Raw genomic sequence first — 72089 nt, 5'->3', positions numbered from 1 at the left:
GACCTTGAAATGGTGGTATTACTACAGGTAATGAGTGGAGGACAGAGGAGCCTCTTAAAGAAGAAGTTACAGGTCTGTGAGACCCAGAAATGTTGTTTGTAGGTGACTAAATACTTATTTTCCACCATAATTTGCAAATAAATTAGTTAAAAATCAGACAATGTGATTTTCTGGATGTTTTCTCATGTTGTCTCTCATAGTTGAGGTCTACCTATGATGTCAATTACAGGCCTCTCTCATCTTTTTAAGTGGGAGAACTTGTACAATTGGTATCTGACGAAATACTTTTTTCCCCACTGTACATATACTATAGGTATTATAACTTATTCTAAGCGCTACAGAATATGTTAGCGCTATATAAACATTATTTTTATTAATGGCGCATATAGGAGGTGACAGGTTCCCTTTAAGATTATCAGCAGATTCCATTGAAATCAGCAAAATCCAGAAATCTCATAATTCAACCCTACTTTAGGAAAGCTTAAATTGCTGATTTGAGGTTGGGATAAACGGCTCGGTCCTATCTCAGTGCTGTGCATGTGTAGCTGCCCACAAGGGCATCCAAGAACAATTTGCATGTCTTTGTCCATTGTACTTCAATAATGCCTTGCTTGTGGGATGTGTGATGGGAATGAGCATCTCCCGGAAGAGGCTGTGTGTAGCTACAACAGAGAAGCCCTTCTGGGTTAATATAGATACCACTTCAATGGACTACTTCTTCTATCATACAATGACGAGTGGGCAGTTTTCACTTGGTGGAATAAATGCAAACTGGTAACAAGAAATGTACATAAAATATACAGTATCAAAAAATCATCATTTTCATTATAATCAATGTTTATTACATTGACTCTTCCCACTCGAAAATAATGCAATTATTGTTGAGCGCATCCTTTACTTCATTCCAATTAAGTTGTCAGCAGAACTGAGAGTTGGCCATCACTGAGGACAATAGTGGGGACAGTGACCTCTTCTATCCTCCTGCTTTCATTCGGTCGGGGGGCACAGCTGCGGCCGCTCTCCTTTTTGGGTTCAGGCCTCTGATCAATAAAGTCAGAAGGGTGACAGATGTGCTCTGTGCATTACTGAGCTCCCGGGGGACGTTTTTAAGGAAATGATCACTTATATGATGGCCAAAATGTCATTGAAGAAAACCAGTTGGGTTCATTTTAACCCCTTAAGGGCTGCTTTGGTCCATGTGTTCACAAACAATCGCGTGGCATTTTCAAACGCATGTTACAGCGATTGTTAATGTACCCTATCATTGTGATGGCGTGCATTAAAAAGTGTTAAAACATGCGAAAATAGAGCAGAAATCACGGAAAATCGCGGCACTTAGATCAAGTGCTGGACTGCAAAACCCTATTGAAATCAATGGAGGCATTGTACCGCGTTTAGCGCGGCGTTTGAAAAGCAGGCTGTGTGAGAGCAGCTTTAGGGCTTCTTCACACGGGCGATTTTGTGCATGGTTTTGCGCACCCATAGGTTTCAGTGGGTATATTCACATTGGTCGATTTTCTGCACACATTTCGCCGCCGGCGAAAATACGCGGCATGCTCTATCTTATATAGTATATATTACTACATTGAGACAGTATGGCTACAGGTGGAACATTATGGCTACAGGGGGACATTATGTATTACTACAGGGGGACAGATCTTTGTTCATTATAGGGGACAGTGCGGCTTGATATTCTTTATTCAGGGGGTGCTGTTAATTGCACTGTTATAGAGTATTCAGGGGAAACCATGTGTGACACTATTAAATGATTATCTAAATATAGGGATTGCGGGTATGAAAAAGCAAAGAGCCAAAGACATCTGTGTGGCAACCTCTGAAGAAACAAGCTGTATCCATGAGGGGCTGTCATGTCGATCTGGACTGGATGGAGAAGAAAACTAATTAGAGATAACATTATGTGTGAGTCACAGTGCCATTGTTTATTGTGTCACTGGCTGCCTCTGGTAAGGCCTGCAGTCACTGTATGATCTGTAGGGTGATGATGGGTAGTAGCATTCTTGTTTGTGAACTGCCAACTCTCATCATACAGGTCATAAGTAATTAGCAAGTACAAAATAAATAGCAGGAGTTGATTTTCCTTTACAATTTATCCCTTTATTGATCTTGGTTCTGGTGCTGTATTTATGTACTGAGTTTGGTTCTGGTGCTGTATTTATGTACTGAGCTCGGTTCTGGTGCTGTATTTATGTACTGAGCTCGGTTCTGGTGCTGTATTTATGTAATGAACTGTTCTACTATTAATGATTGCAATAATATATATTTGGAGTCTTGTAATTATGTTATTGGATTATTAGTTTGGGTATAATTTTCTCTGTTGTGCAACATCGCTGGCAATTCACATGCATAATTGAATTACCCAGGTAAGGAGCGTCTGGTAAAAATTTTCAATCCTACCCTTAAAAGCAACCTTCGCCTGATAGATGTGGCACGGTCAGGGGTGGAGACTGTGTGTGGCATGGGGCGGGGACTGGTTGTGGGCGTGGTTTAGAAAAAATTGCTGTGGCACACTTAGTCTGCCACCTTTCCTGTCCTTCTTTCCTTGCCTGTATAGTTGCGAGATAGGACAATAGGGAGGCAAATACTGATGGCATACAGTTTTACTGTCATCTGTAACATGTCCGTTTTACAGATCAATACAATATGCTTGTCTGCAACTGCCCTTAAAGGGGTTTTTCAAGCAGGTGTCAGTGCCGGTATATGCCTGTGTTGGAATGGAAGCTGCTGCTCCGACCTCTGTGCAGTGGCCGGCACTGGTAATTGCAAGCACAGCTCTCATTGATTTCAATGAGAGCCGCGCCTGTAACTACAAGCATCGGCTACTACACAGAGGTCGGAGCAGCAGCATCCACTTCGACCCTGATGTATCCCAGCACTGACAGCTGGCGCTGCCTGGAAAACCCCTTTAAGCTCAATTTAAGTGCAATGATCCTATCACAGGCTGAACTCTTAATGGACTAATCACATAAAGCTTTCTGCTCCTGCACTGCTGTTCCTCTCCTTCCACTCCCTATGGTAAATTGCATTTTGGGGTAATATCAGTTACTTTATGAACTGCTGCTTCTTTTACCTGCCCTTCTGAAATATCTAAAAAAATGCCTATTAGCTTAGCAAGAATACAAGCTGATTTGCAGAACACAATATCAGATCATTTATATATATTAACGAGATAGAAATGCTGCATTTTAGTCATTGACATTTATTGTCAGTTGCTGGAAGATTAGATGTTTTATGATGTGTAAAAGTGGAGGTATTATGATTGGTTCAAAGATCAATGTGGAAGGATGGAATAAATAGCAGATTCTAACAGGAAGGGGTATGGTCCATTAACAGTAAGCAGCAGCTGTCTGTAGCTCTCCATTAGCTGGTAATTGCAATGATCTGGCCTGCGTGTTCCCTGAGGAGGATGTAATGCATTTATCCTGGCATCAGTTTAGCAATATTTATTCTCCTCTCTTCTTCTTGTCTATGACCCAGCTGCCGGTGCTCTACTAATACCTATCCTCGCATGCAAATGACATAAAGACGAATGGAAAGAAAAGATGACGGCACTTAAAACAGTACCATATGCCAAATTAGGGTATATGGACACCCTACAGAGTGGTGCTTTCTGAACAGCAGAGAGAAGCTGAATCCATTGCGATCAGATGGCTTCTTTTTTAAAAGGGTTATCCAGTTATAAACTTTTGATGGCCTATTCCCAGGATAGGTCATCAATAGTAGATTGGCTGGAGTCCTTCATCCAGAATCCAAGCTGATCAGTTGTTCTCACTTCAGCTCCATTCCCACTGCAGTGGCAAGGCTTGGTATTACAGGCATAGAAGGGAATGAGAATTTTGCCTGTAATACCAAGCCTGGCCACTACAGTGAGAACGGAGTCGTCTGCTTCCTGTAGAAATCAGGATAGTGCATGAGAACACTGACACAGAGAACAGCTGATCAGCAGGATCCTCAGTGGCAGAACCCCACCAATCTAATATTGATGACCCTGAGGTCAGGCCATCAATAGTTTGAAACTATCAATAGGAAATAATAAAGTTATCAGTAAGTGATTGTGGATCTGCTTTGCCAGACACTGATTTGACATTGGGCTAAACTTGGAGGCAGCACCTGGGGGAACTCCGGTTTTCACCTTTTCACCCCACCAAATTATATGGTCTCCACTGAAGGGTCCCCAAGCCGTTACTCACAGAAGTAGTCTCAGTTATGTGACAGCTGGTGCGACACAAGAGCAGGGTGCGGTACCTGAGGGTATGAACAGAGAGAAAACTGGGACACTTAGCCACCGTCAAGGCAGGCAGTATAAACTTCAGTATGGCAATCAGGCAAGAGACCGTTGCTGGCAGAACAGGTGCAATATGATAAACAGTCTGAGTCGGGGCAGGTAGCTGGCAGAGAGAGTAGTCCAATTAATGTGGCTGAGGTCAGGGATGGAGAAGTCAGAATAGTCAGAAGCAAGCAAGAGTAAGAAAAACAGGTGAGCACACAAACTACTGATCAGACATTACCAACAGGTGGAACAAAATTGCTTAGGCATCCACCTTAGGGCAAGGATGCCTAATGTAGCCAGGACTGTCTGGGGATAGGTTGTGGAAGTATTAACAGAGCATAAACTGACCCTTTAAATATGCACGCATATGCCCTATGTACAGAATCAAGGGACTAAGAGCTGGGAAGGACGCGGTGTCTGCCGCTTGGTAGAGACGAGTGTGAACGGTGGTGTCAGGATCAGCAGAAGTGGATCTACTGAGCCACAAACTGGTTTGGCTTTTGGACCAAATCCTGAGGCGACACCTGAAGTACCCCAGGCTTTCCCCTTTATCTGCACCAGTTGGAATGAGGGCTTTGTTGTGGGGTCCAAAGGCTGTTACTCAGGAAGTGGTCCCTGTACTATGGCAGTTGATGCTACTTGAGCGGTACATAAAGGTGTGAACAAGAACATAGTCAAACAGTGCAGGTCAGAGCAGGTGGCACACTTCAGTATGAGGAACAAGCCAGAAGTTGGGTAATGCAGAACAGGCGCAGTATGAGGAAGGTCAGGGCAGGCAGTAGACAGAAGAATGGTCAGTAACAAGCTGGGGTCAGGAATGGAGACAGGAACATAGTCAAGGATAGCCAAAGTCAGAAACCACAGAATCAGAATAACTTGCAATAGCAGCTTGAGACCACAATACTCAAGTAGTCTCCATATTGGAAGGATGCCTGATATACGCAGGTCTCATATGTGATTGGCAGAGTAATACTTTGTTTGGTCCCACTGACTCTTTAAGAGTATGGCCAGATATGTGCGTGTGCCCTCTGGGTCGCTGTCACAGCCAGTGCAGACGCCGGAGTCCAGCATCTGCCAGTAGGGGAAGCTGGGTGTATGCCGCGGCTGCCAAGAGAGGGAAATTGGCGACCACAGGGCATGTTCATTTGCGCATGGCAAATAAAGACGCACTGATTGAAATGCCTAATTCGTCTATTGAGTTTCAGATGTGTTCTTTTTCCAGCGGAATTACGCAACATAATATGTATCTCCTTGAGTATTTTGTGAGCATTTGCGCACCCCACATTGACTTCTATGGGGACCTTTGGTGCGTAAATGCCTAGAGAGCTAGACCATGCTGTGTTCTTATTTTTGCATGACCCAAATGCATACGCAAAATATGGAAATGTGGACAAACCCATTTAAATCAATGGGTTCTCCTCTCTGCATATTGTGTGTGTAAATTTTGCACACACAAATACATCCGTGTGAATCTAGCCTAATGATGTGGATTCTGCAATTCAAAGCATGGTCTACTTGTGGAAATGGTGCCGATTTTCACAGTGGAATTCATTAATTGCAATGAAGTGAGTAAATTCCACGGTGAAAATTTAGATAAAAGTCACTTCCTTCAAGGACCCCAAGTCCAGCGCAGGAGCCCCAGTCCCCACTGCTCCATACCTTGAACAAGTTGGCGCAGTCACATGCCGTTCATTGTGAATATGATCGCTCAGCCCATCTCAGGCTTCAACGGTGATTGGGTTATTCCAAATTTGTAGGGTTGGGGACCAGGGACCACTGAAGAATGTGAGTATGGCTTCATTTTTGATTTTACAACATTTTACAACCAATAGATTTTTTCCTCAAACTCCCATAAAACCTCTTCATGTTGCTATGGTATACAACAGTGGTCTGTTACCTGTGACTCTAGGTGTTGTAAACTACAGTTCTCAGCATGCCCGAAGTATGTTATGCCATGGTGGAGATTGTAGAGCTAAGGTTGCAGACCACTGCTATACAGATTCATATACCTAACTTGTTAGAACCAGGGGAGTAATTTGAAAGCCCTGGGTCCCAATGCAAAAACTGTTAAAGGACCCCCCCACCTACCTATTTACATTGAATGGCCACCTTATTCACTTTATTAGAGACATCCATCTAGTAGTTTGTTGGACCTCCTTTGCCCTTCAAAATCTCCTCAGTTCGTTATGGTATACATTCCACAAAGTCTTGGAATATCAGCCCATGTGGACAGGAAGCTTCTTGCAATTGCCACAGATTAGATGGATGTACTAACATGTACAGGAAGGGTTCATCCATTTATTGATTCATGTTGCTTGTGCCAAATTCTGCCCCCCTCATCAGCACGATGCAACAGAAATCTGGATTCATCTGACCAGGCAATGTATTTCCACTGCTCAGTGATCACATTTTGGCGGTTGGTTGAGAGTAGTTGGTATAAGAAGAGGAGTGTGGTAATCTAGAACAGTTTACAGGGGTGTTTAGAGGAGAGTCTACAGCATAGAGAGAAGAAGTAACAGAGACAGTGCGGTGAGAAGGAGGAAAATGTGAGTACAAACAAAGTATTGGATTATAGAAAAGAATCAGTTAAAGCAAACACAGAAGCAAGAAAGAACAGCTTCGGCAAATAGTAACTAATATAGAAGAAAAGAGGATATTCATATTTAAAGGAATAGAAGAGAAAGAAAGGAGAGAAGCAGGAGGGCTAAGCAAAAGGGATAGAAAGTAATCTTAATGCCTGTATATTGAATAGAAATGTATATCTACCCCAAGTAACATGAAATGTATGAAGTTGTTGAAGTTAATAATAATAATAATAATAATAAACTTTATTTGTATAGCACCAACATATTCCGCAGCGCTTACATAGACAGGGGGATACAGAAAGACAAAATACAAACATTACAGAACCACGGTTACATAGTAATCAGTTGATGGAAACAATAGGGGTGAGGGTCCTGCTCCAACGAGCTTACATACTACAAGTAATGGGGTGATACAGAGGGTAATGGGGCTGGAGATGTGCACGGTATGGCGAGGTGGAGAGTGAGCGATGCTCTACACATAGACAATGGTCAGACATTTAGCCGTGTGACGGCAGAAACGGTATGACCGCAGGAGCGGTTTATGATGGCTAGCAGGGATTGCAGTCAGTAGGTCAGGGAGCATGTTATCAGGCGGAGTACAGAGAGGTTTGTTTAGGGAATGTGGTATGCCTCCCTGAAGAGGTGCGTTTTTAGAGCACGCCTGAAGTTCTGCGAGTCCTGGATTGCTCAGGTAGCCTTTGGTAGTGCGTTCCAGAGGACTGGTGCTGCTCTGGAGAAGTCTTGGAGGCAGGAATGAGAAGTTCGAATGAAAGGGGCACTCAGTCTGGTTTCATTAGCAGAGCGGAGAGCCCGGGCTGGTTGATGGATTGAGATGAGGGAGGCGATATAGGGTGGCGCTGCACTGTGGAGGGCTTTGTGGATGAAGGTAGCGAGTTTGAATTGAATTCTGTATTTAACGGGCAGCCAGTGCAGTGACTGGCAGAGGAAGATGGAAGACTGGAAGATGAGCCTGGCTGCCGCATTCAGGATGGACTGGAGAGGGTAGAGTCTGGTGCAGGGGAGGCCGATCAGCAACGAGTTGCAGTAATCGAGCCGGGAGTGGATGAGGGCGACAATAAGCGTTTTTAACGTCTCCACAGTGAGAAAAGAGCGGATTCTTGCGATGTTCTTGAGGTGCAGCTGACATGTTCGGGCCAGAGATTGGATGTAGGGGGCAAAAGAGAGATCAGAGTCAAATATGACCCCAAGGCAGCGGGCGTGTTGTCTAGGAGTTATGGTGGCGCCACACACTGAGATGGAGATGTCAGGATGAGGTCGGTTAGTGGAGGGTGGAAATACCAGTAAGTCAGTTTTAGAGAGGTTTAGTTTTAGGTAGAGAGAGGACATGGTGTTAGAGACAGCGGACAGACAGTTAGTGATGTTTTGGAGGAAGGGTGCAGAGATGTCACGGGCAGAGGTGTATAGCTGGGTGTCATCAGCGTACAGGTGGTATTGGAGGCCAAAACTCCTGATGGTTTGTCCAATAGGGGCTGTGTAGATAGAGAAAAGAAGGGGGCCAAGGACCGAGCCCTGGGGGACCCCAACAGCAAGGGGAAGAGGAGGGGAGGTAGAGCCAGCAAAGGAGACACTGAAAGAGCGGTCAGATAGGTTGCTCATCTGTGAATAAACTGTCCTACTGATTCAAAATTTAATCCTGCCTCCTGGAGTCCCTTCTCACCACCGTAACATCTGCACTGAGGTACCACACTACACTCCAGAGGAACAGACAAAATCCTTTTATTTTTCCAATTTTTATTATTATTTTGTCCAGCACAGGTCTGAGCCTGTATACGGACTGGTGTCACAAATTTGACAACTTACCATCTCACCCTATCTGACTTTACGGGTAGCCCAAAGAGCCAAAAATGAAACTATTATTTTTCAACTGCACACCGCCTTCCACTAGTGAGGGAAAGCAGCGGAGCCACCATGACTACCACCATTGCTGCCGACCCCACCACGGTCTGGCATGTTGCACTTGTAAAGTAAGACTATTAAGAAAATCTGGTGCTGGAGTTTTTCATAGTAACCTAGTGATGATTTAAAAACAATGGAGCGGATTTACTATTTCTGGCACAAATTGCCACAAAAATACTGTCTAACATACTTTGCACCTCATTTATGATGTATTTTAAACAATTTTAGATACATTTTTTGACACATCTGACAAAGGGGCATGGTTTTGTGAGAAAGGAAAACGTGGTCTAAATGACCAATGCGAAATGCTAAAAATTGCACAAAATGTTCTGCATAAACTACGTCAACTAATAGGTAGAAAAAAATCAGATTAGGCATATTAAAATTCAACTGATTTATCATTCTCAGGGGCGCTGTAATAAATCAGGCGCTTTTAACCCCTTCCCGCTCCAGGGCGTAAGTCTATGTAGATTGCGGCATGGGAAGGGTTCACAGAGAGAGCGCGCTACCTCTGTGACATCACTGGGCTCCCGCGATATAATTGCAGAGAGCCCGACTGGCTGCCATGGCAACAGGACGCCAGATACTGGCGTCCTGTATTGCCATAGCCTGTGATCGCTGTATAAGCGATAAGGCATTGCAGGGCAGTAGCCCTGCAATGCCCTATCACAGTAATCACCAGTGCTGTACTGTAAGTCCCTCAGAGGGACCCAAATGGTGTATAAAAAAAAGATAATAAAAATGAACAGAAAATGTAAAAAAACCTTTTTTAATGCTTTTTCTCATATTAGCATAAAAATTGGTAAGAAAAAAATTTAAATCCCACATATTTGGTATTGTCGCATCCGTAATGACACGTACAATAAGTTACACATGCCTTTGACTGTGCATGGAAAAAAGCGTTAAAAAAACACTAAAAAACTGAGGCAAAATGCTAATTTTTAGCATTTTGCCTCCCTAAAAACACAATAAAAGTGATCAAAAAAGCTGTATGTACCCCAAAATGGTACCAATAAAAACTACAGCTCGTCTCGCAAAAAAATAAGCCCTCATAGAGCTCCGTACCTAGAAAAAAAAAAAGTTGTAGGACTTTGAATGCAGCGATTTAGAAAAAAAAAGATTTCCAAAAGTTTTTAAGTGGAAAAACCTAAAGAAAAAGTAAGAATTTTGGTATCGTTGTAACCGTACTGGCCCGCAGAAAAAATGGATTGTGTCATTTATGCTGCATGATTAACGCTGTAAAAAAAAAAAAAGTCTATGGCAGAATTGATGCGTTTTCTCTCCCCGTCATCATAAAAAAACTAATTAAAGTTTTACAATATAGTCTATGTACCCAAAAATGGCACCATCAAAAACTACAGTCCGCCATGCAAAAAACAAGCCCTCATACGCCGCGTTGACGGAAAAATAAAAAAGTTATGACTTTTGAAAAATGGAGAAGAAAATCCGCCAAAAATCATTGGGTCCTTAAGCCCAAAATAGGCCATGTCATGAAGGGGTTAAAGATTGTTTATTCTGTAGGTACCTTTACGTGGAGCACTTATTGCTTGAATAATTGCTGGAAACAGAGAATTTGAGCAATAATTAGTTGTCCCATGTATATACAGCCACCAACAGGCCACTGAGCAAGAAATCACTCACTTGTCGGAGTTGTTTGATTTTTAGCTCGAAGCGGCTATCGGCCCATATAAACAGGCAGTCACTCATCTATGAATGACTGCCTGTAGGCAGTGAATGGAGTTGGGTGGCTGAAAGATATCTCCAGCATGCTCCGACCCCAATCTATGAACGACTATCGCTCCTATGTGCAAGTGTAGGAGCTATAGGTGGTAGGATGGCAGATGGCTGTTGGGCGCTGCTTATGCCCGTGCTAACAATTACATGAAAATCATCAACATGTAATCAAATGAATCTAAATCAGGCTAACTTCACACGGGCGAGCGTGATATCAGGCTATGAATCACAGCATTATATATTGCGCCTGCCACCATGTGAATTCCCTGCGGCTGCAAGGCGTTTTTTATATCAGAACAGCCCTGCATCACTTCAGGGATGTAGCGATCCTCTGCTGTGGCGGACGATCGCAGAGTTTCTCTCATTGGTTTCAATGGGGGTCCTAGCACTAGGTGCGATGCTGCCGCCAGCCCCATTGAAAACAATGGGCGCTGCGATGCGAGAGCACGCAGAAAGATAGGGCATCGCTCATGTGTATAATCCCATTCAAAAGAATGGGGTTCATATTTGTGCGTCCCACAGCGCACAAATCTTGCGCAATTTCCCCGCCCGTGTGAAAGCAGCCTTAGAGCAGGACCCCATCTCTTTTGGTCTCTTAAAAAAAAAATCAATGAGTCTAGAGAAACAATGTTGCTTTCAATGTGAACATAATATCCGCTAGTGAAGTTTTGCTGCATCTGACCTCATACTAAGGATACAGTTCTTGATATTTTTATTACTGCGGGACATTTTGGTCTGCTAACAATTAATATTTAGAGATGTGAAGTGCTGGCATTCTGAAATGACTGCTGATTGATTGCAGGATATTATATGGAGATGCAGAAATCTGCTACATCATCGGTCACTTTCCTGTAAAAGGTCTTGAACAAAGTCCCAAACTTCCATCTAGCAGCACTGGCAAGCACAATGTGCAGAGGGGGCAGCAGCTGAGAGCGTGGGTGTGGTGGGATGAAGATGCAAGCCTCCTCCTCCCTGAGGCCAGGATAATAGATCCATGTGGTCCCATAGGGAGGGGCACAATGATGCTCCATGCCGTCTTATAAAGCAGCCTGCTTGAGACACAGACTTTCTCTACAGCTTCTCAGAAGACATAGTGCACAGCATTTCTGTAGCCTAGAGTCTAAAGACAACTTGGAGCAGCAATATCTCCCTCATCATCATGAGTCACTCCGGACTAAGGACCACTTCTACTTCTTATAGACGCACTTTTGGGCCTCCTCTTCTATCCCCAATGTCTTATTCCTCCTCTCGATTTTCAGGGTCAAGGCACTTGGGGAGCCCCTCCCCTGGCCCTTCCACTCGTACCTCATCGACCTTTAGGGTGAGGTCTAGCACCCCTATCCGGGTCGCAGATAGGGTAGACTTTTCAGTGGCCGAGGCTCTGAACCAGGAGTTCCTGACCACACGCAGTAATGAAAAAGCAGAACTGCAAGAACTGAATGACCGGTTTGCTAGTTTCATAGAAAAAGTCCGTTACTTGGAGCAGCAAAATGCTGTGCTGGTGACTGAGATCAACCAAGCCAGGTCTAAGGAACCCACAAGGGCTGCGGACCTGTGCCAACAAGAGTTGAGAGAGTTGAGAAGACAATTGGACGCTCTGGGCAAAGAAAAGGACCATATCCAGGTAGAAAGGGACAACATGGCAGAGGATCTCAGTTTTCTCAAGCAGAGGTGAGAGGCTGGTGGCAGGGTTGGCAAAAGTCTTAAAGGGATCTTCCAAGATAATGCATAATATGAAAATGATATTTTTCAACAGATGGATGATGGGGAACGTGTTGCAAAGTAGTCGAATGACCTTATTGAAAAGTAGTGACAACATACCGTAGCTGCAGGCATATTTTGTGTCTCTGAATTAGAATAAACCAGCGGATGTAAAACTACAACTCTAGGCAGCCAATATGGGGTTAACAACTAGTACCTGTCTTTCAATACTAATTAAGAAATTAGATGCACATGTAAGCATTCATTGTGTTTTGCCTGCATGAATTATTGTGTTTGGGGTCTTTGCAAGAACAACAAATGCTAAATATTTCACTTGGTAGTACCTATAATGCACCCATAATGGGCGTAGCAACATATGTTTGGCTTGGAGTCCCGGAATGTGCAACATACTTCCAAAGGGAATCCAAGTTAGGGTGCTTTCACACAGGCAGAATTATTGTGCAATAACATGTCAGAATTTGCGTTCTGTGGGACCATTCAGCACCAAAATCCACATGCGGGTTATGATGCAGAATGAAAATGGCAGAATTCTGATGGCAATTAGAAGTCCGAATTTTAGTGTGGGATGCCGGGACAGCATATTCCGCCTGTGTGTAAGCACTGTTAAAGATATTTAGATGAGAATATAACTTATTTAGTCTTTATAGCAGTGACATACATGTCCTAAGTGGTGCACTGTGTCAGGCTTCTTACATTGTGTAAAACATACTTGTGGTTAGCCATGATGTGCCGGAGACATGTTTCCAATTTGTCATTGATACAACACTTCATAGACACAAAGACAGTTGAATTATTGACCTTGGCAAATGCCATCTTCCAATAAAGGTCGCACGTATAACACAGTATTAATCTTTCTTAAGATACGTCCTACCCCAGAAGAATGAGCACCTCCAACACAACAGCTAGGGTGTGGTTCTTCCCACAGATGGATACTTGGCATTCGACCTCTCCATCATTCTTCTCCAGTAGAGTTTGTATCCCATATAACTGAGGATAAAAAGAGTATTCTTAATTTTTATGTATCCGTTCTTGCTGTTATTTTAGTTTGTCGTGATGCTTCCTTAGTCCACTTGATTAACTTTTAAAGTTTTTGGAAGTTTTCCCCGGATTGTATTCATTAATGTGGAATAGCAATTCTATCTAAAATTGTGGAAGGACAAAAGATGGTGATTGTAGACTTTTTTGTTCTAGATGTATAGTACTTGTGTTGCTTCAGGTATTCATACTTGTGCTTACTTTTCAGTACCTTCCGTAACATAAAGGAAGCATTTGCACTTTTGTTCTCTTCATTTTCCCACGGCACATGTCACTCAAAAGGTCATTGTGAAGAAAGGGACATGCTTAGTATGCACTTTAATTAAAGCTTACCCAACGACAAAGCATGGCTGTAGATCTGCCATTGTTGAGGTCAATGACATTGGTATTTTTCTTATTAGATGAGTACTAATATAATTTATAATTTCATCCTTCAGGGGACAATGAACCTCAAGTCTGCCTTTTCTGCATTTACTGTGAAGATTCGGGTTAACTTTTGATTCCAGGGAGCAACCATTTGTGGAGAAACTGGCTATAGTGTTCTTAAATTAGATTAGTGATCGCAAAACCCCAAGAATGTATGTCCCCATGATCTATACTTCTTTATCTTACATGAGAAATGCATTAGTCTACCTTTAAATTGGTTTTCCCAGCTGAGACTTTTATGACATGTCAATCAGAGATGTCATAAGGGTCAATCTTGACAGTTGGTCTGCCAGCTGGGACCTCCATCACTCCTAAAAATTAAACTGTCCTGTAATCATCTCCAATATAATGGTGACTTATTAAAGTCAGACTAAGCCTCCTCCTCCCTGAGGCCAGGATAATAGATCCATAGGGAGGGGCACAATATCATTATTGACTCCATTTTCATTGTATCATTATTTATGCAAACTAGGGGTAAAAACACTTCATAGCCTTCTGTAGCACATTATCATGAGCCTTATTTTATATTATATGGTATATTATATGTCTTGATGCTTTGGAATGAGTAAAAGTTAGGGGTGCATGATGCTTGTGCAAATAGCGTTATTCATAGGACGTAATGTATGTAATTTGCATACACATCACCCTAAATTATAAGGTAAATAATTATGACTGGTCTTTGCTATTATATTAGTGCTGTATGTGCTATACTATATATGTCGACCACACCTGCAATATAAGAAAATCTAATGCCTAATTCAGTCATGCAGCAGACAGAAGAAAGTTGCAACATGATGTCACTAAACATGATGTCACCTAATCAAAAATTCAGTTGGTGTAGCGGTGAGTCGGATAGAAGTCATTAAAAATATCAATCACTTAAAGTGATGTGACCTATATAAAGGCTGCTGCTTTTGACCTCTTTGGATATCAAATCGAAGGGGTAGGATAAACCAAGAGAAAGGCAACATAAATGACAGTAAGAGAATTTCGATGTGACTGTCAAAGTGCCCTCCCGATGCCAATGTTAATAGTGAAGAACTGAAGAGAATGCTAAAGGCTGTGATTACACTCATTAACCCAATGAGCATCCCTATAAAGAATACAATGTACAGTGTTGGCTACATTATGTTCAGTCACTTGATTAAAAAAGAACCCCGCACATGTATAAATCATATTGTAATGTCTACTAGATAGCCACTGTCTAAGACAAAAGCAGAAGATGCACGATTTTCTGGTCGGTTTGTCCAATATATAGTGAATATTCTTCTCATTATTTGACACATTAATTAAAAAAAACAAGAAATGGGCCATTGGCACGGACTATGCACTCCTACACCGCCCATCATCAAGGAAGTAATTCTAATCAATTGTGTAAGTAAATGGTTCTAGAGATCGTTAATAACAAGTCTGACCAACAACATATGGCACATATATAAACCACTGATGGCTGCGTTCTATCTTTGTGGGTAGGCGGATCGGCCATCATCGATCACTTTTAGGGTGTGGCAGGGCTTATCCATAAAGATCTGGCAGATGTCCAGCCAGACTGTCTGTGCTAGACCGAACAATCAAGCAGAGTATATGAGCACAGGGGAACAAAAATGAAATAAAAAACGAAATAATATGGTTCCTTTATTTCTTCTCCTTAGGCTAGATGAAGAGATTCACAAGAGAGAAGATGCTGAGAACAATTTAGTTTTATTCAGGAAGGTAAGTCACACTCAGGAGTACATTCAGACGGTGCCTTTGGGGTGTGGTGAGAACCGCACTTGAACAATTGATAAAGATTTTGGCAAAATATTTTTCCCATTTTTGATGTCAAACCATATGCTGTTTTTTAGGTGCCTTTTTGATGCTGTTTTTAACCATACCTCACCCTCACCATCTGAGCACAGCCCAATTCTAAATGCAAACATCCCATATGAGCCCTCTAATATTTTTTTTTAGTGATATACTCAACAAAAAAGCAATAATAAGTTATTATCAAGACCGGCACCAGCATCCGATAAACATGGGTAGGTGCCGAGCACACAGCATCTGGGGTGGTCCACAATGCACAGAAGCACAGGAGGGTAAGGGCCAGGGTTGATAGGTGAGCGCAGCAGTCGGGACGCCTCATTTTAATTTTAAAGTCTGATTAATAAAGTAAAAACAGTACATATTCGTCTTCTCTGTTGCTCCCTGCCAGCTGTAGTTGGCACCACTGTCCAACTTCCAGGTTATGTGATCACATGATCATGGCAAACGCTCCCCGGTCTTAGCTTGGCCTGGGAATGTCTGCAGTGATCATATGTGTCACATGATCGCATAACCCAGAAGTCAGACAGCAGGGACAGTGGCGCCGACTACAGCTGCCGCAAAGCAATAGAGGGGGTGACTGTACTGTTTTTTATTTTATCGCATATTTAAAAGGGGGCAAAAAGTGGCATCTATATGTAAAATTGTCAAAAAGTGGCATCTCTATGTTATAAGGGAGAAGAGGTTGCATATCTATTTTATAAGGGGGAAGAGGTTGCATATATATATATATATATATATATATATATATGGTAAAAAGTAACATATATACTGTATGTAAAAGGTAGAATATCTAAAGCTCCATGCACACAGGATGAGTGTTGGGCAAACGATGCACGACACTCATCCCTGTGTCCCCTGCACAGGAACTAGCAGAGCTGTCTCGCTCATGGAGCAGCCAGCAGGGGGCGGGGCAGTGCAGAAGATTTCTCTGCTCTTGCTCCCCCGCCCCTCTCCATTCACATAACACAGCGGCTGTTCACTACTGAACATCCGCTGTTTAAACTGCACAATGAACTTCATCGCTGATCGTTTATGCAGCGAACGGCTACTGTGATATCTCAATGGTAACATTAGTCCTGTGTAAATGGGCCTTAACAGAGGGCAAGAGGTAGCATTATATCTAAAAGGGGCAGAAGGTGCCCCAATATCTAAAAGGGAGAGATAGGTAGCATTATCTCTGAAACGGAGGAAAAGGGGACATTTTTTCTAAAAGGTGGCACAAGAAGGTATTATTACTGACTGGGGCAAAAGGGGTATTGAAAGAAAAAAGGGGCCCACTGAGCCTATCGCCCAAGGACCCATATGAACCTGTGTCTGGCTCTGACTTTTATAATTTGCTCTATTATCATTTATTTACTTGGGCAATTGTACTTTTGGATGATGGGATCCAGCTCAATAAAATTCACACATGCTTCCATTTAACAACCATAGCCAACCTGATTTTTTTGTTTTCCTGGACAATTTATCTAAAAGTCACAGACAACCAGAATTTTTTACAGACACATCGAAAAACCATAATGAATGATAAAGATTCCAAGCGATCCATGTCTATAGGTATATTCTTGTGCTCCAAATTCAGAAGGGTTAAGCTTGAGCTGCTGGAAGAATCATAGCCTTGTTCGCACTGCATTTTGTGGAATCAACTGATTCTCTCTTTATTAGAAAAAAAGAAATATTTGTATGTTTTTTAGACAAAGACATTGAAAACGAGCCAATCAGCACACCTGACTTAGAAATATGGATAGCTTATGATAATGGATTTCTTATAATTGGTTATTAAAACTTCAACATAAACAGAAGACATAACTATCTATAGGCAGCACTTTCTCCTGGGTCACACCCTGTCTGCATGTTATCTAGTTAGTCTTGAATTAAATACCTCTAGGGTCGTTATTAAGTATAATATATATATATTTCAAATTTGTAATTGGCAGTGTCTTTTAGCAATCATTATTCAGCTAAGTATATACATTGCCCATGCATTATATAGCGGTGTACGCAATAAATGCGCACACACACAAACATATATATATATGTTTGTGTGTGTGCGCATTTATATATATGTATATGTAGAGAGAAAGATATATACATATCAATTGAAAGAGGTCATTATCATTTATTTTATTGTTGAACGGCTTTATATTTTAATAGATAGAGTCCCCTTTCTGATTCCTCATCCTTCAAACCCCCCTGGGGATGGAGGGGAAGGGGGGGGGGATTTGCTTTAGCAGCAGTTCATCCTTGTGTGGGAAGGAAAGGAAAGACACAGTTAATTGCTCTCTTATCCATGGAGTCTATTGGGGACCTTGAATTTCTCTAATTGCATTAGTCAGCACATAGGCATACACCTTATAGCAGAGAGAGAAAAATCGAAAAGAATCATTTAGATAGAACAAAGGCAAGATGATGTGTGAGAGAACACTATGGCTCCTCTCACACAGACATAATAACCTGCTCAAGTACCACCAGCCTCAAATAATCCACAGACGCATCTAATATCTTGGAAAAAAGTACCCTATTTTTAAGGACAGTCTAGAAATTTCTGTATGGTTGCCACCTCTGGTTGTTTCTGACCGCTAGAGTCCCACTCATCATGAGAACAAGACCCCAAGTGTCCTTGAATAAACAGGCTGGTGGTTATGTGTGTACACTACTGTTCCATTCATTTCAATGGGACTGCCCGAGATAGTTAAGTTAGATACGAGAGCTTAGCTATCAAACAGCTGATCAGCAGGGATCAGGAAGCACACAGCTCTGTAAATTGCACAGTGGCCTGGGTTGGTACTGCAGTCAATCGGATTCAACAAGCAGTACCAACCCAAGCCACTGCACAATGTACAGAGCTGTCTGCTTCCTGCATCAAAATATCAGTGGGACTTCCCATTTAAACATAAGCTCTGTGTAAAATAATCAAGTCATCTTATTACTGTTTTAACGAAAGAGTATAAATACATATAGTGTATAGCTAATTTTCCCATTATTTGATAGGATGTAGATGATGCAACCCTTTCCCGATTGGAGCTTGAAAGGAAGATTGAATCTCTCATGGATGAAATAGAATTCTTAAAGAAACTTCATGAAGAGGTAAGTCTGTAATAGTCATAGCAACTTTTACTATTTTTGCAACAGGGTTGTTTTACAAAAATTCTCTAAAAATTTCAATTTCAAGCAGCTAAAAAGTGCTGGATTTGACTGTGTTTTCTCCTCATGAGAAAAACCGCAGTATTGGGACCCCCTTTCTTATTCATCATGGGGTCCCCATCAATCAAGAATACCTTTTTCTGCAGATGCCCCTTTATAACCTCTTTCCATCACAGCCATTTTTTTACGCTGCCGCTTTTTTTTTTTGATCCCCACCTTCCAAGGACTTCTTTTCCGGGAGAAAACTTGTATTTTTAGGCACCTTTCACACAGGCGGAACTAGTCTGCCAGGACACACTGCAAGACACTGCTGCAAAATTCTACATCACAATCCACAGGTCTAAGTGCAGATTTTGATGCGGAATTGCAGGTAGATTTTCAATTCTGCATCAAAATCCACAGGTAGCCATGCGGATTTTGGTGTATTTACCACGTCTTGCGATGCATCTTCTTTCCATGTGAAAAATCCCTTAGGCCTCATGTCTACGGGGAAAATCAAATCCACTGCGGTTTTGTAACGCGGATTTGGGCTGCGGATGCACTGTAATTGTCTTTTTTTTTTCATGCGGGTGATCAATTGAGCTATGTGCTCTATGTGCTCCCGCACGCGTGATCCGCACCTAAATGGAGCATGGCCATTTTTTTGCATGCTCCAGAAATGTTTAAATTCACTTTTATTGACCATTCGCGGGTATTTATCTACCCACGGGTGGTCAATGCATTCCTATGGGGCGCAGATCCGCGTGCGGGAAAAACGCTCCAGATTTTAATTCTTAATTTGCCCATTGACATGAGGCCTTAAAAGGGTTTTCCAGCTATAAATTCATCTGATCGGCAGGTAAGCCCCAATGATCAGTTATTGATAATCTTAATGATAGGTCATCAATCATTAAGTGCTAGAAGATCACCTTAAGGGCTTATTCAGACGACCGTATATCAGCCGGGTATTCACGCTGGCCGATATACGGCGTCTCTCTCTCTGCAGGGGGAGGAGGCTGGAAGAGCCGGGAGCAGTGCTCTGAGCTCCCACCCCCTCTCCGCCAACTTTCCCCCCCTTCTCCGTCCCCCTGCACTATTTGCAATGATGGAAGGCAGGACAGGGGCGGAGGCAATTCCCGTAACTTAGCCCCGCCCCGCCTCCTCTCGTTGCAAATAGTGCAGAGGGGCCGAGAGGGGGTGGAGAGGGTTCCAGCCTCCGACCCCTGCAGAGAGAGACACCGTATATCGGCCGGCGTGAATACCCGGCTGATAGACGGTCGTCTGAATAAGCCCTAATAGTACCATTTAATTTGTGATAAAATGTATTGAAAGTTTAAAAAAAATTGGAAATGGAGTCAAATTGAAGAAAAAGGCCTTTGAGACATTTTTTTGGTGATTTTATTTTTACAACATTCACTGACTGGTAGAAATGACATGATAAGTTACTTCAACAGGCCAGAACGAGGATGGCAATACCAATTTTATGTATTTTTTTTGTTATGTTTTACTAGTTTAAAAAAACCCAAAACATTCCTTTTTATATAAAAAAAAAAAATAGCGCTCTGTGGCCAAACTAATGGCTCATTACTCTTTTATTTTTCCAGCAATGGAGCTGTGTGAGGATTTCTATTTTCCTGGGCTCTAGTTTTTATGGGAAGTATTTTGGGATACACAAACATTTTCATCGCATTTAAATCCCTTATTTTATAGCAGCGACGTGACCTCAAAACAACAATTTTGGCATTGTGTATTTTTACATTTATTCACCATGTGAGTTAATTAAAGTTATACAGTATTTTATTAGCTCTGCCTTTTTTTTAGATGCGACAATACCAGTGATTTTTTCATATTGTTTATATTTTTATTATGTAAAACGTGTGGGGTTTTTGAACTTTTTATAAACCTTCCACATATATATTTTAAAGTTTTTTAACTTTTGTGTTTTGCATTTTATTTAATCACTTAATGGGAGACTTGAACATACAATTTTTTGATTATCTGCATAATATGCTGCAATACTTTTGTATTACATTGTATTTTCCCTTGGCTGTCATTTTACAACACACTGCCAGACGCAGGTTCTCGTACATGAACTAATTTCAGATGAAGATGCTGGTGCGATGTTGAAACGCGTAGCCAATAAATCTTTGCATCTCAATCTTGGGTCTTCTGTCTTCAGTGTGCCTGGATTTTCCCCACATTCCTACCTATTGCTGCTCTGAAAACAAGTTTTTGCATTCCATTAGGAAGGCAGCTGCTTTACTTTGACAAGCCACATAGCGTGTTGTGCCGCTACACACCCTCCGCAATTAACCCTATTCCAACTGCTGCATTTCGGTTCATTGAGTATCACACCTGCTGCACATAGTTTTTTTTATACAGGTACTAGAAGTATTTTCTAGGTGCCTGGCTGTGAAGAAAACCGAATGGCACCCTACAATCATGTAGTGGGGAGGCGATCGGGGAATAGAGCGAGTCCCCTCCCTCTGTCTATCCATTCAGATGCCACAGTCAGCATTGACTGCAGCATCTAAGAAGTTATATTGCTGTTTGCTAGCTGTACAATAAGGATGGCACCCAAGGCCATTCCATTCTCCCCTTCCGCCATTATGATGATAATATACAGCAAATATCAGGAAGGGGTAAATGGAGTATTCCCATCTCAGACATTTATGCCATATCCGTAGATTATGCCATAAATGTCACACAGTTGCGCATCCCACCTCTGGAACCTACACCAATGTTGAGAATAGGGATGCCCTGCCTGAAGAGATGGGTGCTGGCTTCAACATCAAGGCAGAGAATAAATGGAGAAGTGGCCATTCATGTGCGTGACTCTCTCCATTCACTTCTATGGGCATTATGGAGAGATTCTGTTTGCATCAGACTCTTAGCCGCAAAGATGAATTTTTATACATTTTTTTCATAAAACATTACATGTTAATGCAAAATTATTTGAGTTGAACTGGGTGGTGGATAAGAATACTGAAGTTTGTAATGTCATCCCAACACAGGAACTCCAAGATGTGCAAGTCTCTGTACAGGTACAACCAATTCATATGGAAATCGAAGCAACAAAGCAACCCGACTTGACCTCTGCTCTTCGGGACATTCGCAGCCAATATGAGAGCATTGCTGCCAAGAATTTGCAAGAGTCTGAGGAGTGGTATAAATCCAAGGTAAGTAGAAAATGTGGATGTGTAAGGACGGGGGGTACATGTACATGTGATATGTACTACATTGTTTTCTCTTGTTCCGCTGAGCACTGGTGTGAGACTACTTTAAGAGAGGGTAGGAGCGAAAACCGACGGGAACTCGGGAGGTAGGCAGAGCGTGTCGGATCTTGGAGAAGTAAAGACATGCTGTGTAAGCTCTCCAGTGAAGTTGTATTACCCTATGGGCGTGAAGAGAAAGAGAACTTTATGCACCAAGTTCTCTGGGCCGCTGCTTCCTTTCTCTTCCCCCTCTTTCTTTTGACTAAGCATCACGGTCCAGCCTGACAACTGGCTTTTGTTCCAGTTTTGCTTCGGTTAAACACACGTTGTTCAGCATCATGGAGTCTGATGGCTATTAGTGCTTCCAACACGACCTGCTAGCTCCTGCAACCTCGCAAACTTAGTTCCAACCCAGCCCAGTCCTGAACCCATTTGGCCGTAAGCTGGCCATGAGGGCCTACTGGCACAAAGTACTCAACCAGCTCAGAGCCTCCCTTCGGAGGGTAGAGACGCACCCAACCTAAATTTTTCAACCAAATTACAGATGAGATATAAAATAGATGACAAATAGACCAATTATATATTGAGATGAAGTAAATGTAATTAGTAGTTTACTCGCAAAATGTAGTAAAAAAAAGTTGAATAAACTCAGTAAGCCCATGATATTTGTATCCAAGCATATACCGGTAAGTGAACTGGTGTGACATCATTCGAGTCAATGTTGTTGACATCATTGCGGTTTAGTCTTTAATTCCTCAATCAGCACGCTGTATTAGTCATGCTATAATATATGGTAGAGAAATAAGTTATCAACATGTCTTAGGTATTCAAATATAATTTGTTCTGTTAATTGCTCTATAGTTTGCTGACTTATCAGATGCTGCAAACCGGCATAATGAGGCACTACGTCAAGCCAAGCAGGAGATGAACGAATCCCGACGACAGATTCACAGCTTAACCTGCGAGATGGATGGACTTAAAGGAACAGTGAGTATTTTCTTTTTATCTAACCTGCTTTTATATGTCTACCTCTCTACCCATTGTTTTAATTCTGTTTTTGAACAATACCCAAACCTTGGTTCTGACAGTGAGGGCCTTTTGACACAAGTGAGCGAAAGTTCATATAAAACGGAATCATAATCATTCAGTGTAAATATGGTCAATAATTAGTTTACTTATTGTTCATCATTCATTTTTTGGCCCTCGTAAACAGTGGGGTAAAACAATACCAGGTATGGCCACTGCAGGTTGTCTGTGTGGCAGGTGAAGGATGTCTCTAATTGTTAATCAAGAGGCACCTGACGAGGTTTTGTTAAAGTAGTGGGCATCTACTCCCAGTCAGCTTGAGGCTTCTGGGTAAGATAGATGTGAAACCCAGACTGTATGGGGAAGAGACTCTCTGGACTGCCGGAAGAGAACTGGTAACAGACTTTGTTTATGATAATGCTGAGGTGATGTTGAGGCATTAGGCCTGATGAACAAAGAGACTGTTTAGTTAGTGGCCAGATGGCAAGGCATTTATATTTCTGCTGGTTGACTATACAAAGTGAAGTGCTGTGAACCGTGGTTATGATGCAATAAAGCTGTCAGGCGCCAGATTTTACGACAGTTCTGGTTATCCATTGAATTTACTGAGAGTCATCACCATCTTATATGGAGACGATGGTGGCCCCGAGAAGTGCCTAATCCCCTATTGTCACAACAGGCAGTCATTCATTTATGAATGACTGCCTGTTTGCCCTGAATGGAGCCTGGCGGCCAGAAGAGATCTCCGGCAAGGTCCGCCTCCATTCAGTGAGTGATTATGCCTTATGCCACTGTATACGTAGACTGTGGCATCTGTGGGAGGTATTTAGCAAAATAATCTAACTTATACCTCATCGGACACTGCAAACTGCAGTACAAAAGCAATCATTTAAGACTGAATAATAACATTAGCATGTTCGGTGGGTTGTTCTCCACGTGGCTTTCCTCCCTATGAGTCTCACTTACTAACACACCCTTTCTGCTTCCCATGGGTGCAATTCACGTTCAAAGAGAGGCAAGCGGAGACCACATTGTGCAGGAATAACTACACTGACAACTCAATTAGTGCACACAACAACTCTGGTTCTCTGGAGGTGCAGCACTAGCTAGATATTTCTACTACAAGAACTACGAGAGCTCATAGACTTTTATAGAGGCACTTACAAATTTTGATTAGGTTGCTTTTATAATATATGTTTCTTCTGATAAGTCAAAACTACAAAACTAGGAGTGGGTGCAAAACTTTCCATTATATTTTACTGTGTAGTTTCCACTTCTGGTGTGTTGACTAAAGGTTCTTTTACAGGGGCTGATAATCATCGATCCGGAAAATTCCACAGATTTTGCCCAACAATTGGGCTATGTAAAAGGATCACTGACCTCCAAAGAATGAGGGAATGCTCATGGTTGGCTGGTTGTTCAAATTTAGCAAGCATAAAAATGAGCACTGATTGGCCGTACATTACCCCCTTGAGAACAGAGAAATGTACAGCTGGCCTACGGGAAAGGATGATCATACTAGGGATTGTATGTCCCCATAAGCCATTTCTGAGCCCAGTAAAAGTTAATTAAACGAGCGCTAATTGAAACACTCGTTAGATTGGATCACAAATTCTGCCGGTCTTAGTGGACCCTTACAAATACTGATGTAAAATATGCAAATGTGCACTCTTATTACATACCCTCCCTGTGCTTTTATATCCTAATCATTGATTTTAGTGAGAGTTGTGCTTGCAATTACAAGCGCTATACAGAGGTCAGAGTAGTGGCTTCTGCTCCGACACGTGTATTTGTGGCACTGTCAGCGGGCGCACAATCAGTTGATGGTTCAGGGTCCGGAATGGCGGACCCCAGTCGATCAACTATTGATGACCTATCCTGAGGAGCGGTCATCCTCCCTGGAAAACCTCTTTAAGTGGATACATGGTTTATTCTCCTCTCTAGAATGAAGCTCTGCTCCGTCAGATGAGGGACATGGAAGAACAATTTGGGCTAGAAGCAGGAAATTACCAGGATTCAATTGTACGTTTGGAGCAAGAAGTGCAACATATGAAAGAGGAAATGGCCCGTCACTTGAGGGAATATCAAGATCTCCTCAATGTCAAGATGGCATTAGATATTGAGATTGCAACTTACAGAAAACTCCTGGAGGGAGAAGAAAGCAGGTAAAAGTTTGTTAAGTCAATGTACGGTAGGTAGTCAGTGTTATGGGAGGGTTAACAATGCAGCATTAGATAACAATATATACCTTACATACATACTGTAACAGTGTTGGGATTATATCCCCTTGCCTTCGTCATCATGTTTAACAAAATGTATCATCATGTTGATTACTGGTAGTTTTTTTTTTTTTTTTAACATTGGTTATCTGATTCACAACACAAATTTTCAATCCTCCAATGGTGAAGCCTACAGACATCAGATTGGACGTTTCTCCTAAAATAGAACTGGCTGTACTTTTTTAGAAATACAATTTCTAATTCAAGCTTTTCTCTTTTTCAGGATTGTCGTACCGATTCATTCCATGACCTCCCTTAGTATTAAAAGCCCAGGTAAGTGATTCTCTTTCATTCTCCTTTAAGTGTATCTCTATAATTGCATGTCAAAGTCATATTGTAAAAGGTACCACCTGACAGAGTGAAGACAGCGGTCATCTCAATATATCTTATAGATCTAAACAAATTCCCTATCTTTGGTTTATAGATTTAGATTTTCTTTGAAGTTTATTCATTTTGAACATGAGACTCCGATGAATCATTAAAGGGAATCTGTCACCTTGGAACCTACGTTATGGTGCTATTCGGGGAGGTGACGGGGAACCGTGGGAAGTATTTCTTTATGCTTACCCACTCCCTTATTCCTGAGATGTCCACTGGTGAAGTCTGTGCACGGTCCAAAAATTTGACTCCTTTCATACAGATGTGCATACGCTCTTCCATAGAGTTTTATGGGAGTGCACACACATAGTAGTCCCCGTCACTTTCCCAAACAGCAACATAAGTTTATAGTGCTGTTCAGTGGTGAGAGGTTCCCATTAAGGTGGCTATACAAATTCATTGAATACTATTCAAAACTGCAAATTTCTGCAGGTCTGGTCGATGATCTAATGTGTATGAGGGCCTTTTGACTCATACACAGCAGATATGCCAACAGCAGATATCAGGGGGAGTTAATGATTGGGTGGGTGAATTTCAATTGCCTGATCCTTACACTCCCACGGAGTTATAGTCTGAACAAAGTTTCTCCAGAACATGTTAAAGGTCCTTAAAGGGGTTGTATCAAGTTCTAACGTTATCCCCTATCCACACGATCCCCAGAATGGGGTCCTGACTAGAGATGAGCGAGCACGCTCGGTAAGGGCAGTTACTCGAGTGAGCCTCGCTCATCTTGAGTAACTGCCTTCTCCTCCGAGCGTGCTCGGGAGGGCAGCGGGGGAAAGCAGAGGGGAGTTTGGGGGGGGGGTTTGAGAGAGATCTCCCTCTCCCCCCCACCGCCGCCCCCCGAGCACACTCGGAGGAGAAGGCAGGCTCGCTCGAGTAACTGCCCTTACCGAGCATGCTCGCTCATCTCTAGTCCTGACAGGTCTTACATAAATTAAGTGGAGGTCGTGCGTGCCACCACACCATTCATTTCATTGTCATGTACTCAGCAATGTCAAAAGCTGTCACTGAAATGAATGGAGTGGTGGTAACTTCTTCTTCAGTCATGCGGATCCCCATTCTCCGGATCATGTGGATAACTTTATATCTTGGTACAACCCCTTTAACTGATCTTTTCAATGCTTTTTTTGTCAATTCTCCAACATATCAGTACTGAAATCCAGCATGCTTTTCTCTTATCGCTCAGCAGCTCCTGAAGTAGACCGCAGCTCTGAAGTTCATACCAGAAAAACTGTTGTGATTAAAACTATTGAGACTCGAGATGGAGAGGTGAGCTCTACTGTCTATAGAGTGCCAAAAAACGCCTTTATGGATGTCAGTTTTAGACTGTATAGCTCTTGCCTAGCAGTAGCCATGTTTATTTTGCCGATTTTGGCATTTTAAAGGTCAAAACTGAACTGTTGTCCCAACTGAATAAGTAAGGATAAAGGTGCCTGGCAATCGGCTGCTGACCCCCAGCTATATACCGTCAATGCAGAGCAATTGCAGAAATATATTGGCACCCGTTCTAATGACTTGATAACCATGTAAGAGATGGTTGCATCAAGTCCACCTGAACAGGAAGTAGCTCTCCAATCTGCCTCTTAGGATATATCTCCATTGGATGAAAGCGCTATGGACTTTCTGTGTGATTTTCTTCTCCATTTTTCAAAAGTCATAACTTTTTTATTTTTCCGTCGACGCGGCCGTATAAGGGCTTGTTCTTTGCGTGGCGAACTGTAGATTTTATCGGTGCCACTTTCGGGTACATAGACTATATTGTAAAACTTTTATTATTTTTTTTATGATAGCAGGGAGAGAAAAAGCATCAACTCTGCCATAGATTTTTAAAAAAATTTTTTTGCAGCGTTAATCGTGCAGCATAAATGACACAATCCATTTTTTCTGCGGGTCGGTACGGTTACAACAATACCAAAATTCTTACATTTTTTTTAGGTTTTTCCACTTTTCTGCAATAAAAACCCTTTTATTTTGGAAATCTTTTTTTTTCTAAATCGCTGCATTCAAAGTCCTGTAACTTTTTAATTTTTTTATGTACAGAGCTCTATGAGGGCTTATTTTAATTGGTATTATTTTGGGGTACATAGGGCCTTTTGATCACTTTTATTGCGTTTTTAGGCAGACAAAATGCTAAAAATTAGCATTTTGCCTCAGTTTTTCAATGTTTTTTTAACACTTTTTTCCATGCACAGTCAAAAGCATGTGGAACTTATTGTATGCGTCGTTACGGACGCGACAATACCAAATATGTGGGTTTTTTTTTTTACCTTTTTTATGCTTTTATGAGAAAAAGCATAAAAAAAAGTTTTTTTAAACTTTTTTTTACATTTTTCTTTTTTATTCATTTTTCTTTTCTTTTTTTTTACACAATTTGTGTCCCTCTGGGGCACTTACAGTATAGCACTGATGATCGCTGTGATAAGGCATGGCAGGGCAGTAGCCCTGCCATGCCTTATCGCTTATACAGCGATCACAGGCTATGGCAATACAGGACGCCAGTGTCTGGCATCCTGTTGCCATGGCAACCAGCCGGGCTCTCCCTCTGTGAACCCCTCCCATGCTGCGATTTACATGGATCGCGGCAGGGAAGGGGTTAACAGCGGGGTTCGCATCTCCGATTGCCGACTCACAGCCGGCTCCCACTGCGGGATAGCGCGAGATCATAAGTGATCTTGCGCTAAGCCCAGGACGTAAGTTTACGCCCTGTTGTGGGAAGTACCCTGCTGCCAGGACGTAAACTTACGCCCTGGAGTGGGAAGGGGTTAAAAGGGTTTTCCGAAGCCATAGATAAAAACTACGTGCAACAAAGATAGGGCAAGACCTATCTTTTCTCAGGCATAGTATTAATGCGTGAGAGTTCCGATAGTGAAAACAAAACCACTGAAATCCATGGTTTTGTTTCGTGTTTTTCACAGCTGCAAAATATGCCAAAAACACGGTCATGTGAAGAAGCCCTGAGTTTGTCAGACTGATATCAGGTTCTCCTGTGCGAATCCAGCCTTAGGGTGCTTGAGGGCGGATTTAGACCGTGATAATCATGGCCGCATAACAGGACAAAACGAAAGCACTGATTTCAATAGGATTTCAGTAGTTTATTTTCACGAATGGGATTTTCGCCCATTAATTGTATGGCTGAGAAGAGATAGGACCGCCCTATCTTACCCGCACATAGTGAATACTACATGCGGGAAAGTTTGGGTGGCACCTAACTTCCTACGGCTTTTTTCAAACTCCTGCGTTCTAGCGTGGAGTTTGAGAAGCCAGTGAAGGACTTCCCCTCGTTCCACACCTACATTGCAGAATATTCAGCACAAAATGTGCACAGCTAACATGCAGATTTTGATGTGGAATTGAAACCCAAACGCTCGGTATCATAGATTCTTTTGATGCTTGAAGTTCGAGTTAGGAGACGTGCGATAAGATTGAGACACACTTCTTTAATAAGGAAGGAAAAAAATTGGCCAAAATGTGTGACAGGCAGGCTTATTATACATATATTTCACATATAAACACACACAGGCAAACTTTAACACACATACACATAGATACACATATGTTTGCTTCCATTCTGTCCGGTTTCCATTTTCTATTACGGACAAATATTGCTGCAGACTGGGCGTTCCAGGAGGGGGCGGATGGAATGCTGCAGCTACTATTAATGTGGCGAGGGTGACCTCTGGGTCCTCTGGCTTAGGGGCCAGGTCGCAGTTGCAACCCCTGCGACTCTTATAGCTATGCCCCTGCACATATGTAGATGAGCTCTTTGCTGCCTCTTGTCATGAGCCACAGTGTAGCCTCGTTCGTCAGTATGATCACACTGAAAGGAGTTAGTGGAGGGGAACTGGCAGCAGCTCCTTCTCCTGGCCGAGGTCCGCCTGTTGAGTACCTCTGCTCCAGTGTTTTTTCAGTGCACATTGAGGGCTTTGGATGCACATGCGCCCGGAGCCATGAAGGGGGGCAGAAGTTGAAGGAATCACCGCTAGGGACGTGATAAAAAGGCATTATCAGCACACCGTGTGACCAGCTGTCAGAGTTGTGGATTCCGACAAGAAATGTATTAAATGTACATTATTAAAATCATATTGCTATAACATTAGTGAGAAGTTAAATAAGTGAAATATTTCCCCCCCCCCACACACCCCTCTTGACCTCATATATATGTATAATACTAGACAGATAGTATTTAACCCTTTTTTGTCTTATCTTTACATACAGCAAGTTGTGACCGAGTCGAGGAAGGAGCAGGCTTCTGATGGGGAGAAGTAGAACTACATCTAGAAACCTCGTACCCATATAACACCCCTAAATATCACAACGCTGAAGAACGTGGAGCAGCCTGTGCTATACTTAATAAGTGTGACCGTTTTAACTTCGAATGTCATGTACGTGGCATTCAGGTCTTACCGATATTCTTTGCTGTCATGGTAAAACATCTCTTAAGTGCCTATGTCCCAGATTGTGTTCTGTCTTTTCTAATGATTTCTCAGACCATGAACGTTCTGTATGTGATATATTTTCCCATTCACCTTCTCACCTCCTGAGAATATTTGACCAAGATTGAAATGTAATAGGTTCAATATTTGCGTTCATTCTACACCCATATATCAAATAACTGAGTTACATTAGTGTATGTCATGAGCAAAGAAAGTTAACATTTGTCTCCGAAGAGCTCACAAACATCCCAAGTTTCGCAGTATGTCCTCCCTGCCCTTCTTTACACTTGACCACATACACACAAGCTCGCTGTTTGGTTTTGGGCTCCGCTGCTAGCCAAAACAGGAAATGCTTTAAGGACAAGATAGCTGTAAAGCGACTTTGGTGCTATATACTTCCTTCCTGTCTGTATCGAATGGGACTACCCTTTAGAATTGTAGCAATGTACTGTACATGTGCCATGTCTGCTTAACCAGCTAATAAAACCTTAGCAGCAACTAACTGCAAAGCGTCAGATCACTTTATTTTGCTGGATGTGTATATGTGTCATTAGTGAAGACGCTGCGGAAGAAGCACTTTTATCCATCTACCATATGCATTGAAATTAAAGGGCCACTCCGACAAGAACATATTTTTCCATCCATGCACCTCTCACCTGATTACCGGTCTCCTCTGTATATTGCAGTCACTTCCATGCAGTGCAGCCTCCAGTATGATGCTTTGTAGGCACCATCTTGATGCTGATTTCACACGGGAGTATTGTCATTGCACGTCTAGCACGCAACTTTTCCATATGCGACATGTAATGCCCCCCCCCCCCCCGAGCACGCTTGGACCAGTAAGCAGTTACTCAAGATGAGCGATGCTCGCTCCAGTAACTGCTGTTTCTGAATGTGCTCGCTGACCTCTATATATAAAGCTAAGTAAATCTCAGCTAGAATTAAAATCACATGAACACCTGAAGATCAATTTGCATAAAGTGTTAATGGCCATTAACACTTTATCATCTTCATTTGCATGTAAAAGAGCCTCAAGGAGCTGTTTGCAAAGCCCAGCTTGTGATTAACCACACACCCAGCTGTGCACACAGCTGCACTGTACTGTTTGCAGCTGAAGGAAGATTACATTATTATCTGCCGACTCCCATGGAGATAACAGCGTGCAGTCTACTGAGAAATAAATGTGTTTGCTTTACCTTTCAGTACCTGAAAGATGGATTTTAGAAACACATATTTCCTTAGTGCCTCAGTTGTTTAATCAAGGTTTCTGTCAGAGCTATTTTTGATAAAAAAAACTCAGTGCAATCTTGTTGGACCACATGATCAATGTGATCCATCAGGTGCCACTCGGATCCACCATACAATTAATCCGGTACACTAGCTTTGCTTTCCTTATGAACCGTAGCAAGATATGAGAAGAGCCTTAGGCCTCATGACCACGGGGAAAATCAGGCCCGCCGTGGATTCTTCATGCAGAATCCCGCAGAGGGTCCCACCTTTCCCGCGGACATGCGGCCTAAAAATAGGAATTACTCACCTGTCCGGACGCTGCGGATCTGCCCTCCGTCGCGGCCGGATCTTCTTACTTCGGCCCGGTGAATGTGCTCGGCACACCGGTAGCGTGCCGCGCGCATGCGCTGTGCACTCTTTTTTTTTTTTTGAACTCCTGCTCTCCCACGCCGGAGAGCAGGAATTCAGCTGCAGGTGTGCCGTGGATCTGGACGGCTTCCATAGAAGCCTGCGGGAGACCCGCACTAAAATGGAGTATGCTGCGGGTGTTCTCCCGCACACGCAATTTGCGCCTCAGGGGAAAATGACATCCGCAGGCATTTAATTAACTGCGGGTGTTCAATGCATCCCTATGGGGCGCGGATCACGCGTGCAGGTGATCCGCTGCGGATCTGTCCCCGTGGACATGAGGCCTAAGACTCTTTCATATAAGTTAAAAGATAACTAAAATTTTAGAAAACTTCTGACATGTCATAGTGACATCAGAAATTTTGATCAGTGGGGTCCGAATGCTGAGTCTCCCACGGATCGCTAAAACAAAGGGGCAGAAATGGTCAGGTGAGCGCTGTGACTCATCAGCTCTTTTGTGAGCAGTGGGCTCAATAGAAAGTCTGAGTCTGTAGACCACTCACTCACCAATCTAATTAGTAGAGTTTCAGCACCTGGACCTCTGCCGATCAAAACTTCTGACATGACACCATGACATGTGAGAAGTATTCTAAAAATGTAATTACCCTTCAAGGTGGTGAGCAGGTTAGGTGTTATATTTAGGCTACATCAGAGCTGGTAGCAGTGTACATGGGCTCTTGAATCACAGTGGCCTCCTATCGACCTCACCTTAATAAGCACAGAGGATATCAGCCCAGATCGCCATGTGCTCAGCTTCTGCAGTCATTAAAGGGACTGACGGAGTTGTTTTTTTTTTCTTCTCAAAAACATGTTCCCCATACAACAACTTAAAAAACAGACATATACTCACCTCTGCCAGCACCTTGCTGTGTCCCAGGCCGCTGCTGGGTCCTCTGTGTCTGGTGTTTGTTTATAGGCTACAGTCAGCTTGTGTATAGGGTTGAGATCTGTCATTGGCTTCAGCAGCCTGTGGCATTCCGTAAGCAGGCTGCTGCAGCCTGTAAACATGTCATGGTGGAAGCCAGGAGCGGTGGCACAGGATACAGTAGAGTGGTGAGTATATGCGCTTACGGTTGTCTGAAGCCACCCTTAGGCTGGGTTCACACTTGGCGTATTCCCATCGGAAATCTCGCGGTTTGGCCGCAGCAAAAACCGCAGATTTCCGCCGGGAGAACCGCCGCGGCGGCTTTGAAGCGGCTCAGCCGCTTGCTTTTCCGTGGCGGCCGGCTCTCCCATAGAGGAGAGCGCGGCCGTGACATAAACAAACAAAAAAACGAAAGTAAACAGACATGCTGCTTCTTTTGAAACCGCGCCGTTTCAACCGGCTTTACCGCAGCGGATTAGCCGTCCCGTGTGGACGAGGTTTCTGAGAAACCTCGTCCACATGGCTGGCTAATCCCGAGATTAGCGGCCGCAGGCGGTTTTGCCGCGGGCGGATCTGCTGCGGCAGAACCGCGGCAAATCCACCCTGTGTGAACCTAGGCTTAGACCGGCTGCATACGGCCGTGACGGGCTACGCCGCGGAATTCCGCGGCGGAGCTCGTCACGGCGTCCCCCAGAGACCCCCAAACTTACCTGCGGATCCGGCGTCCTCGCTCCCGCATGACGCTTCTGCGTTACACGCCGCTGCGTCATGTGACACGCCGGTCACGTCACGTGAAACGCCCACTGTGTCACATGACGCGGCCGGCCGCGTAATATGACGTGGCGGCGGTAGGCGGGGAAGCGGTTTCACGCTATCTTCCGATGTGCTACAGCGGAAGATAGCGTGACGGACGGGCTTCTATTGACTGCAATGGAAGCCGTCCGCGCGTACACCCGCGGCATGCTCGGGTGATTTCACAGTGCGGAATTCCGCACCGTGAGCCCTGAGCTATTAGGTTCAATAGAACCTAATAGCTGCGGGCAACGCAGCGGATTTCCGCCGCGAATTACGCAGCAGAAATCCGTTCGTGGGAAGGAGCCTTTAGGCCTCATACCCACGGCTGTGACAGACTCCGTTAGAGGAATATCGCATACCCACCTCACCCGACGTTCAGGGGGCCCGTACAGTGTTCCGCGATAAGATCGTGGGACACTGTACGGTTACTAGGCAGCCGGGGACCTTCTGAAAGGCCCCAGGGCTGCCTATGCAGAGTGTCTATCAAGCGCACGGCTTGATCGGCGCTCTGCATAGACAGCCCTAGGGCCTTTCAGAAGGCCCCCGGCTGCCTAGTAACCGTACAGTGTCCCGCGATCTGACCAGACAGGCTTTATAGAAGCCTATCCGGTCCCTGCACAGAATGATGTAATGCCTGCAAAAAAAAATGCCTGTGTGAGAGCGGCCTAATATGGAGTAAATACTAAAAATTATCTTCAACCCCCTTAACGCCCCAGGACACAAATATACGTCCTAGCTGGGATGCAGTTCCCGCGAATGGACATACATTTATGTCCTATAAATGGCGCGGTCTCAGAAGCGGAGCACACGACATCCGTACTGACTGACAGCCTTCCTCAATAACACCATCGCTGCTGTTAACCTCTTAAATGCTGCGATCAATGTTCAGCGGATCGTGGCATGTAAAGGTTTTACAGACAGAGGGCACTCACTCTGTGATGCATTGGCCCTTCATCATGTAATCATATACAGCCGATGGGTTGCCACGGCATTTGGACGGTAAACAATGGCGTCCAGGGGTCTGCCATGGCCTGTGATCACTCTGATTAGCTATAATACATTGTAGACCTTCTGTATCAGTGAGATTATAGCATTGCAAAATCAAGTTCGGGAAATAAATAAAAAAATTAAAAGGAAAAAAAGTCAATACATAAAAAAACTGCAAAAAAAACCAATCTTTTTTGGACTTTCCCCCTGCTTAAAAAAATGTTTCAAAACACACAAACAAAAAAAAACATGTTTGGTATCGTCATATCTCAACTTTTTTTATCCTGGAAAGCAAACACTATAAAAAAAAAAAGCAAAAACAAAACAAGCCAAAATGTTTTTTCTTCATTTTGCCTTCCAGAAAAAATGCAAGTAGTCCAAAAAAGCCATATGTAGCCCAAAACGATGCCAATAAAAACTACAGTCCGTCACGCACATAAGAAGCCCGTCTATGGAAAAATAAAAAAGTAATGGAACTTTGAATGCAGCGATGCAATATATTTAAAAAAAAAAAAGGGGTTTTATTGTGCGAAGGTGCAAAAACCTACAGAAATATATAATTTTGGTATTGTTGTAATTGTGAAAAAAATAAAAAAAAACATGGCAGAATTGGTTTTTTCTCCTTGCCCATAAAAAGGTAATAACTGTTGTACGATACATTATATGTGCTTAACACAAAGAAGCAAAAACTGCAGCTCGCCATGCAAAAAACAATCCCCGTAAGGCGATGTCTGCGGAAGAATAAAACTGTGTCAGATTCCGCATGTGGTACCCTGTGCCCAGCCGGCATCCGTGCATACCTGCTTTCTTCTTTCGCCATCTGTATTGCGGATAGTCCGCAGGGTGAGCCGTCAGACATGTGCAGTACAGTGGGTTTTTTTTAATTCCAGCTTTTCGCGTGTTATTGCTAGGCGTCAATGTTATTGCCGACGGCCGCGGGTCAGATGGCTTCCATTGACTTCTATGGAAGCCGCACAGAAATAGAGCATGCTGCGATTTTTCCTGCGCGAGCGAAAAATTGTGATTACTTTCTACTCGCATAGAGGAAAAACATTTTGTTATAACATGCTATGGGCGGTATTTGCTGCGGAATCTGGAGGCGGTTGCTGGCTCCGGATTGCGCAAGGCAAATCTGCCCGTGTGCAGCCGGCCTTTGGCTTTTGAAAAGCGAAGATGAAAATACCCCCAAAATCCTCGTGTCCTTAACTCAAAATAGGGCGTGTCATTAATGGGTTAAACAACAAAAACAAACATGTTTTTACAATACACACAACATACAAATAAGCTACAAGTTCTTTTTCGACTATATGGAACATAAGGAAAAGTTTGGTAATGAAAATGGAAAGTTCAAAGCTTTATTGAAAACAATACAGCAAGAACAAGAAGTGCGTCACCGTGCGGTAAGGTGGAGGACAATCATGGCGGTCCTCGGCTTCAAAATTTGCACTGCGCCTGCGTAACGCACCCGGCTCTGCGCGGCCTGGAACCGTTTCCATGGTGATCGCTCTTTCCAAGGGGACGGCTATTACGACTTTGGTCACGTGGTTGCAGTTCGTCACTACTTTTACAGCAAGCCGATTGGTCTGAAGCCACGTGACCGTGTAAGGGTGTTTTCTTTTCTTTCTCCCTGTAGCCTATCAGGAAGCGCGGCTTTTTACGAATTGTGAGAGTTGAGCCGGCAGCGGAGTCCTGTACTCCGGGCACAACAGGCCGGAGCCGATGCTGCACCCGGACTGCCTCGTCGGGTTGGAGGTCCACGAGGGGCGGTTGGGATAGGTTTGTATAGTCGTGAGGTCTTCTGTGCGTCACTATGGTAACCGTAACACCTTCGTGTATGGGACGGCTTACCTGTCTGTGCTAAGTGCGCACTAACCTGCTGGCATCGCAGTTGAGTTGCAGCACACTGGGTGGCTCAGGTGAAGCGTGAAATGACCCCCCCCCCCCCAATCAAATAAAAACACTGGGGGAGGGGGGGTTTAAATAGACTTTGCACCTGAAAACTGGAGCAAAAGGGCTGCAAAACTTGTGCAAGAGCTGTTTGCGCAAAAATGTTGTGACTTTTCAGCCTTGTGCACTGTGCTCATCACTCTTGGAGGGGGTGTGGCTTGTTGGAAGGGGCGTGGCCACCCTGGATCAGCAGGTTTATGTATAAGTTGTGCTAAAAATGTGCATCATGTCTATGAAGGCGCGCAGAGCTGCACATAATACGTGAAGAGGCTGCGCCGGTGGTCACAGTGGCTCCAGTATTAACACCTTAACGCCCCAGCATGTACAACCAGGGGCGTAACTAAAGGCTCGGGGTCCCTGATGCAAAAGGTGAGCTGGGTTTCCCGCCCCTCTATCTGTACCCATACCTCAACCATGCTGCACATAGGCATAACTTAAAGCTTCTGGGCCCCAATGCAAAACCTGGAATGGGGCCCCCAACTATAATGCTTTATTCATAGTACTTGGCTCTCTATATGGAGAAGAGAGGCCTTATGGGCCCCCTAAGGCTCCTGGGCCTGGGTGCAACCACATCCCCTATAGTTACGCCCCTGCGTACAACTATATAATATAGTGTGTACACCATAGCAGCACACAACTATCTGCCCATGACTGACCATGCAGAACCATCCTGTGCCTTAAAGGGGGCATCTCCGTCAGCCCCATAGAAGTGATTGGCAGGGTGGTCTTCCATGCTGAGACATGGGGTGTGACGTTCTCCTAATTGTGGGGCCTCCTAGCATCTAGTAATCATCGCCTCTTCTATGGATAGCTGATTGAATAACCCCAGTAAATGGCTCCCATTAGTACGACATCTTCTTTACTTGCTGGTTTCTGCACCTTTCTTGTCTTTCCACAGGCCTATATCTTGCAGCTTTCTTGCGCCTTCATGTGAGACGTCCTTAAGGAGTCTTCTGCTGGGGGGCAATGCAGTCTAACAGTGAAGCCACGTCTAGATTTGGCTACAAGTCCTCCATTGGACAGAAGGACACCCGGATGAAAGGGAAGGAAAATAGTTTGACTGCTCCATGTCTTCAGCCGGACGCGGAGAAGCTTGTGCCGAAGGGCACTCCGAAGAGCAGACTCCCGATCCTCGCCAAAGCCAAGGAACCTCCTGATTTTCAAAAACTGCATGAGGCCTGGGAGAACCAGTTTCAGAAGGTACGAACTCTGAATGTTATGTCTATTCCCATTGCCTCTTCCTTGCAGCGTTCACCTCTGGGCACAGTCTTACATCAAGAATGAATCTACGTAACCATACGGAGCGGACCTGGACGAGGCGACCCTTGTTGGAAGGAGCGACGTCCCCGCTGGCTCATCTGCTCTCGTGCCGCCTGTTTCTACAGGCAGATGCATCGTTGGCTCGTTCAAAGGAGAATCGTTCAGTTGTTGTCATCTGCTGTATAAGTGACCGAGAGCGACTGAATGCTAAGTGAAGGAGCCAACGATGGCTTCTATGGCATAACATGAGCGAAAAGTGTGTGATTATCGTTTATATTTGGGTCGTTGGCTCGCATTTAGGCTGAATGACTATTGTTCGATCTCGCTGGTCTAAACGTGTTCTTTTTTTTTTTTTTTTTTTGATCGTTGCATCTAAAGGCATCCTTACTAGAGATGAGGGCGAGTATACTCGCTAAAGGCAATTGCTCGAGCGAGCATTGCCTTTAGCAAGTACCTGCCTGCTCGAGACAGAAGGTTCGGGTGCGGGCAGGGAGCTGCGGGGGAGAGCGGGGCGGAACAGAGGGGAGATCTCTCTCTCCCGCTCGCTCCCTCCTGCTGAATGCCGCTACTCACCGCTCCCCCGCGCCGGCACCCGAACCTTCAGTCTTGAGTGGGGAGATACTCGCTAAAGGCAATGCTCGCTCGAGCAATAGCCTTTAGCGAGTATACTCGCTCATCTCTAATCCTTACTCGTGCCATGATGTCATCCACTCCGTGACGCTGGCAGTCTCTCTATTAACCAATCCTAAAACAATGTGTCTGTATTTAAAGTGAGATTACACAGTTGGGCACCGTCTGTGTTTTGCATTTGCCTTGTCTGCAATTCTTGATTCTGGGTTTTCAGCAGAATACTAAAAAATGTACACGTGAAAGCCACGGGCCTATACTGCAGCTTGGATTTTTACATGGTGCTTAAGTACGGCTACTGACAAGTGACACCCACTACATGCCTTTACAGCCCACTCTCTGCTGATCCTGGTGCTCTTAATTTTACTGTGCCCCAGGAAACATGGGTGGCTCGGGAGCGGGCATGACTGCCCTGGACCAACAGGTTAATGTACCTATGATGTATGCCAGAAATGTACCCCTGGACGGGACAAGATGTAAACCTCTGCCAAGTTGCACGGAAGTGCAGGGGCAGTGGTGAATGCATGATGAGAACGCAACTCTTCATGTATTCAGTGCACTGGGGAAAAGTTTACTATGCTTGACGCAGAAAATGCAGGGCTTACTAAATTTCCTCAATGTGCTTTAGAGAAGCGGTGTGGCCATCTTTGTTTGCCCAGGCCTGGAAGATTGCGCTAAAAGATGACCGACTGATTCCGGTCCCCTCCAAGCCCAATACACAGGGTGCGAGATAACACTGTTCAACTTAATAACCTTCTATGTGTCATTGATCTATTACAATCTGGTCTCTTCAGGCTGAAGGAAACCACTCAGTATCGAAGGGGTGGGGGGATTTCAAAGGCACAATCTACTATAGTACTCCAAAAGGCGTAGCTGGTGATAAGTGCCTAATAAGTAATATGCTCTTGCCTGGAATAGTTTTCATGGCATGTGACCCACTTTTATCCCAGAACAATGCTGTTCTCAAACCGGAGCCCGGAGCTGTACGCCTCTGCCGGTGACTGGGAGAACAGCCTTCCTCGGGGCTTCTGTCTGGTCAAGCTATTTTGATGGATGAATAGACCCAGCAAAAACAATGGCGCTGCTCACAGACGTCCGTGGATTCCACTATGAAGGATTTTGAAATGCAGCTACATGTTACAGTCCGTCTGCCTAAGGAAGTTGTAAATGTTGAATACAATGGGAAACGCTTCTCCGGTGTAGCTGAAAGCCACGCCAGAGGATCGCAATTGAAGTGATGGGAGGTGTGGGTATTTCGAGCATAATGTCAGGCCAAGTTTCACGGCCTAATTTCATGCTTGCCCGCGTGACACTTAACAGGAAAATGCTAAATTGTGTTATTTCTCGCCCTTTGTTTTTGTTATTGTTTCAGGACTGCGTTTGTTTCTCATCTGTTTCTTCTTTCTAGGGTAAAGCCGTGAAAAAAAGGACCTGCACTCGCCCCCAACCTTTCAACTTTTCTCAAAAGGCAGATCGGTCTCGCCTAACTGTAAATACAGAACAGTCTGTGGTTCCTCAGGCAAGAAGAAGGGAGCCGTTGGCTGAAGTCACTCTTGGTCAGAAAAATGAAGAAGAGTCCAAGGATAGAAAAGGTGATTAAAAGCAATTTCTTTGAAATAAATATATATATAATATAATATATGATATATGATATATGATTAATATATAATATAATATAATATAATATAATATAATATTTTACACCTCAGAATAATCGGTCGGTGAATTTGTAATCGTTTGAAAATTTAGACACCCATTCATGAAAAACGTTACTACTTGGGCTGAAGTCACAGTAAATCTGCATTTTACTAATGATGATTATCTTTTCTTGACACGCGAAGCAGTCTTCATTGTTCTTGTAACATCCCTGTAGAGAGTATTAAACGGGTATTCCCAGCTTTGCTTGTCATGGCTGAGATGGGAAAACCTGGCTGCTCAGTTCCTATTACCTGTTGGAAAAAGCCAAGTGCTTAGCGCAGCTCTGTTTTTTTAGCTTGAGGAGTTTCACAAACGGCGTAGTGTAGTTTGCATCGCTACTAGAGATGAGCGAACGTACTCGTTTCGAGTAATTACTCGATCGAGCACCGCGATTTTTGAGTACTTCCGTACTCGGGTGAAAAGATTCGGGGGTGAGACGTGGCGGAGCGGGGGGGGGGGGGGGGGAGGGGGGGTTAGCAGCGGGGAACAGGGGGAGCCCTCTCTCGCCCGCCCCCCCCCCCCCCCCCCACACTTCCTGCTGCAACCCCCCACTCACCCACGGCGCCCCCCGAATCTTTTCGCCCGAGTACGGAAGTACTCAAAAATCGCGGTACTCGGGCGAAAAAGGGGCGTGGCCGAGTAGGTTCGCTCATCTCTAATCGCTACCATTCTGTTCAATGGCTGTAATATTTCCATAATTCCCCGAGCGACGGAAATGGCTATCCATACCGGCCACTGTGCTAGTAACTTTGAAAACAGCCGAGCATTTCAGGCCAGCGCTATTTAATGGGAGCTACGGAAACTGTATAGCGCTGTGCTTCTTCTGCAAACTTTCTAAGGCTTTTCAGTTTTTCTGTACATTAAATGGTACCATTAAAAATACAACTCGGCACACAACTTGACCGACAAGTGGGGGTAGGTATAGCTATTGATTTATTTATTTATTTTTCTCTATAGGTGGCTCTGAAGAGTTTCAAGCTGATGCCGCAGCCTTGGCCAGTATTCTCTCTAACGTTGGAGTACCAGCTGTTGCTACTGGCAAATTTAGCATTGCTCAGAGAGTGCCCATGAGGGTGTCATCAACTGCCCAATCATCCAGCATCAGCAGCAAACCGGTACAAGTAGATGGATAATTCTGCATGGGTTATACACACATATTAATCTCTTATCTGAAGTGCTGGACCAGCCTTAAAGTGACCCTCCGGGTCTGGACAAACAAAGATGGCTGCATCAGCATCTCTGACCTACGTGACGCATACTGTGCATTTATCTAAAACTCCGCTTTGATTATGAGCAGCCCTGGCCAGCCGGAGCAGCAAGCAGTGTCTTTAACACATTGATACACATTGGTCTTAGAAGTGCATCGGCCATCTTTTTTCAGGCCCCGGTGGGTCCCTCTAAGAATTTATCATCTACCCACTGGGTAGGGGATAAATGTTAGATTGGTGACGGGCAGACCACTTGGTGCTCGTGGTTTGTATCAGTGCAGTAGACCTTGAATGGAGTGGTAGGAGTTCTAGAAAGCTTGTTAATTCCATATCCAAGGTCAGGTGGTTGGGGCAAATGGATGTGTATTCCCATCTCAGCCATAAGTGGCGGAAATGGGAAAATAAACCTTTTTATAAAAGGTATTTCTACACTGTGTTCCATGTTCCTACTAGGAGTATGTTCACACACAGCATCTTTCAGAAAAAATGCTACTGTTTGTCATTGTGTTTTTTTTCTTTTTTTTTTTTTTTTTTCCCCTCCAGTAGGCTCAAAAGTAATAAAAAAACCCCATACATACATATGAAGGAAGGTCTTATACTTCTCCTTCCTGCTGGATACATTTCTACAAAGTAAACTGTAAGGGGAATCTTTCATGAGTTAGACCCCTTTAGTAAAGAGCATCTATAATACTGCCTACAAGTGAGCATGGTATTCTTATCGTGGCTCCTAATGGCCATTTGGCCTATAGATGCAGCCACAGCACTTTTGTACTAAATAGATTTATAGCTGTCAGTGCTATAACTATAATACATAGCATATTTTAGAATGACACGTCAAACGGCCAGGTCAGGGTTCTGCTTATTGAGTGTGGTAGCTCTTCACGCTATCTGCCATGTAGTTCAAGCCACCTACCATATTTATGGCATGGGTTAATTAGCTGAGCCTGCGCTGTCTTCAGCGGCTGTCAACTGTATGAGAAAACCCCAATATTGGCCATTTAAAAGGCCACTAACTTTACACACCACTTATGCTCCTTTAACAGCCTCTGACCCCTGGCACAATTTACATGTGCGAGTTGCAGCCGAGAGACTCGGGCGCAACTTGCATCTGACAACATATGGACACCTGTCTGTGTACAATCTGATTCACACACAGGCTGCACATTGACCTACATTGGCGTGTTCTATTTCTTGATACGGACAAGCATAGGGTATGCGATGAACCTTTTTTTTTTTTTTTTTTCTTCATGTGAACCATTGGTCTGCGTGTAAAAACAAAAACGTCTTTTGCCTCTGAAAACTAAGTTTGAAGTGACAGCCCCTAGGAGCTCCGAGCAGCAATTGCCGTCCACTGCCTGTCATTGGGCATTCAGTTGCTCTAATAACAGGGACATGGAGATGTCCTGCTAGACGTGGGGGACGCTGGTCTTCATAGGCTGGCTTTCTGCACTCAGACTGAGCAAGGCCTGCTAGCTCACAGATCAGTTCAGGTTAGCTGAAGCTGGAAGCTGAGAGGTACCTGGTTTAGCTTGCAAGCAACAAAGCCATCACATGGCTACATCAATGGAAAAATGTAAATGTTGTGGCTCTCAGGATGCAGTGATACGAAAAGCAAAGTGCTATCACTTCAACGACCACTATAGCTGCTGCAGTAGGGTCTCTTTCATTTGAAGAATATCTTGGTGCTTGGAATACACACAAACTAGTAGTAATCTGCACTTGGCAATAGAAGGATGTTGTGTACGTATGATATAGAATCTATAGTCTCTTCTATGATTCAATTTTTTTAAAAAATTTTTTTTTTATTTTTTTTCTTCTAAGATCGTGAGAAGTTCCATGTATGCCGCACCAAGAAGCCAATCGGCATCCTCCAATTTAGACAGGATGTCTTGTTTCTCCAGGATGCAGACTAAAGGTATGGGGAAAGCATCCTGTGACTTAAAATGATTCCATAGTTTTAACATGCCAGTATTTTGCAACTGATCCATGAATTTCCTCCGGCATCGGAAAATAAGTTGAGATTTTAGTTCCTTAGTTCGGATCCTGGGGACTACAGCTGAGGGACTTTAATAAGTAATGGCTATAACTAGGACTAAACAGTGTTGTGCAGTATTTGTTTGGTTACCATTAGTGATGAGCGAGCATACTCGCTAAGGGCAATTGCTCGAGCGAGCATTGCCCTTAGCGAGTACCTGCCCACTCGAGAGAAAAGGTTCGGCTGCCGGCGGTCCCCCGCTCCCTCCTGCTCACTGCCACAACTCGCCTGTCACCCGCACCCGAACCTTCTCTGCCGAGCGGGGAGATACTCGCTAAGGACAATGCTCAATCGAGTAATTGTCCTTAGCGAGTATGCTCGCTTATCTCTAGTTACCATGCTTAATCCATTCATGACCAAGAGTCCTTAATGCGCCTGCGTCCAGATCTCATTCTGCAGTCCTTGTATCCCCACTTTCAAAAAACACATCCTCTTTTTGAACACCTTAGTTGATCTACTTGTATTCTGTGGAACATTACCCAAGCTCTCTTCAGCTTGAGGTCATGGACGGCTGCTCTTATTTTCTTCTTTAAAATGTCTCTACCCTCTTAGATTCTATTCTTCGTTCAGTCACGGCAAGGTGTCTGAATTCTGAGGAAGCAAAGCTGCCCCCAAACCATGATGCTCCCTCCACCATGCTTCGCGGGTGGGATGAGGATTTTGGTTTTGGTGTACAGCGTTCTTATGCCTCGAAACGCAGCATTGTGCTAAAAAGTTCCACTTTTGTCCCATCTGCCCACAGAACGTCTTCCTAGAAGCATTATGGAGCAGCCAGGAGGTCAGAAACCGCTGTTCAAGTCAAATCCGCTTTTGAAGAGTTATGTACCTGATAGTAATTTAAAGCTTGGAGCCTCAAACCTGGATGATGAGCTGCAGTCGCAGGTGAGCAGTGACTTCATCTGTTAAGATTAAAAAACATACAAAAACTTTTAGCAGAAATGTGCAACCGGTTTTTTTTTTTTTTTTTTTTTTTTTTTTTTTTTTTTTTTGTTGGTCTGTCCTTATGTTTGTATAGGAGAATCCGGTTTTACAGCAGATGAAGAAGGCTATCCATGCAGAAGCATCAAGTGTGCTTCCACCACCCCTCGGGAGTCAGGAGGTCACTGCCGGGAGGTCCACGCTAGTCACTGAAGATGCAGGGAGCTCTGTATCGCCAGCAGATAAGTATGTGTTTAAGGCCCAGAACTGCTGTATCTGGATGATGGTGTTTGTTCTGGATGGGATTGATCCCATTAAAATGCTTAGACTTGGTTCACATGTGAAAAGTTGATTGTGACTAGTTCATAGTGTTGCAGTGTACTGCTCAACATCCACCTTGGATCATAGGCAGGTTGGAATATAAATCTGCCTAAAGTAGGCAGACTGCATAGCAGTATTTTAATTGTGTAAGGAAGGTACTAGGGACAACCAGAAATATAACTAAAACTAATATCCGTGCCTAATTAGATACAGGTATACTTGATTGATTTGGTAGAAAGCTTGTTCTTACACCAAAACAGACAGCCACTAACTTCTTAGACCACTTCTGCTTAGCTACTAGCTTGTATTAGTCTCATCACTTCTGTAATATACTTGTATTAAAAATGTTGTTGCTTTTCGACTGTAAAATCACATGTGAGGTTGCTGCCACTAGGGGTGGCTCTTTTTTTTTTTTTTTGTTTTTGTTTTTAGCTTTTCTGCAGTCCATTCTGTCATCTGTCATTAGAGCCTCCTTAGTAACAAGGACACGGACGTTTCCATAGCAACAGGAGAAGTGGCTATCTTCAGACAGCTGCAGGCCAACAGATCTGCAGACACTGTGGTAATCTCCACAGTCTCTGCCTCCTCTGCAGTTACAGCGTGTAGGTGTTTGTGCACACACTAGAGTGAGTTTACTCACCATTTGGTCAGAATGTCTCGAAGTGCCTGATCATCCTTGGAGAGCGAATGGGCGAGCGTTCAGATACTGCCACCCTGTTTGTTGGACCAGAAACGCTGCATGGGAAGGAAGGGTAAGGAGGTCAAGACATGAACTATTGGCAGATTGCTAGGCTTTGTCCCATCTCCCTTATTTGGATTATATAAAATGTTGCAATTTTTGGGTTCCTATTCTAGGAAGATGGCAAGGAGTGGTTATCGGTAGTAACAACCTCAAATTAAGGAAAATGACACAACCTACTTTAATAATAAAGTGTTTTCTGCGACCAAGCTTAATGATCCTCCTCAGGTTGCTGGGAGTCTGCCACTTGGGATTCCTGTGGATCAGTTGATTGAAGAGACCGCAGCACTTGGGTGAGCTGCTATACCAGGCACAGCCGCTACGAAATGTATGATGTTGTGCCTGGTATGTGGTGAGGTACTCGCTTCAGACAGCTGAAGGGTGGGGGTCCTGAGTGGCAGACCCCCATGATCTGATGTCTTGGTCTTGGAAAACCCCTTTAAATAATTTAAGCAAGCTGTAGCGCTGCATACCAACACACAGGTAATCCATAGAAAAACGTTATTGGGCAATAATCTGGGATCTTCTGGAGCCTAATGACAAGTGAGCCTTTACCTTTTTGGTACCTGGAAAGTTTTTGCTGTGTATGTGCCGTTGATGCTGCACATAAGGACTAGTATTAATATATCTGTGTGATGCCCGGCAGCAATTACTTATATCCTCAGCATGTTTTTAGGTGTGAAGAGAACAAATCAGAAGTGGCTTCTTGTACAGAGAAAAGGGATCCAATGAAGAAAGCCGGTGAGCATAGATATAATTAATGTCTGAGCCTTCCAGAAGTTCACTGTCTTGTGACTTTTAATATATCTTTATCTCAGGTTCAGCCTCTGCAGAGTTTGTTGCTGATCTACAAGCATTGGCCAGTATACTCTCTAACACTGGTGTGACCACCGGGAATTATGGGAAATTCAGCTTGGCACAGAGGGTCCCTGTGCAGGGTAGAAGTGCTTCTTTAAAGGGTAGCATGGTAAGTTAGATTTTAGGCTAAACGAGGATATTTTGGTGACAGATCCTCTGCGAATTTGCACAAATTGTACAAGAATTATATATTTTACACTAGAAGACATAGAAGCTGAATTTCAGGTCTGTCTTTTCATCAAAATGGTTGGTTGACACCCTGCCAGCGATTGGCTAAAGCAAGCAGTAAAGAGCTAGTCTGTGGATGCCTTCACAGATATGGAAACCTCCTCAGACTCGCTTGCTAAATTCTTTGAAAAACAGATCTCATTCATTAAGATTCCTTCTATGATAATAAAATGTGATGGGACCCTAATGAATGGTTCCCAGAAACAATATGGCTGATTATGAGGAGACAGTTGGCAATGAGTATTATCCAAGGGTCATAGTGTTTATAGTGAAGCATGGGTTTCTATAGTAGAGATTTGGAAGGTGGTATGGAAATATGACAGCACAGGAAGACCTTGGTATGTAGGGGTGTTGGCACTTGCTTTTTAATCTTGGCCTATTTGTTGTACATGTATATAGAGGATCAGGGGGATGCTTGTCTGAGATGTAGAGCATGATAACGTGTGGTTATGTCTAAACACCAGGGACCTCCGGCAGAACACTGGAAGAAGGCACATTCCAAGAGCTGGGATACTGCTAACTTGGCCAGACAGAACTTAGAAGTGGTGATCAGATTGTAACACCGTTTTTTAAGGCTTACAAAGTCACACATCCTTCCAGTTCAGCCTATTGTTCTTTAATACTGATCAAAGGCAACCCCCCCCCCCCCCCCCCCCGAAAATCTGACAATCAGAATAATCCCCGGGTCACCGCTCCTTCTGAAGTAATCGGTGATATAGCATGTAATATTGCTACACTCCAGAAAGGCGTCTAGACCCCTCTTGTACTCTTTTTTAGCGAGTTTGCCACAACCACGTCCTCAGGCAGAGAGTTCCATAGTCTTACTGCTCTTACAGTAAAGAACCCTCTTCTATGTTGGTGTAGAAACCTTCTTCCTTCCAAATATAGACAGCGCCCGCTTGTTATAGGCCTGGGTATAAATGGATGATGGGACAAATCTCTCAACACCTGATATATTTAGTAAGTCACTCTTCAGTCATACTTTTTGTTTGTGGAGGATGAATACTAATTTTGATCTGAGTATTATAGTGCAATAGAGATGAGCGAACGTACTCAGTAAGGCCGATTTCGCAATCGAGCACCGCGATTTTCGAGTACTTCACTACTCGGGTGCGCCGGGGGGCAGGGGCGCGGCGGAGAGGGGGGGGACACCCGAGTACACCCCCGGCGCACCCGAGTACTTTGCACCCGAGTAGTGAAGTACTCGAAAATTGCGGTGCTCGATTGCGAAATCGCCCTTACCGAGTACGTTCGCTTATCTCTATAGTGCAACCATTCTATTCATTATTCTAGTTGACGACATTTGAAGCCACTCCAACTCCAGTACATACTCCTTATAGGCTGGAGCCCAAAACTGGACACACTATTCCATGTGCTGTTCGACTAGTGATTTGTAAAGTGGAAGGAAGAACGATATGTTTGCCTCTATACCTCTTCCCTTTTTTTGTTTTTGTTTATGATCTTCCTTGCCTTGGCAGCAGCTGTCTGACAGAACCCCTTAAGAATCTCGTGTGGTAAATATACAGCACTTGATCCTGGGCATCAATCTACGCCGATAGCAGTTGTGAGGCGTGGAATTAAAGCCTCTGCTCCTGCAATCAAGCAGGAGCAGGTCAGGTCTTCAGCTGTCAGACACAGCAGAGGACCCAGAGGAGGAGGAGGAGGAGGAAGAAGCTGTTTTAACCGCTTCTGCCCTCTCTTTTTCCAGCTACATAGTGCTCAATGAGCGCTAAGTTCCAAAAAAAAAAAAAAAATTGGCTGTATTTCCAGTATGTGACCTGGCAAATATGTAACCTCTGGGTGCCCCCTGTTGCTACAGGGTCCTAGTAGACCCAGATCAGCTCTGTTAGTGGCTGATGTCACTAAAGGGGGATGTTTTTCCTGTAATTGGTGTTCCCATGGATGCCCCAGCTACAGGGGAAAAGTGTTCTTTGTTTCAGTTTTTTGTTTTGTTTTACATTTTGACAATGTGAATGACCCCTAGAGGTCTTATATGACGTCATGGGGAACATAGATGGTAAGAATAAATGGTTACAAAAAGAAGTTTAAAAAAGTTACAGAATTAAATAAATATACATAGAAAAGAGAATAATGCAAAGCCGACGCCAACCAAAACCGTCACTGTATGTGCCCTGTAATCCGAAACCATACATATTATATATAAAAAAAATCCACCTATAGAGAGGCAGGGGGTTGGAGATGGGAGGGTTTCAAAAAAGGTAAACCACTTTTGTGTAAAAGAGCCTTTCAATGAATGCTATTTCTGACAGATTCTCTGGACCATTTGTAAGTAGTTCATGTATCTTTAGACTTTTTCAGGCACTTCTGTGGGGCCGGCTGCTACACCTAAACCTTGTTTGGGGCGGCTGTCTACTACCATGGCAGTTTCAATGAAAGGTAAGAATTCTGTTTCTTTAGACAGTAGCGGTATGTCCACACAGCTTGTCGGGTTAAATATCACTTTTTGCTCCACGATATGCAAAACTGCATGTTGAAAATTTCGTACCATAATGTAGAGTCCCAGAAGAAACAATGAGATGTGACAGTGTGGATCTCACCATGCATGGGAAGATGCTAGGAGTTAAGAGTTTTATAACTGCAGCTAATCATTGTAGGAACTCGTCTAGTATATCTCTATACTTCTCATCGCCTGTATAGGACGGAAATGATATCTTCAGCAGCACTCGTACATGGTGGTGGGACATGCAGAGGAACAGGGAAGGGCGGACCTTAGTGTGGAGGGGAGGAGTCTGAGCTGCTATGTGTAGTTCATAGAAGTCTGCTACGCAGGAGACTGATGTAGATTGTAAGCTCCTGCGAGCAGGGGTCTCTCTCCTATTGGTTGGTTTGCTAATTTTCTTTATTTTTTTTTTTCTGTTAGATTTTTGTCTACTACAAATACCTTCTGACTTGTAAATTGCTGCAGAATATGTTGCAGCTATAGGAATGAAACTGATTGCTTTTAACACTTTGCAATCCAATTTTGGATTCAGGATTTCCTAGGGGGTTTTCTCTTCTTGCCATTATACAATGGCGCCATCTGCTGGCTTGAGCCAGTACTGCGGTATAGGACATTCTGGAGAGGCCCCCGACAACAGAGCGGCCAGTAATATACAGTAAGAATACCCTGCCGGTCGTCTTCCGACTTCTGAAACTGTACAGTCTTCAATCAGAATGTCTTTAAACGTCAGACAGTGGATTGGAAAGGGTTATAAAAATACATGGCTTACACTGCTAGAATATTGCTGGTGGGTTGGCATTACATGTGGTGATGAATTTTTTTTTTTTTAATTTTTTTTTTTTCTTTCCTCCTAGAGTGCTCCTTTAACTGTCTTTTGTGCTTCACTCACTAGATATGGCATCCAGCCCTTTTCGAGTTCCTAAGATATTGATGCCCGACAAGACCCCTAGTGAATCAGCGAAGAGAGTTCATCAATTAAATGTATCTGCCAGGGTTTGTATTTTTTATTTTTTATTTTTTTCCATTGGTCTTTAAGGTAAATATATTGTGGCTTTAAGGCCTCCCTCACACAGGGCGTTTTATACAGCGTTTAACGCTGCCTTTTCAGCCCAGTGCTAAACGCTGTACAACACTCCCATTTATTTCAATGGGGCTGCTCACACAGGGCTGAAAACGCAGCGCCTCCCAACGCTGCGCTTTGACAGCGATGCATGTTCTATTTTGGGGCGTTTTCAGCCCTACGTCGCCCATTAAAATGAATGGGCAGCGGTTTTAGCACTGCTGAAAACGCGGCAACACTTGGTGCCGCGTTTTTGGCAGCGTTAACCGCTCGCCGATTTTCGGGGTGAGGGCTTGTAATAGAAGCCCAACCCCGAAAATCAGTCCCAGCTAGGCTAGGTAGAGAAAAAAAGAAAGCAATATTCACCTAGCCGCTGCAGTCCGAGTCGCGGCCGCTGCTCTCTGCCGCTGACCCGGGCTTCTCCAACACTCCCAAGTCTATTGCCGGAGGCCAGGTTTGGGAACCCCGGCTCTGGCAATAAAGTGCTGTGATGGGTTGTCGGCGCTTGCTCGATGCCCAATCACAGCCCTTCATTGACTGTCTCAGCCAATCAGAGCTTGCCGGCGCTGATTGGCTGAGACAGTCAATGAAGGGCTGTGATTGGTTGTCGGCGCTTGCTCGATGCCCAATCACAGCACTCTATTGCCGGAGCCGGGGTTCTCAAACCTGGCCTCTGGCAATAGACTTGGGAGTGCCGAGGAAGCCCGGATCAGAGGCAGAGATCAGCGGCTGCGACCCGGACTGCAGCGGCTAGATGAGTATTGCTTTTTTTTTTTTTTCTTTTCAGCATTCTTGGCTGCGTTTTCAGCCAAGCTGAAAACGCAGCCAAAACGCTGGCATAAAGTATGCCAGCGCTGCTGAAACGGGGCGGAATCTGCAGCAAACGCAGCGTTGCAAAACGCTGCGTTTCTGCAAACGCCCTGTGTGAGGGAGGCCTTATTTAGTTTCCCAGATTTAGATTTTAGTGTGTGGAATAGATATGTCAATTTGCATCCACATGTCTGCTTGAAGCTGCGGAACTTATTTTATATTCTATTACAGAGGATCCGCTGTTCGCGGATTCCGCAATTGAAATGCGTTCGCGTGCAGGCGGCCTTCGTATTATATACTTTCAATGCCCAAATAGTACTGAATATTTTCTAATCTAGTGCTAACAAAGTCCCATAATGCCAGGTAAAAAAAACAAACAAAAAAAACACACACACACACACACACACACAGCTAAAAAAAATGGGTAACCGTAAACAAAGTCTTTAGGGCTTTTTCCACTGGCATAGGCGTTTTTACGTGCACCCGCTGGCGCCGTAAAACCGTCTGAACAGGCCCGCAACGTGGCCAAGCACCCACCCCATCCCCTTGTCCACAGCCAGCAATGGGAAGGGCGACGCTTAGCTCTGCCCTCTCCCATTGCAAACAGCTGAAAGGGAGGAGAGAATGGGTAAAGGAGCTTAGCTGTCACGCTGCTAAATTCCCTTCCACCTCCCCTCTCCGGCCGCTGTCATTGGCTCCCTTAGAAGCCTATGCAGCAGCTATTGTATTCCGGGCCAAAGATAGTTCTAGGACTATCTTTGCTGCACGGTGTAAAAGCGCCCAACGCTATATTTGCAAGCCCGGCACTTTTATGCTGCGGGAATACGTCTGTGTGAGCTGATGCTTTGGAATCCAAAGCATCAGATCGTAGAGGATATCGTCCGGCCGTGACAACGGCGGACGATATACGCTCGTGTGAATAAGCCCTTAGGCTGCTTAGACTGGTTACTGTAAGAAAATAAAAATACAAAAAAAATAATACAAAAAACAAAGTTAATTAATCAGTCTAAATACGAGACGACTGAACTATCTCTAGACACCTAAAGCTGTCCGCGTATAGTTTTGCAATCTCTCATCCTGTACATTCCTAGCAGCACAATTCCCCAGCTCTCAAACAATGAGATGACTCTGCTCATATTGTCCAGGTCTATACAGCAAATTGATAAGTGAGCTGCAGAAAACAAGAAGTTTAAACCTTTTGAGCCTGTGCTCTAGTGGCCAGTGTAAACACTGCAATATTTTAGGACTTAAAAAGTGTACCTAAACTTTCAGGTAATTTCAGAATAAGCTGTCTTGTTTGCGTACATAGCACTATGTCTGATTATGACTCTTTTTTTTGGAATGTTTTTTTTTAAATTTATTTTATTTTTTTAACCTTATTTTTAGCAGTGTTCCCATCTGCGGGCTGTCTAATTCTCTTTACCCTGAGCTGGTGTGTGGAGACTAGCTATGACGTCTCCCATACACAGCACACACAAAAAGGGGAGTAGGATGTTGTCCTATGTCTAACACTCATACAGAGAAGCAGCAGCATACAAGATGTTCTAGAGAAGTACTGAGCAGTGTAGATGAGACTCCAGTACCCTTTCTTCTCACTTGGCACCACCTTCCTCTTCTCTTCATAGACCTCAGTAGACATCATGTAAGCTGATCTGTCAGTGACTTATTAGTCGGTCTTGTCTACCAAACCAGATTTTAGAGTGAAAGGAGCCTAATAAGCAGATACAGTACAAGGTTTCCTTATATTCACCTCTACTATTGATTTATACAAAGTTTTTCAAATTCAATTTTGAGACTAACTGCAATATGTAGAATTTGAGTCCAGCCTAAAACAACTGCTCACAAAATGCCTGCTTTCTAATGATGCACATAGTAATCCCTGCAGTGATGAGACAAAGAAACTGCAAGGTAATGTAAATGCAGAAGTTGTTTTTTTTGCCCTTTTTATAAAGTTTTATATAGTTTGAGAGTTTTTTGTATTGTGAGTCATTTAATTTTCAGCGTTCCTCTAAAGACAATTTGAAACCTCATCAGTAAATGATTATTCATCACCTTTGATCAATATGAAGTTAAGCCTCTGACCGCCTCAAGGTTATCCTCTATATTTCCTTCTGTGACTCTACTGCTGGCAGCAGCTGCTGTGTACTCTGGATCATTGTCCTCTACAAAGACAAACTTCCTCAGCAGTTTAAAGGGGTATTCTGGGCTTTTTTTTTTTTTTTCAACTGATGACTTAGCTTCTGGATAAGCCATCGATAAATGATGGACAGGGGAAGTGAGGGGTGGGGGTCCTGCCGCTCAAAACACCTGTCCATATCAGATGATTGTCCAGTGCATCGGGTTGGCCATTGTGGACCGGGGAGGTGTGGCAGTTGTGGCTTCACTCCTATTGAAATCAATGGGAGCGCTGCACGGCTCTTGCACTTCCTGCTCTTGTTGCTGATATCCTGTTCTGGGCTGGAATAGCAGCGCTCCCATTGATTTTAAAGGGAGTGAAGCTAGCACTTCTCCCTCCTGTCCACTGATGACCCTGTCTGGCCTGCTGACTAGATAGCAGGCCGAACAATCAGCTGATCACATAAATTATCACACCAATTTATCAGTTGAGTGCCTTCTTAAGACTACAGACTTCTTTAGGCACATCACTCTACTATACAGGAGGCAGTTGGGCTCATTTACACGATCATATGCACATGGCAGCGTATCTCACGCTCGTGGTCGTGTGTGATGTGACTTTTGCCTTTTAATTTCCTGCTCTGTCTCATAGCGGGGTTGCAGGTGTCTCGTCGCCCAGATGTAGTGTATTGCATATGGACAGCATTGCTACCCATACAAAGGAATGCGACTCCTGCTGCGGGATATGCGGTGCAATAGAGCAGGCTGCGGTCTTTTCCACACACATCTACACACTAATGTGAATGGATCAGTGCAAGTCTGTATACTATCATTGACTCCATCCACCATGTGGCCGTGCATCGCGAGCGTAAAACATGCCAAAATCACGGTCATGTGAATGAGGCCTTAATATCAGCTGCTGCTTGCTGTATGAAATGGAGCAGCTTGTTTAATATTCTGTACAACGAGGTATTCTCACATCCTGGCAGCCATTCCTAAGCGCCCGTTTACATGAACGATTATCCTTAGAGCCTCTGTCACCATCTTTTTGCCAAAAGTAGTGGCAGTCGCACTGATTACAGCAATATCTCTGCTGTGTGGATCTGTGCAGGAGTTTTGGAGAAACTTTCGTTTTATCAGTAGCTGCAAATGCATAGAGAACTAAAGAAAATAGTCCTGGATATTCATGGCCTACAGGCTAGCTACACCCACCTCACCCTCCAGCCAATGATTGACTGCTGTTTGCCTATTACTATGAGGGCTGCCAATCATTGGCTTGAGGGCAGGGTGGGTGTGGCTAGCCTGCGGCTCATGAATATGCAGGACTAGTTATGTGTCTGGGTACTACTACCTTTAGCGCTGCGCTGTAAAAAGCGTTGTGTGAGGGAGGCCGTAAGGTTGATTCTCGTGGGATCGCAGGAATTTGAACGATCGTTCAGTGATTGAACATTGAATAACCATTCATTCACTTATCATTCATCGTTCAGTTTCTGGAGGCATGAATAATCAAGTGACAATTGGCTTGTGTAAACGGGCAATTGTTCATCTCTGAATGGGACATTGTTCTTTTAGACAGTTTCATAAGTGCCATACGCAGTCCTCTATGTGGCAGTTCAGATAGTGTCCCGTTTAGTTGAATGAGGCAACGCTGTTTTAACCCCTCCAACAATATTTATTAATTCTTCTATTTTTCTCCCCTTCCCCCATTGTAGAAGTTCTCCCAGTGGTACTCTCCCTGGTCTAAACAGCCATTCTTTCCAAAAACTCCTCGCGCCTTGGCATTAGAGATGGCAAATAAGAAACTAGAGTCTGAGCTTTCAGATACCCAGGTATGTTGGAGACCAGCATCCTAGGTCTACCTTGTTAAGTTTCTGTGCAAGGATCTGCTTTTGTATAAAATATCAACTTATTTTTTTTTTTTAATTTTTTTTTTTTTACTTCTATGTAGCCTTCAGCTAGGTCAAAGGTGAAGTGGGCTGATGAGCTGTCCCCCATGACTGAGACTCTTCGTGCAAATGAGCCCAGGATGGTGAGTATATAATAGTGAAGTTTGAATGGTAATTTTGCCATCCGACATTGATTTGAAGGAATGCTGCCAGCCAATAGGTGGCGGTAGAGGTACAGTTCCATCTTTTTTATTTGCATAAATTGCCCAGAGGAGTACGCATGGTCGTAAAAGTCTCCTCAGTCACCTCTTGTTTTGTTTTTTTTTGTTTTTTTTTTAACTTTCCTTCTGGATGCTCTCCTTGGGAGAGACTATGTCCCCTGACCCACACACCCCTTAGTTGCTCCGCACACTTTTTGGGTGCTCTCCTTAAGGAAACATAACACTGTTTCTGACCAACATCATAGGCCTTTCACCAGCTAAGCCAGAAAGTTACTGCACACTGATGGGCAAACTCCCTGAAACAGCTGTCTGTGTATGGATTCTGGATTTGTTTTCTATTCCCAATCATTGTTATAAAGACCTGTATAAAGGGTGTGACATTGATTTGAAGGAATGCTGCAATCCCATAGGTGGCACTGCAGAGGGATTGTTCAGTCTTTCTTATTTGCCCTCATCCAGAGAGTCACAAATCCCACTATTAGGAAGCCATACTTGGCATTAGTATTTTGCTTCTTATCAGGCTGCATGTCTGATCCTACTGTGTACAAATGGCTTCCGTCAGGCAGTAGAGAATTTCCAGTTGTGCCCTTCTGTACAGGCTACTTATCGTGGCAGGTAAGCATTAATAAGCGGTCATGCCACATGAGCTGTAATGGGTAAAGGTCCCCGGGAAGTGGTAGTTTTTTTTTTTTTTTTTCTTTTTTTTTGTGGAAAGTGTCAAATGCAGGGGCAGGATTAAACTACCTGTAGTGTCCAAGGTTTGTCAGGGTTGGATAAAATATAAGTGGGGAAGCCAATGTGCTTATAAAATCGGCACTAGTGCACAACGATTTATACTGTTTTCGGTTGGCTATGGTAGACTTATTGCCAGGCTTCGAAAACAAAGTGGCATTTGGTCCAGTGCTAAAGTTACGAACCCTGATGGTTCTAAAAACTATATTTTCAGTCACTGCTATAGAGATGTAGCAGTGCTTATTTTACTACTTAGTGAGGACCTCATAGTATTTTTACGTCCTGCAGGACGTGTATGGAAGGAGACTGCACTGTGACCTCCCTCCATACATTGCGAGTGTCAATGGCTTCTTACAGCTGACACTCACAGGCAACGGTACCGACAAGCTGCGTGGCAGATTCTGAAAGCAGCATTTAAAGCCCCCGAATGCTGTTCGGGGGTCCCATACAGCCGATGAGATCGCAGGTAGCCGTGCGGGTGTCATGCAGGCCCTAGGGCTGTCTTGGCAGTATACCCGTCAAGCCACCTCTCATGGGGTGGCATGATGGGCTGCCTGTGAGATTGCAGTATGATGTAATGCTGTAGCATTGCATCATATTGCAGGAGCGATCAAAGCATCGCAAGTTATGGTTACCTAGGAGGCCTAAGAGAAAATGTAACAAACAATAAAGCTTCACTAACTATTTAACCCACCCTCCCCTCCACCCTTTTTGCCATATTTGCTGTAAAATAAAAAATACAAATTCGGTATCGCTGTGACCGTAAACGTCCAAACTATCGAAGTAACGCATTATTTATCGCATGTGGTGAACGTCGTCCAAAAAAAAGAACAAGGGGCTCCAGAAATGCATTTTTTTCTTTTGGTCACGCTGTCTTTAATAACAAAAAATGTAATAAAAGGGTGATCTAAAAGTTGTATGTAGTCAAACATGGTACCATCATAAACTACAGGACACGCCGCACAAAACGAGTCTTCACACAAACTACGTTGACGGAAAAATAAAAGTAATCGTGTGCAGAAGATGGAGAAATAAAATTTAAAGATATTACATTTTTAAAACAAAAAACGTAGTACAAAAAACTATAGAAATTTGGTATTGTAGTAATCGTACTGACCCAGAGAATAAAGCGATCATGTAATTTTTGTTGCAGTTTGTGCGCTGTAGAAACAAGACGCACCGGAAGATGGCGGAATATCACTTTTGCATTTCCATTCTCTACTTGGAATTTCTTTAAGGGTGTTTTGTTTGGTTTTGTTTTTGTTTTGTTTTTTTATTTTTTTTATTTTTTAATGCTACATTAAACATTACCATTGAAAAATGGTATCTGAAGGGGAGGAAAAAACTAAATAGAAGAAGAAATCTGTCACTAAGGGGTAAATCTCATTTCATTTCCTTCTACTATAGGAACAAGTGGCAATGCGGTTGTTCTTAGATGGTGAATGTTCAGGAGAAACAGATAAAGAGAAGGTGAGATATGCCCGGGTCTATTGTTTCTGAAGATAATGCTAAACTACAATATCAGACAGCAGTATTGTGGTTAGCATTTTGCATCGGTATGTTTAAGGGTCATTTAGACGAGCCGATCGTTGTTTGAGCGAGCCATTGATCGTTCGCTCTGTTTATACAGCAGATACATCGTTGGCTCGTTCAAACGAGAATCAGTCTTTCACATTCGCTGTATAAGTGACTGAGAAGGACTGAACGAGCGCTGGTTAAACTGAAGATGAATGAACGAGCCAACTGAATGACGAACTAAAAGTGAACGATTGACGTTCAGTCCTTAGCTTGCATTTGGACAGCATGATTATAGTTCACCTTCTCTCATTTTAATGATGATCGCTCCATCTTAAAGCACCTAAAGCCAAATCCTGGAGCGTCTCAAGGCAGAAGGGTTTTATCTATGTAGGTTGCACTCCTGGTTTAGGCTTAGAAATACTCATGTCAATGAGGCCTTAGATTGAGTTCACATCTACACATTAGTGGCCTCTATTGTGGATTCCTCACCGAGGGAACCACTAAATAATATGATATAAAATATAACCTTTATTTACGAAAATTAAAATATTTTATGCAAAAGGCGTGATAAATCTAAGATATATATCGTGCCTGTCACGACCAAATGGCACCGTACCGTACGTTTGATACCCAGGACTTATGTGATACTGTGGTTACCATGTGATGTAGTGTTTAGCACGGCGAAGATACCCCACACAGTAGATGCCGTCTAACCGTGTGTCAACCGTGTAACAACATCCACTATATATCCAGTAGTTTGTTATATCTCATCCAATAGTTTGAGGTTGATCTGGTATATCTGTGATATTGATACTATGATCACAAGATAATTTGATGCTGAGTGCTCAAATAATCCACAAACTATAGGGGTAAGCTACCACAGAGTTGTTACTTTGGGGATATTTGAACTCTTGTCACTGTCAACCCACGACCCTAGGTGGTAGTAAAATAGAGACAGGAGCTACACCCCTGATGATAGAACAGTGACGGAACTATGTATGCTCATATAATGGTTATGACATCCACAAGTTCCACCATTGAATGGTCTGCATCAAACTCGTTGCATGGTAGGAGGATATGTAACCACTGTCCTAAGTATCAGTAAATATGGTGTATACCTGTTAGATAAGATGTACTACTAACAGCAATACACCAAGCTGCCAGAGCGTGCTTATTCCTATTTCAATTATATTGAATAAGCATTAAGTACTTCTAACAGTGACGGCGAAAAATAAAGCCGTGTAGCTGTTCATAGATTATAAAGTACTAAATGATCTGGTATGAAAGGCCGGACTAATAAATAGTCCAACAATCGCCTAACAGCCGATCTTTTACTAAAATCCGTTTGGATAGCTCAAATAGAACTAGCATCTAGGGCAAGACTGATTTGATGCGCATGCATACCTGATGCTTAGTCTATTAATTCACTTGATAGCACAGTGATGAACAAACAGTAAGAGGTCTCTAGAAAGACTCACTCCTGATTACTCAATCAAATGAGACCATCTCCAATAGAGTCAACATAAAACCATTTTGATGCAATCTCCTTATTCTGGCTTGCATCAATCTATACCATCCTGATGATACAGCTCTATGATTGAGCTGTTGAAACGCGTAGATGGTTTTATGTTGACTCTATTGGAGATGGTCTCATTTGATTGAGTAATCAGGAGTGAGTCTTTCTAGAGACCTCTTACTGTTTGTTCATCACTGTGCTATCAAATCAGTCTTGCCCTAGATGCTAGTTCTATTTGAGCTATCCAAACGGATTTTAGTAAAAGATCGGCTGTTAGGCGATTGTTGGACTATTTATTAGTCCGGCCTTTCCTACCATGCAACGAGTTTGATGCAGACCATTCAATGGTGGAACTTGTGGATGTCATAACCATTATATGAGCATACATAGTTCCGTCACTGTTCTATCATCAGGGGTGTAGCTCCTGTCTCTATTTTACTACCACCTAGGGTCGTGGGTTGACAGTGACAAGAGTTCAAATATCCCCAAAGTAACAACTCTGTGGTAGCTTACCCCTATAGTTTGTGGATTATTTGAGCACTCAGCATCAAATTATCTTGTGATCATAGTATCAATATCACAGATATACCAGATCAACCTCAAACTATTGGATGAGATATAACAAACTACTGGATATATAGTGGATGTTGTTACACGGTTGACACACGGTTAGACGGCATCTACTGTGTGGGGTATCTTCGCCGTGCTAAACACTACATCACATGGTAACCACAGTATCACATAAGTCCTGGGTATCAAACGTACGGTACGGTGCCATTTGGTCGTGACAGGCACGATATATATCTTAGATTTATCACGCCTTTTGCATAAAATATTTTAATTTTCGTAAATAAAGGTTATATTTTATATCATATTATTTAGTGGTTCCCTCGGTGATCTATCTTTGGTTCCTTAGGGAACTTTTCTGTCTCGGTGACAAATCTATTGTGGATTCCGTCACATTTTAACAGAAAAAGTAGTTCTGCATGCAGTGTGGTTTTTTTTTTTTTATTTTTATTTTTATTTTTTTTTCCCAGCAAGAACTAGAACACACTGCTGGGACCTGACAAACTCAATTATAAGTCAGCGCCGTTAATATCTGTCCCGTGACTGATGTGGCACTGCATTGTGGTTGGCTAACACCGCTCCTAGTCTAAATCCATAGTGTTAAAGGGTTTTTCTGACTTAAAAATTATTACATTTTCACATAAGATTCCTCACTCACTATAGTTTATTCAATCGTTCTGGTTCACTTGTACAGTGAACATGAACGACTTCTCACTTGAACAAGCCAGCGGTGTATGTGCCTGTATAAACAGGCTGCACAAGGGCGAACGCTGGACCCCAAGTCAGTATTGCTAGCAGTCACATGACCATGCTCCTGGTGATTCACTCCCGCTTCCTGTACACTGAACAGGAGGTCATCCCACCTCATCCCCTCCCTGATGTATGGAGGTCCTACATAACATGCTTTGATCTCCTCGGTTCCCTGGTGGAATCAGGTTTCACATGCTGGGGAGCGGATTGTGCAGCAGCAATAGAAAGGTAGAGTTGTATTACACTACTACCTTATACCTTGTAATAGAGGGACATGCAGGCAACTGTGAATGGAGGCAGTGTTTGTGAGAGGGGAGAGGAATCTTGGGAACTGTAGTTATTTTCATGGTAGTACCAACCATATTGGCATCCTTACAGATCTGGGCAAGATAATGATAAATTATTACTACTTCTCTATGGCTGCATCACCTGGTTAGCATGCGCTATGTTTTTTGTTTAGCACAGGTAACTTTTACAGTGAATTTCTAACTTTTAACACCATGTCACTTTTAAGTTAAACTTGTGTGCTGATTTATTAGGATACCTTCATAGAAGGAGGTGCTCTATTTTTCTGATACGGGGCGCTAAATTCCCTTCGTAGACAGGTTAAATAGTAGAATTTGTATTTTCTACTAACTTTTTTAATTAATTTTTATTTTTTTTTTTTAGATGGTGCTTACTGCATGCTGTTTATATATTGAACTGGTTTTGTTTTGCTGTGGTGCATACCATGTATATAATACATCAATGTAGTAATGTGTAAATAATCGCACGGTGTGTTTCTGAGCAGGAGCCAGCTGAAGAATCATCTGCTAGCTCGAAAGCGTCTGAATGTCTGACAGCCGGTGTACAAAAGAGGATGGAAGCACTTCGACCTGAGAACTCTAACATTGCGGATGTAGCTGTACCGGCTGGGGTGTTACAGGACTTATCAGTGCATACAAACACGCACCCTCCTGCAGCTTTATCACTCACCAATGTCACCAAACCATCTGTGCAGTATCCCAGTATTTCTTGTACGAAGACAACTCTGCCGCTCTCCTTTCTCTCCCATCCAGCTGTAAAAGCTCTACAATCTAGCACTTTGGGTAAGATGCATTCAGAGTGTAGCTTCACACTTTCTGGAACTGAACTCTGTATAATAAGACAGCACAAAGATGGGCAATATAAACTTTGCAGCTTATTTGAATGTACTTTATTAACTTTATTTAGGCTGGGTCACTATGCCGTTACAGCTGTGCACAGCCAAAACCCTGTCCACTGGTAGGGGCAAAACTGTTTGGCCATTGTAGGTTCGCAACCTCTTGCCCGCATGCAGCTGCTGCAGTAGCATGGAAAGCCCAGCCTTTAGTATATATTAGCCAATTAACTTATCACTCAAATGTGTGTTTTTTGTTTGGAAGGGCGAGTCCCAGATTTTGTTCTTTACAATTCAAATGTTCCTATAAGTGGGACTAAATTATAGCTCTTCATTAATTCCCTATAAAGTTCCATATTAGAGCTGTGTATTATGTTCATGGCTTCTTCACTGGCCTGCCAAAAGTCATGGGATAGCAGTATTTAAATTGATTTTATGAAGTGGCGGTGACTCCAGTGACTACTTGGGAGTGCCCACGTCCGTATAAGTTGGGAGCGAGGTTGAACATTGGCCAGCATGCTCATGGCAAAGGGATATGAATTATTACAGTTCAAGGGAAACATGATTGGCAGTGACTTAAGTCCCTTCCAACTCTACCAGTCTATGATTCTATCGGGGTCATCTGGTCCAACCCGCTGCTCATGATAGATGGGACATTCCATTTCCAACATTGTACAAGTAATTAATTCCTCGAGCCGCAGTGTCACATGTTTACTGTGATGCTGCTAACTGGACCCTATAGGACTGGCAATATGCAGTGTGGACCAGTGAGTCACAGTACCAACTGTTTCAGGCAGGTGGGAGAATTTCTGTGTGCAGTGGAGACTCCATGAAGCCGTGGACCGCCAATGTAGACAGGGAGCCCTCAGTTCAACTGATTTGCGGAGTTCTTGAGCAGCGGACTTCCACTCACTTAACTTTTAATAGTAGACCAGGACGCGACTAAATCTTGTGTTTTCTCTGAACGGTGCAGTCCAGAATTTCTTTGGCTGGCATAAATGGACAGCATGGCTCTAAAGAAGCAGCTCTCATGGTTTAGCAGTGCTAGCCGCTGATAAACTCCCTTTGCCAGCAGCTCCCTTAGAAGCCAGCTGATTACAGCCGAAAGAAAGGGCAAGGACCTATCTCTTCCGGATGTGTCAAAACATCGGCTGACGTGGTCTGCCACAATGTCCTGTTTATCACAGCTGCAATGTTTTGACGTGGCTGAAAATCGGCTATCTGAAGGAATGCATTGGAATCCAACGCTTCAGATGGTTGCAATTTTCAGCTGACGTTTTATCGCGGCAAAATAGCCGCAATAAAACGCTTGTGTGCATATAGGCTTTAAGCTGAAATACACCGTGGTAACATATTTCACATGTAAAAGGTTGCAAATTTTCATCACCTGTAGCCGTTACCCCTAAATTGTATAATAACTTCTGTGAAGCCATGTGTAGCATGACGAGTCCTCCAAACAAGATGGTGGCTGGCGTTCGATCGTGTATTTAATACTATATTATTGCGCTCTCTGTTTAGGTATTTCATTGCTATGTGACAGATTGTTTCCGGACTCGGGGCTAATGGACCATACATAAGACTGACTTTTTATCACATGTTGTGCTATGAGCAGCTCCTTACCAGTTTACTATCCATTCATGTTTTTGCCTTCGGCCAGGTCCTTGCTCGTTGCCTGATATTGCACGATTAAGAATACAAGCTTCGGTGTCGGCAAATCAGAGGTTTTGGGAGACCTGTCTTGATGAGGAATGTGCTTTCTATACATCTCGAAGGGCTACTGGCTCTTATAGGAACTGCACTGATCCTGTATCTAGTTATCTGGATAAGCAAGAAGACCTGGTGAGTATAAAACATTGCACTTAAGGATTACACTTACCTGAGATTTCCCTTTTGTAACATAAGTTAGGCGAGTCTTCTAAAATCTGCACCTCGACAGGTAGAGCTTTAGTAGTCTGCTACAAGGCTTTCACAAATGGGAAACTCTTACATAATCACTCCAGAATTGTAAGGGGGTTTAGAGGTTTTCCCAGACCAAATACCATTGATGACCTATCCTCGGGATAGGTCATCAATAGTTGATCGGCTAGGGGTCTGCCATTCGCATCACCAGCCAATCAGGTGAGCGTATGCATGCGGTCAGTGCTGCTACACATAGAAGTTGGAGTTGGGGACAATACAAGGATCTCTCCCATGATCTGTTTATACCCAGGACTGTGATGGTAACAAGAGGGCATCCATTACGTCTAGAAGAAACCCAATTTCATCACCAATAGAGAAGGGGGTTCTTTACTGTAAGAGCAGTGAGACTGTGGAACTCTCTGCCCGAAGACGTGGTGATGGCAAAATCCATAGAAGTTTGAGGGGACTAGATGTCTTTTGTGCTATGATATTACGGGCTATAGACCTTAGGTAACCAGCGGGGTTGTTAATCCAGGTCTTGGAGTTAGGTAGACTTCAAACATGGTTCCAGGGATTATTCTGACTGCTATTATGGAGTCGGGAAGAAGGTTGTGTTTTTTTTTTTTTTTTTTTTTTTATTTCTTCCCCTTCTCCTAAATGAGCTAAATTTGCTTCTGCCTCCAAAGCTCTTAATGATTTCTCAAGTCTATTACATCCATATCACATAATGTATGAAACTGTGACAACCTATGTGACTATTTGCCATATTATATAGTTTTTGATATCCTGTTTCTCTTTCCTTTCAGCACTTTAACCCTATAATTCCTGGAGAACCCTGATTGCTTGAAGTCCTCTTTCTTAGGAACGTTTTTGTATGTTTGCATCCTGCTGCCTGCACTTGACTTCCCTACTGAGCAAGCAATGGCTTCCTTTGTATTATTCAGCGGTTTCATGTACTATATTAGTGTCTACCTTTGTAAAGTCACCAGAATGAAAGCAGGCAGACACCACAGCGCCGTACATCAAATGAAACACAACATAAAAGGGAGTTTCTAAAAATGTTACAACTTTTTTTCCTTTTTCCACAGACATGTTTTGGTACCCTGTATGTAAAACAACTCGCCTCGACTCATGGAGGAGGGCCACCAGCCCCCCGAATCACATGGTCCTGCCTTTGCTCACATCCCCTCCTTGGCTTCGCACTAGCGGAAGCAGCACTGAGATCCCATGCCTGTGCGACTCTCTCGAATGTTGTCTCACAATGCGTTACTGAAGTCTAGGCACAGACAATTCGACCTCAGGGCGTATGTCCGCATCAGACTGGGGCCACGTGCATTACAGTGCATTGCACGGGATTTCACCACTTCTTGTGCTTACGCAGCAGCTAGAGGAGTTGGCTGAGGGAAAGCGGGAGTTTCACAAAGTTTTCAACCGCGTGACTTGGGGCACTGGCGGCTTGCGTCTTTGACTCGGGCAGGTCATTTTGCATACAGTGCGCCAAATAATAAGTTTTTAAAGTTGTACAGCTCTTACATATCCGTGGAAAAGGGATGTGTGCCATGTGGTGCCCGCTAGTCTACCATATTCTGATGACAGAAACCCTTTAATGTTAGGATTTACCAGTTTGCTGCATAGATTATATGGCGCTGTCAGAAATGGTGGTTGAGATCTGGTTTTCCTCCACATTCCTCTCCGCATATATAGTAGGTATCAAACGGTCTTGGCCTCCTACTGTTAGAAATAAAGGCTACAGTGAAGGGTGTCGCGGTTCTAGGGGCAGTAGAAGTTTTTACCTTTTGAGTGAAAACTGACAAGGATTTATTTTCCATCTGATTATTATTTTTTTATCTATTTTACCAGAGGTTTTCGTTTTTTTTTCTTTTGTTGTTTTTTTACCTTTTTTTTTTTTTTTTTTCAGGACCCTTTAAATTTGTATGTATTTTTATGATATTTCATTTTTAATGTAAAGGTAAATAAAAACACTATTTATATTGACTGTGTATATTGACTGTGTTTGATGGAATGTATCTTCCATTTTCGCTTACTCATACATTTTAAGGCTCTGTTCACATTGACCACATGTTTCTGAATCTCCTTCATTTCCATTTGTTTTAGTAATCGTCATGCCATGACTTATTCTTGGCAGTGCTTGCATAGCCGAGAAATCTTTGTTCTTCTGCCCCGTGCGCTGTAAGCAAATGAGCCCGGCCCGTTGCTTAAAGGGGTTGTCCCGCGCCGAAACGGTTTTTTTTTTCAACCTCCCCCCCCCCCCCCCCCCCCCCCTCCCATTCGGCGCGAGACAACCCCGATGCAGGGACTTAAAATAAAAACCGCTCAGCGCTTACCTGAATCCCCGCGCTCCGGTGATTTCTATACTTACCGGTGAAGATGGCCGCCGGGGTCTGCTCCCTCCGTGGACCGCAGCTCTTCTGTGCGGTCCATTGCCGATTCCAGCCTCCTGATTGGCTGGAATCGGCACATGACGGGGCGGAGCTACACGGAGCCGGCATTCTGCACGAGCGGCTGCATTGAAGAGAGCAGAAGACCCGGACTGCGCAAGCGTGGCTAATTTGGCCATCGGAGGCCGAAAGTTAGTCGGCACCATGGAGACGAGGACGCCAGCAACGGAGCAGGTAAGTATAAAACTTTTGATAACTTCTGTATGGCTCATAATTAATGCACAATGTACATTACAAAGTGCATTAATATGGCCATACAGAAGTGTATAGACCCACTTGCTGCCGCGGGACAACCCCTTTAATGATTGCGGAAGGGAGCAGTTCGGGGGGGGGGGGGGGGAATAATTTCATCGGACAGACTTCCTTTAAATTCAATATTGACAATCCAGAACAAATCTGTGCTCTTGCTGTGACAGATGTTGACGTGCTGCGGATTTCAGAATTCACATTGCAGGTCAATTTTTACGTGGCATGTGGATAAGATTTGATAAGATCTCACCTGGTTGCCCTGTACGGTGCGGAGTCTTTTTGTACAGATCTGCAGGAAAAATCATTAGCAATCAACATGTAAACTCATCCACAGACTAATACCCCATCTAGACAAAACGATTATCGCTCAAAAGACATCGATTTGAGCGATTTATCGCTGCGTGCATTTACACGGCAAGATGCTCGCTCAGAATTTGCTAAGACGTCAGTCTGAGTGACGGGTTTAAACGTTCACTTTTGCATAAAGTGCTGTATGCAGAGGACAAGTGGGACCGCTATCTTCTGCATTCAGGTGTTGCCTTCTCAGAGCGCTCTGAGTAGGGTATGCAGAACACAGGCAACCCTGCAGTGATTTTTTTTTTTTGGGGGGGGGGGGGGGGGGGAGAAGGGCTTCAAATATAAGCTCTTCCCTGAAAAATCATGCCTAGCTGGTGTTTGAGATAGATAGATATAGATATATATAAAAATTATAAACACCAGCTAGGGATGATTTTCAGGGAAGGGCTTATATTTGAAGCCCTTCTCCGAAAATCACTGCTGGGGTGCCGGCATCCTATACTCCTGCTGTGTTCACGGAGCGCTCAGCTTGTATATGGCTGTGTGCTCTGTGTGGGGTATGCAGAACACAGCTGGAGCTCTGTCTTCTTTAAACTCCGGCTGTATTCTCTGAGCGAGATACCAGCTGAAACAATAGTATGAGCGGTATCCCACTGAGAACTCGGCGCACGGCACTGATAGCTAGCTGAAAGACAACGATGAACAACTCCTTAACGAAAACTGCACGAAGTCCGTGCAGTTAGACCCAACTATTCTCGCTCAAAAGACCGCTTTGAGCGAGAATCGTTGGGTCTAAATGGGCCTTAAGGAAGGGGTGCGTGTGGCTTTATTTGTTAAAGGATTCATAGGTACTCTATGGATTTATATTCGTTAGGCACATAAAGTATATTAAAAGGCTACTCTGTTGAAAACATGTTTTGTGTTTTTTTTCATTCCCTGCTCCCCTCACCTGATTGCCTGCCACGCTCTGGAGGTCTACTCTGTATGTTGCAACCACTTCCATGCAGTGCAGCCCCTTGTCTGATTTTTATTTTTTAAATTTAAACTTTCAATCAATCCCGTGGTGCATTAGCTAGAGGCTGTACCATTTCTGCCTGCAGGGTTGACCGTTTAATTATCACTACCTTCTATATTCACCTAAATAAACAACTGTCCACTTATGGGCTGTAAGGAGGAGGAGTTGTGATCTCCTCTATTATAACTGTGACGAGCTGTGTAATCAGTAACTCTGACGAGTGCCTGTATCCCCATATATGCAGTTTCTGTGCTGGATCCATGTAACTGCATCACACAGAAGAGAAATTGACTAGAAAATATATCAATAATCCTTAAGTAAGTCTGAGCTAGTGAGAACTGAGATCACATGACCATCTGAGAGGGAAAAGAAGAAGAAAAAAAAACTAACCAAGGTAACACTACCTGATTTGTATATACTGGGGGATAGCTGCATAATGAATGAATAAAAAAAAAGTCTCTGCAGTGACCCTTAAGACATTGTAAAAGGTTTTTTTTGTCCAAACTGGAGTTCAGAAGTACTAAATCCCTGACACACTAATGCTTCTGAGCCCCTTATTAGTCGGAGGCCATGGGTGTTGCTTATATAAGGTTTATTTTAGTTTAGTTGAATACATTTACATGTGATGACGCTAAAATGATAGACACCAAGCCTAACAAACACATGTAGTATGTGATGTGCAACTTTTCGAACCTCCTCATTACTTCTGCCACTGTCCCGCGCTTCTTACATGCAATTTCATTTTTGGTTTTGTACTACATAATACAGTTCTAAAACAAGAAAGTCTTAAAACCCTAACCTTTATTATCGAGAAACGAGAAGAGCGCCCTCCCCACAGGAGCTTACGATCCAGACAAGTCCAGGTATAGAAATAACTTAACTTCTTGAACTGGATATGCAATGAATTTGTAGACCAGCAGGGGGCAGCTGTGTATAAATAACCTCAAGATCAGAAGTCTGGAATAGAACGGTGATGTAGTCTATTGCAAACTTCACCGTTATTTAGTGTTGTGAGAATTGCCAATAGACAACCATGCCACCTAATGCTAACGGCTAATTAGTTATTAACAGGTCTCAACAGTGGAAAAATACAATGGGGAGGGTTTTTATATAACCCAACTGTGAAGGAAAAAAAAAACCAAAACTTACTGAAGTCTAGTATGGGCAGATGTTCTATAGTCTCCTTATATAGTTCTGATTCTTATCCTAATACTTCGTACCGTGAAGCTAAAGATTGGCTGCAGCGGTGATGTGTAGACTGAACACTGCTGCAGCCAATAATAGTTGGGGTCCTTCTAGACAAGTCGATAATCTTTTAAACAAGCGAGTGACGTCACCGCTATCACAGTCACTCTTGTACACCCTGTTCAGGCAGGCAGATACATTGTTGGCTCGTTCAAATGAGAATCATTCAGTCTTTTTTTTTTTTTTTTTTTTTCACTTACTGTATAAGAAAAAAATTGTTCTTATTCAATGTCTGCATAAAATGAATGACAAATGAACGTCTGTCACTCATTGTTCGGTTGTTGTCTTGCATTGAGACTGAACAATTAAGTTTTTTTTTTTTTTTGTTTTTTTTTAATACAGTAACCGTTCTGTCTAAAAGCACTTTAAGGGCTTATTCACACAAGCGTATAACGGCCGCCGTTGTCACGGCCGGCCGCTATACGCTACGATCTGATGCATTGGATTCCAATGCATCAACTCACACAGACTTATTCCCGCAGCATAAAAGCGCCGGGCTGGCAAATATAGCGGAGGGCGCTTTTACGCCGGACAGCAAAGATAGTCCTAGGAATTATCTTTGTGCCTAGAATACATCAGCCGCTGCATAGGCTGGCTCCTATGGTAGCCAATGACAGTGGGCGGAGAAGGGAGGTGAGAGGGAGTTTAGCAGTGTGACTGCTAAGCTCCTTCCCCCATTCTCTCCTCCCCTCTGGCAGTTGGCAATGGGAGGGGCAGAGCTAAGCTTCGCCTCTCCCATTGCTGGCTGCAGACAAGGGGGAAGGGCGTGGTTGCTTGGAGGGAAGGAGAGAGGAGGTGAGTGGCGAGGGGGAGGCAACAGCATTGCGGCCATGGGTCGGGCCCGTTCATATGGTTTTTACGGCGCCGGCGGCTGGACGTAAAAACGCCTACGCCCATGGAAAGAGGATGGTCCTTAGCAGACTCCACTACTTAAACTCTTAACTGAGTCTTACAGTTCCAAAAGCAGAAAACTGAACAAAGAAAAGCAATCCTGAACCTGTATTTTAGGGCTCCTTCACGCTGGTGATAGTAATTTTGCTGCAAGAAAAGCTCAGCAAAATCGCTTATTTTTATTTATTTTTTTTAGATAGGACTTTCTAATGTTAATGAAAATTGCAATTTTGTGCTTTGCAATGCGATAAACGGAGGCTCCGTAGGGAAACCTGGGAGAAGAGGGGGGGGGGGGGGGGAAGGGAAGGTAGAAAGATGGGATATGCCCTGATTTTTTTTTTTTCTCTCACGCAACAATGCATGAATGAAAACATTGCAAATGTAAAGGAAATCAGTGAAAATGATTGGTTTTATAATTCTGTGCTTTCATTCACTCTTGCATCACTCAAAAAAAAAAGTGCAATTTTGTGATTTTTATCACCAGTGTCAAGGCACCCTTAGGAAACAAGTGCTGTATTATCAGAATTTTAGGACTGGCCTGTTTCATTAAAAGGGTTCTCCGGGGCTTTACTATTGATGGCCAATACTCTCCATCGGTCATCAATAGCTGATTGCCAATGGTTCTCCGCTTGAGATACCTACCGATCAGCTGTTTGCCAGGCCTGCTGTCATTGTGGATAGAGTTGATTAAGGGGGAATCCCGAACGGCCGAATCAACACATCCTGAGACTAAGTTGTCTATGATAAAATCCCATCAAGAAAATGTACCTAATACTTTGGGGTGCTAAAGTAACGTTTTAATTAATACATGCCTAACTTTTCAGATGACCTTTCAGAATAAGCCGCTGTGTGTACATGCACAATAACACTATTTGAGGCCTTATAGGACTTATATCCTGCTTCCCCCCCCCCCCCCCCCCCTCCCATCTCCCCCTCTGCTATAGGTTCTGTATCTGATTCTCAGTTCTCTCAGAACGGGTATAGTATACACAGACATAACCTTCTCATGTAGGAGTGTACAGCAGTTGAGCTGCGAATACATAGAAGTAAATAACTCACTATTGTCTCCGGCAGGACGTCTGTGTTTCTTTTCCTCTCCTTCTCCTCTGCTCTCGTAGATTACAATGAGAATGACCACTCCTCCACCTCTTATATTTCCTATTATGCTGTTATGCCATCTCCAGTAATAGAGCCGACATAACTTGACACCGAGTTGGTACTTTTTACAAGGGTGATTTGCTCCTGTGCTTTCATACAGAAGTGATAATCACCAAATGAATGATCAGGAGGAATCCTAGCGGTTAATTCCGAAGAAGCAACCTATTGACCAGACTGTCTTGGCTGCCAGAGTAGGTAGTCAGCCAGTGTGACATGGATGACCTACCAGACGCCATCCACAGAACTATTGAACTCTCTTGCATACGCCTAAAAGCTGCAGCCTGGCGCATGCGCCTAAAAGAACGTCGAATCTGCCTACAAAAGAGGCCAAATGAACTGCGTATGCTGGGGGCTGCGATCTCCAGGTGTATGCATGAGAATTCAATAGCGTCATGCTGCCAGTGAGGGGCGGTGTTATGGGACCTACCTTGGCAGCTGCGCAGCTCAGCCTGACCACCAGAGTGCATTGTCAGAACTAGCATGCCGCGCGGGAAAAAATTTAAAAACTTATTTTTTTACAGGTATGAATTAATCAGTTAAAGAAAAAAAAAATATTTCTTGGTAAAAACCAGAGCATTTTTAAAGCTAACAAATGCACTCTCAAGTTATTTGGTACCCTTTTTGTTGTAACAATCGCTGTGTAGAGGGCTGTGCCCCCTTGGGCTCCTGCTGGCTAATAATTAATTGAGTCTTGCAAAAGCGCCCAAAAGCAATAAAAAAGGATTTTGAGGGGTATGTCAAAAGCAAATAAAACGTCAAAGATGCTATTGAATGCTTACAAGATAAAAATAGGGAATTGGTCAAAAAAATGATGATGGGAAGGCCGAACTTTTAAATTCCTGTTTTGTATCTGTTTTATGCAGAAAGTAGATATAACATCAACTGATCTTCCCTGTGCTGGTGAAGGAATAAAAGAATGCAGGCTGTCTATAAGCAGAGACAGGGTGAGGAAACACTTGACCGCTGGGATCCCCACTGATCCTGATTAGATCCCAAATGAATGAAGAGCAAGTGCACTGCAATCCATTTATTTTAATAAAAGATGAGTAAGAAACTTGAAAATTTTCGGAGCTCTCATTAAAATGAATGGAGTACAGTGTGCCTGCCTGATCTGTGTTTCATTCATTTGCGAGTCTGACCAGTATCCTATTCTCGTGATCAGTTGCGATCCCAGTGGTTAGAACCCCACCTATCAGCTAGTTCTCCCCTATCCCGTGAATAGGAGATACGAGCATGTAGGAATCAGTAGAACCCCTTTAAAATGAATTAAAGTCTCCTAGGTCCAGATGGATTACATCCTAGATGCCTAAGGAAGCAGCAGAGGTAATTGCCAAACCACTTGCTATAACCTTTGGAAATACCTGGAGAACAGTAGAAGTCTCAGACGATTGGAGAAGGGCAAATGTCCCTAGCTTCAAAAAAGGAAAGAAGATGGACCCAGGAACCTACAGGCCTGTGAGCCTGACTTCTATACTGGGAAAAATCTTTGAACAAATTATTAATAGCATATACAGGGGATGGAAAGAAATATTGAAACACTGTATGAATTTCATGCCTTAAATTACATGGGATTATAAATCATATTTCAATAAGATATGTAAAGACCAATTGTGGAGGTAATATGACACAGATGCTGCAAGGTAGAAGTCAACATCTGCCTGAGCAACAAGGTTCTATTGCTCAGGGTGTTGAGCCACTCAGCTGCTGTCATTAGTTGGCTCCTAAAACCACCCAGAGCAGGGCAGGTGAAGTAAACACAAATTTGTCGGGAAAAAATCCCAGCGAAGCAGGGGTCAAAAGGGCAGCACAGTATTAATAATTAAAATCCCATGCAATGTTTACAGTGTTTCCATATTTGTATCTCCCCCCCCCCCCCTCCACCTCCTGTATGTAAGTACTTGGATGAGAATGAAGTAATTAACCAGAGACAGTATGGGTAACCAACATGTCATGCCAGACTAATCTTGTTTTCTTCTATGACAGAATCACAGACTGGGTTGATCAGGGAAATGTG

The 72089-nt window shown here is 43.5% G+C and overlaps 2 protein-coding genes across 4 annotated transcripts; both read left to right on the top strand.

Annotated features, from left to right (window-relative positions):
* The first annotated feature begins 11587 nt into the window (after positions 1-11587).
* On the top strand, positions 11588-30466 carry PRPH (peripherin). Of its 2 annotated transcripts, none has more exons than XM_066594061.1 (9): positions 11588-12195; positions 15360-15420; positions 18499-18594; positions 21645-21809; positions 22707-22832; positions 24816-25036; positions 25374-25423; positions 26721-26800; positions 29747-30466. In XM_066594061.1, the coding sequence occupies exons 1-9, from the start codon at positions 11684-11686 to the stop codon at positions 29795-29797; spliced, it is 1362 nt and encodes a 453-aa protein (XP_066450158.1). In that variant the 5' UTR covers positions 11588-11683; the 3' UTR covers positions 29798-30466. The 2 variants fall into 2 exon arrangements, with proteins under 2 accessions (XP_066450158.1, XP_066450157.1); XM_066594060.1 differs by having other exon boundaries at positions 26718-26800.
* A 4703-nt stretch (positions 30467-35169) lies between these two features.
* Positions 35170-64314, top strand: TROAP (trophinin associated protein). Of its 2 annotated transcripts, none has more exons than XM_066585602.1 (17): positions 35170-36025; positions 37095-37396; positions 39492-39675; positions 40739-40896; positions 42811-42904; positions 43767-43906; positions 44040-44188; positions 45679-45743; positions 45821-45969; positions 48398-48485; positions 49442-49530; positions 54247-54363; positions 54483-54563; positions 56781-56843; positions 60515-60812; positions 62520-62701; positions 63568-64314. In XM_066585602.1, exons 2-17 carry the CDS (start codon positions 37163-37165, stop codon positions 63598-63600), a joined length of 2124 nt encoding a protein of 707 aa, XP_066441699.1. In that variant the 5' UTR covers positions 35170-36025; positions 37095-37162; the 3' UTR covers positions 63601-64314. The 2 variants fall into 2 exon arrangements, with proteins under 2 accessions (XP_066441699.1, XP_066441690.1); XM_066585593.1 differs by having other exon boundaries at positions 35172-36025; positions 49442-49542.
* Positions 64315-72089: the final 7775 nt, after the last annotated feature.

Source organism: Eleutherodactylus coqui, chromosome 1 (genome assembly GCF_035609145.1).
Source record: "Eleutherodactylus coqui strain aEleCoq1 chromosome 1, aEleCoq1.hap1, whole genome shotgun sequence".
NCBI lineage: Eukaryota > Metazoa > Chordata > Amphibia > Anura > Eleutherodactylidae > Eleutherodactylus > Eleutherodactylus coqui.
This window is presented reverse-complemented; position numbering and strand designations above follow the sequence as displayed.

Excerpts from the sequence above, each read along its gene's own strand:
- PRPH (XM_066594060.1), top strand. The coding sequence starts at position 11,684 with ATGAGTCACTCCGGACTAAGGACCACTTCTACTTCTTATAGACGCACT. Across the intron at positions 25,424-26,717 it reads CCTTAGTATTAAAAGCCCAG|CAGCTCCTGAAGTAGACCGC; the intron begins GTAAGTGATTCT and ends CTTATCGCTCAG. Across the intron at positions 26,801-29,746 it reads TTGAGACTCGAGATGGAGAG|CAAGTTGTGACCGAGTCGAG; the intron begins GTGAGCTCTACT and ends CTTTACATACAG.
- TROAP (XM_066585593.1), top strand. The coding sequence starts at position 37,163 with ATGCAGTCTAACAGTGAAGCCACGTCTAGATTTGGCTACAAGTCCTCC. Across the intron at positions 44,189-45,678 it reads TCTGTATCGCCAGCAGATAA|GTGTGAAGAGAACAAATCAG; the intron begins GTATGTGTTTAA and ends GCATGTTTTTAG. Across the intron at positions 56,844-60,514 it reads GAGAAACAGATAAAGAGAAG|GAGCCAGCTGAAGAATCATC; the intron begins GTGAGATATGCC and ends GTTTCTGAGCAG.